Below are 72,089 nucleotides of genomic sequence, written 5' to 3' on the forward strand. Positions count from 1 at the left end.
TTCCTGTTCATGAACAGCATTGCAGATGTTTGATTTGTTGTCGCATGAACAGTGTTCCAATACACAAAAAGGAAGTTGTCCAATTTGTGCTGTAGAGAAATTTCCTCCTTTTCCATTGCTTGAATGGACTTCTTGAATGCTTGGAAACCTTTCAGCTAAACTATTTGTTGCTGGGTGGTGAGGAGATGACTTGAAATGTCTGATGCCATTTTTCTTTATGAACAGTCGGAATTCTTCTGACATATATTTTGGTCTGTTGCAACAAACAATTTGTACTGGTAAGCCATTTCTGGTGAAGATAGTCCTCAGAGTGAAGACAGTCTTTGCTGACATGGTTGACTTGATTGGTATGACCTCCAGCCACTTCGAATGAGCATCCACAGCAAACAGAAACATAGAGTCCACGAATGGCCCAGCAAAGTCAATAAGTACTCTTTGTCATGGTGATGGAAGCCATTCACACATGTGTAACTGTGCCTGTGGGGGTGCATTTTGAAATCTTTGGCATCCTGAACTGCTTTTGGCCAAGTCTTCAATCTGTATATCTGTTCCTGGTCACCACACTTAGCTCTGGGTGAGTCTCTTCTTCTTTACTGTATCCAGGTGTTCTTCATGCAGGTTTTCTAACACTCTGGTGCATAGTTTAGAGGAAACCACAACACGAAATCCACACACCCGCATACTTTGACATTACGACAGTTGGTCTCATCTCGTTGAGAACTCTGGTTACCATGAGCTGGCCATTCTTGCATGGTGATTTCATAGACTTTTGACAATGTCAGGATACTCCTTGTTCATTTATATTTCGGAATTGTTACCGGCAACTGGTCCACCAATAAGCTGTGGAAAACTTCTGCTGGGCTACGGAATGAAGCTAATAGTGGAAGACGTGACAAGTGATCAGTGTTGCTGTGTTGTTTGATACTCTTGAACTCTGTCAAAAGAGTGGGCTCCCGGGAATAGTGCCCAACGTTGTAACCTGCTAGCAGTAATGACTGGAATTCCTTTTCTGGGATTGAAAATGGACACAAGGGGCTGGTAATATGTCACTAGTGTAAATTTTTATCCATAGAGGTAGTGGTGGAACTTCTTTATTCCCCATACTGGACCAAGGACCTCTCGGTCGATCTGTCTGTTGTTGTATTCTGTGCTCATCAGCGACCTTGAAGCAAACACAATCACGCATTCAGATCCATCTTTCACAATATGTTACAAAATGGCTACAATGTCTTAAGGGGACACATCACACACCAGTCTGATGGGCAGGGATGGGTCCTAATGGGTAAGTTGTTCATTGGATGTTATTAGTCTCTTTGTTTCCTTGAATGCTTTTTCACATCTTTCTGACCATTCCTACTTTGCTCAACTATATATCAATTAAATAAAAGCATGCATGCAGGCATTGGCTTTAACAGGTGGGTTTACATTGCAGTGAGAGAGGGAGGGAGAGAGAGAATGAGAACAATGCGCATGCATAGACAACAGTGCTAAGGGGAGGATGATTGATCTAAAAGAAACAGACCCATAGATTACACTGCTGAAGCACAGTGATGACTTGCTGGCAGCAAGCTACACTACTATCTACCTTAGTAATCACACTTTTTCACTGCAATCAATAGCCTGTAACTTTTCTTTCGGATATGAGCTTTTGAACCACTTGTATGACCAGGCACTTTTGCTGTGTAGACTGAAGTCTCGAAGGTGCAGGAGAGTTGCAGTGAGACGTGTATGGGCCTATTCAAGGCAGCAGGGCCCAGGCTCGACAGTGAAGAATGCGCCAAAGTATGGCCATTGCTGGAGTGGACTTGGAGCTGATTCAAAGCGGCAGAATGGTGAAGCAGAGTCATGGTGGTGGGGTCCAGGCACAAGAGGGAGGAACAAGCCAATATCTAACCAATTTATGTGCCTGGACTGATTGGAAAGGCAGGATATGGGCCGAACTGAGGTGGCAGGTTCCGGGGCCAAACGCACAGAATGACCCGAGGTTTAGCTGATTTAAGTGCCGGGCCAGATTGAAAAGGTCAGGGTGTCAGGGCTAGAGGAGAGGAACAGGCCAGCGTTCCGCTTGCTGTTGTTGAGGTTTACTCATCTCTGCACTGAACTAAGACTGTGGCCAGCAACAATCGAACTCCTTGAATGGCTGTGACTGGCTTCGTGGCTGCAGACTCACTTGCATGAAATATTTGCTTACTTTTACGTTTGCAAGATTGTTTCTTTATATGAACATTGGGTGTTAGACTGACTTCTTTTTTAATGGATTCTATTGGGTTCATTGTTTTGTGGCCGCCCATAAGAAGACGAATCACAAGGTTGTATATAGTGTATATACTTTGAACTTTGAATCTTTGAATCAGGACCTGGAACTGCTGCAGTTTGCCTATATTGCCACTTTAGGTGCAATCTTACTGGCTCTCCACTTGGCCTTAGATCACCAGGTTAATATTATAACCTACATCGAGCTGCTGTTTATTGATTACGGCTCAGCGTTCAACACCATCATACTCTCAGTTCTAATCAAAAAGATCCAAAACACAACTACTATTGACAGAATTTCAAATGAATGCAAGGAGGTGTACAGAAGTGAGGTAAATCAGCTGGTTGAGTGCTGTCCAACAACCTTGCACTTAATGTCAGTAAGACCATGGAATTGATTGTGGACTTCAGGAAGGGGAAGTTAAAGGAACATACACCAGTGTTCATAAAGAGATCAGAAATGGAAAGGGTGAGCAATTTTAAGTTCCTGTGTGTCAACATCTCTGAGGATCTATCCTGGACCCAACATACCAATGCAGTTACAAAGAAGGCTTAACAGCAGCTATATTTCATTTAGAGCTTGAGGAGATTTGATATGTCACTAGTCACTCGCAAGTTTCTAGAGATGTACAGTGGATAGCATTCTAACTGGCTGCATCACCATCCGGTATGGAGGGGCACTGCACAGGTTTGAAATAAGCTGCAGAAAGTAGTAAACTCAGCCAGCTCCATCGTGGTCACAAGCCTCCCAAGCACCTTCAGGATGCCTTCAAAAGGTGATGTTTCAAAAAGGCGGCATCCATCCTTAAGGATCCCCATCCATCAAGGATGAGGTACAGGAGCCTGAAAACACACACCCAGTGTTTCAGGAACAGCATCTCCCTCTCCACCATCAAATTTCTAAATGGACAGCGAACCCATCAAAACAACCTCAACTATCCTCTCTTTATGCACTATTTATCTAATTTAACATGTATAATAATTTTATAGTTTTTAATTATGATTATGTATTGCAATATACTGCTGCCTTAAAGCAACAAATTTCACAACATTTGCCAGTGATATTAAACCTGATTCTGATTCCAGTCTTTTTTTCACTGGCAGATGCATAACTTTTTTCTGTTGTGGAACACAGCCTCTGGTTGAATAGCATCATTTCACAAGTTTGACTGGGCACATCCAATTATGAAATGCACTTGTACTGATGATGCATTTTCCTTGCCAAGTGTGCGCTGTTCCCTTAATCTGCGCGGGAGTGTGGCTATACATAGCCTTTGTTACCACACAGCTGGAATAAAGGCAGACAAGAAAATGTTGATGAAACATGAAGGATTTCCTTCGTTGTACTATATTTCATCCTGCCCTTCAATGAATTAATAAAATCAAATGAATATGATTCTTCAATTTTCTAAATATTCATAGTATGCATATTACAAATAAAACATTTAAAGTGCTATGCAGTTTTCAGGCCATGTAAAAATTTCTTGCTCAGAGCAATGGTTATTCCGTGCAGCTGAAAAAAAAAAAAAAAAAAAAAAATTAGAGGGAATGTTGCAAGTGTGTACCTAGTGACCTTATTCAGCTCACAGCACTACTTTGGAAAATTGTCAAGGATAACTGCATGGTTATGAAGCAAATCCATCTCAAGATATCTCAAAGGACTTGCTTTCTTTATATCAGCATAATTTTAATAGTCCAGCAACTTGGCTCAGTAAGCCAACTTTAATTTAAATACTGAGCTCTTTTCCTTCAGGATACCATGCCCATCCCTCAAGCTGTTGATTCAGATCTGGAAAAGAGAGAAAGAGTGAAAGGGATAAAGAAGGAACGGCAGTTGATGCATCTTTCATTTGTCCTTCCTAGAGCTGCCAATGCTTCTATTGCTGTATATCAGTGGGATTTAGTTGAGAGATCACGGAGGCAGAAGGTTTTCCATGTACTACATCCACTTGTGTCATTTACGCAATAGGTTTGGAAAACAAAAGGGAATCTGGCATCAATGTGATGGAATGGGCAAAAAATGGGTACCTGGTGCCAGTGAAGTGGAATGGGCAAGTGATGGATGTTCAGCATCAACTGGACAGAGTGGAAATGTGGGGTTGGTAAAGGATAGGATCATGCCATTAATGTGGGGTGGGGATAGTGCCAATTTGGAGTGGGATTGGTGTATGGCACCGATATAATGGAATTGGCAACAGATTGGTGTTTGTTAGGGGTGTTCCCTATCCTTTCCAGAACAAATCAAAATCCCTGAGAAAATTTGAGTTCTTATTGTTATAAATGCAATTTGCTAACATTAACATGTCTAAGAATGGTACAGGTTAGCACAAATGGAGTAGTTTAATTCACTGAGCTGTAGTTGCAGTACTGTTGAGGAGGGGTGCCAGTAAATCCATTTGCTGTATTTGTGATCACTGGCATGAACTCCCAATGAATGTCATAAATGTGAAACCAATTCTGACTGCAGGAGCATTGCAGAGCAAGGAAAGAAGCTATTTAAATGACTCTCCTATGGTAAAGCAACAAAGGTGTCATGAGAAAAACATTGACATACTGAAATACAATATTAATCAGAAGTAGTAGACCTCAGCTGTCAAATATATAAATGCCATGTTTATTTTCTGCTCTATTTGTGATTTTGCCCAATTTGAAAGATATTGCTTTCTATGTTTTGAGTTTTTATCCTTCATGTCTTTCCATATATTTTTACTTTAGTAAAAGTGATTGACATGTAACTGATGAAACTAAATAATTAGTACAGAAGCATAAAAAAATCTCAAGATTTGTTTGCTTGAATGGCATGGCTCATACATTTATCATAAGTACTCATTTGCTTTCCAAGGGATGAATTGCTGCTTTGATGCAACTTGCACGTGGACCTTTATATGTCTGGTTTCTTCTGGAGTTATTTTTCTCAGCTTCTGTAGTGACAATGGCTCAAGTGTAAGACTGCGGAGAAGAGAAAAGAGGAACATATAAACTGCACACCATTTTGTAACTTGTAGAGACTAAGAGAGATTTTGGAACAAAGTAGAGGATTAGGAAGCTACTGTTTTGATTTAAGCTAGCTATAACCTAGTCACCAGATATTTCAGCAGTAATTAGAAGCCTTCTGTCCATGGAAAGTAGGGCCTGCATGCAGGCCTGTTCCCCTACCATTTTAATGTTGCTGCATGTATACAAGCATGTGTACATTATTAGTGGTTGTACATTTATTTTGTGTATAAGGGCAGCCATAATTGAATAGTTCATTGTACGTGTGATCCACAAGAAAATGATAACAATATAGTTTATCTATAGAGCACTTTTCATACAGATAATGTAGTTCAAAGTGTTTAACAATGGGATAAAGTGCAAACATAAAAAGAAATGAATGAAAGATGTTGGTTATGTCCGAGAGTGTTTCAAAACTACTGACACAAGTCAGACAGAGGTATTTTGAGTTTGGTGAAAAGCCCCATAAGTTATTAGCCCAGCAGTTAAGGCAGAGGCAGACCTCCAGGGCCATACATTGTATAAAGGCGGAAGATGGCTTTTTATTGACGGACCTGGAAAAAATTAATAAGTGTTTTGCAGAGTTCTATGCTAATGTTTACCAATCACAAGGCGGCCTGGATGTTGAAGCTATGGAAGCATTTTTTGATCATCTGAATCTGCCCATGCTGTCAACAGATTCAGTAAATACACTTGATGCTGATATAAGCCTAGATGAGATCAAGAAGGTCACCTCTTCCCTCTCCAATAATAATGCAGCGGGTCCGGATGGTTTTAGCATGGAATTCTTCAAAGTATTTGGTCCAAAATTGTCACCTCTGCTCTTACAAATGTTGAATCACCCTAGGATAGCTTCCAGATTGCCACCCACTTTATGTAAAGCTAATGTTCCTTTGATTCCAAAACAAGGCCGTGATCCTGAAGTGGTTTCATCATACCTCCCCATTTCGCTGCTGCCCATTGAAACCAAAATTCTTGGGAAAGTCCTGGCCAATAGGTTAAAAGAATACATTTGTTCTATTATTCATTCAGATCAAACTGGCTTTATGCCAGGTAGACATAAGTATTTTATTTTGTGTCGTCTTTTCAATATTTTATATACAAAACATGCAGAAGAGGCTGTAGTCATTTCCTTAGATGCGCAGCATGCGTTTGACCAAGTGGAATGGCCATATATGATGTTTGCACTTAAGAAATTTGGATTTGGACCATCTTTCATTAAATGGATTGAGATAATTTATTCACACCCATCTGCTTCCATTATCACTAATCAGAATATTTCCTCCCCTTTGTCATAGGGAGGTGGCTGGGAACGGAACCAAGTGCAAGACACAGACACTGAAGTACTAGGGACAGGACTAGGATACAGGGCGAGGGCAAGGACATGGACAGGAAAACCCTGAATCTGGAACAGGACTGGACAAGAGAGCTAGAAGCCTGGGCTTGGACTCCGAGCCAGAGACTGGACAAGGACCCAGTACCTGGGTCTTGCCTCTGGCTCGGACCCCTGAACTAGGCAAGGACGAGGCTTGGCTGGCAAGCAAGACGAGGCTGGAGTCTTCAGGCTTGAGGCTAGGCAGGAGGCTGGAGTCTTCAGGCTTGAGGCTAGGCAGGAAGCTGGAAACTTGAGACTTGAGGCGAGGCTTGACAGGAGGCTAGAGACTTGAGGTGAGGCTTGGCAGGAGGCTGGAGGCAGGAGACTTGAGGCAAGGCTTGGGGACGGAGGCACCTCCTGGGCAGGGCACGGTTCCCCTGGGCAGGGCGCGGTACTCCTGGGCAGGGCGCGGATCTCCACCCGACGGAGGCAAGGGACAGGAAGGGACAGAACCAACCGTAGGTAACGGCAATACGGACTGGCTTACCCGGTGGAGGCAAGGGACAGGAAGGGACAGAACCAACTGCAGGCAACGGCAAGACGGCCTGGCTTACTCGACGGAGGCAAGGAACAGGAAGGGACAGAACCAACTGCAGGTAACAACAAGATGGCCTGGCTTACCCGATGGAGGCAAGGGACAGGAAGGGACAGAACCAACCGCAGGTAACAGCAAGATGGCCTGGCTTACCCAAAGGAGGCAAGGGACAGGAAGGGAGCTAGGTACGGGGTGGCTTCAGGACAAGACAGCAAGACAAGACAAGGCTTCAGGCAATGCAAGGCAAGACAGAACTTCAGGCGAGGCGAAAGTTACGGGCAAGACAAGGCAGGGCTTCAGGCATTGCAAGGTGAAACGAGAACTTCAGGCGAGGCGAGAGTTACCGGCAAGGCTTCAGGCGAGGAAACAGAAGGCAGAGGAAGGGATACAAGGAGTAAGGACAAGAACAATCCAACAGCCACGCCCTGGTCTCTGAAGGTTTTTATGCTGCCAGCCCCAACGAGCATCAGCTGCCTCAGTTAGAGCTCAAAAATAACAGAAGCAGGGTAGACAGGAAAACCTGGAGCAAGGGTCGATGGACCGGACCGTGAACCGGACTTCACGGACTGTACCATGACACCCTTTTGCAATTCATTGTGGGACTCGTCAAGGCTGCCCCCTTTCTCCATTTTTGTTTGCAGTTGTCATTGAGCCACTGGCTGTTAGCATCAGACAGGACCCTTTGATATCTCCCATTGATATGCATGGATATAACATCATCTTTCGTTATACGCTGACAATGTCCTTTTATATATCTCCAGCCCACAAACATCAATACCTGCCCTTCTGACTCTAATTAATAATTTTGGTAGTTTCTCAAGCTTCTCTATTATTTGGGATAAGAGTGAACTAATGCCAGTCACTGCAGTGATTAATACAGCGTATTTACAGTCCATTCCCTTTAAGATAACTTATGATAATTTTTCCTATCTTGGTGTTACTATTTCAAAAAACCCAGATGACCTTTTGCAAGTGAATTGGCGAAACAAAGTTGAGCAGGTTAAATGCAATATTGACTTTTGGAAAACCATTCCAATTTCTTTGGTGGGGAAGGTTAGTTAACGCAAACAAGATGATTGTACTGCCATGATTTCTTCATCTCTTCCAGTCAATTCCATGCTTTATTCCTCTGTATATTTTAAGCAATTGGATTCAATTATTATACCCTTCATTTGGAATTATAAAGCCACCAGAATTACTGAAAAACATTTGTCAAAGCCCAAGGAAATAGGTGGTTTTGCCCTACCAAATGTTAAAATGTATTACTGGGTTGCCCACCTATGCATTCTTGCATGGTGGAAAATAGGCCCACCTTCTACCTCAGACGCATGACCAGCATGGTTACTCGTAGAGCGAATGCTTTGTAAGAAGACTTCCTTACCAGCTCTCCTTAATAGCCCCACTGCAGTTAATAAGACACATTTTAGTAACAGCTTCGTAGTTGGCAGCACTATAAAAATTTGGAATCAGATTCATTAAGGCCCCAAAAACCGACACTCCGATTTGTGACAATCATTCCTTTTTGCCTGGCCTGAATGATGCTGTTTTTTCGACCTGGAAACAGAGAGGCATCTGTAGTATAGGTGACCTATATATTAATGGAAACTTTGCTTCATTTGCGCAGTTACAAGCAGGTTACAATATCCCTGCATCTAGTTTTTTTAGATATTTACAAATTTGAGATTATGTTAGGAAATATATACCTAACCAAAGTTTTAGACAAGCACGAGTCCCTGGAGGTAATAAATAAATTTGACCCTGTTACTGGTAGTGCGGTATCCTATTTTTATCAGATCCTACATAATGGAGCTCGGGTAAATACTGCAGGTTTTAAACAGGCGTGGGTGGATGAATTGGGTATAGAACTGACAGAGGAGGTCTGGGATGAGTGTTTAAAGAGTATATGTGATTGTTTGGTCAAAGTCAGACACAGACTTATACAGTTTACAACAATACATAGACTCCATTATTCCAAAGAAAAGTTGCACAATTTCTACCCTGATGTTTCACCAGTTTGTAATAGATGAAAATTTGTGAACAGTAACTTGTCACATTCATTCTGGTCATGTTGAAAGCTTTATGCATACTGGAAAAGTATTTTTCACTGAGGCTTTTGGGAAGCAGTAGGAACCAGACCCGCTCACAGCCATCCTTGGAGCAACAAGCTCCCTATCTTTAGCCAATATGTATGGAAAAAATGGCTGTATTGTTTGGAATGGTGACTGCTAAGAAGTTAATCCTGCAAATATGGAAAATGGACTCTGTGCCAACGTACCATCTGTGACTGAGAGAACTGGCAAATACTTTACATTTGGAGAGACTGAGACTATATAATGAGGACAGAGGGGACATCTTTGAAAGGATATGGGGCCCTGTATTGGACTTTCTTACGGGGTGAGGACTGAGGTGTTTTGGTGTGGTGCACCACTGCTGTGTATGTTTACTTTTGCCTTTATATTTTTCTCCCTTTTGCTGCTCAATATTTAATTTGATTTTGTTATGGTTGTGGTTTTTGTGGATGTGCTGTATTTTTGTGTTTTTTTTGTTTGTAATAAATAAAAATATTTAAATAAAAAAACAAGGTTAACTAAATAGATTTTGAGTTGGCATTTAAAAGTGTTAAGTGAGTCTGCATCCCTTATAGTTTTTGGTATTGAATTCCACAGTTTAGGAGCATAGTTCAAAAAAGCTGATCTTTTGAGGGAGATTGTTTCAATTTAAGACCTGAGAGCTCAAGCAGGATTATAAAATGAAAATAATTCTGTGATGCACTCTGGTCCTAGACTATGAAGAGTTTTAACAAGTAAGAGAACTTTAAAATCAATTTTAAAAGACACAGGAAGCCAATGCAGAGTAGCTAGGATGGGAATGATGTGCTCCCTCATCCTAGTTTTAGTCAAAAGGCTAGCAGCAGCATTCTGAATGAGTTAAAGTTTGTCAATAGATTACTTTGCAAGTTTAGTAAGAAGTGCATTTCAGCAATCTAGTCTCAGCAGATGATCTGAGTTTACAATCATGGTCACTAAAAGGTACAAAGGAGTTCAGTCAGTTTGGGTAAAAGTCCACAATAACTAATATTGTTAGTGAGTGTTTAATGTAGTGTGATGAATTGAGCAATCTCTGAGGCTACAGTGAAGTCTGGCATATAATAATGAATTCTCTGACCTTGATAACATGTGAGAAGTCAGAAGCATCTTGCAGAATCTAGGTTTATGCTTCTTAGGTAATATTCCTAGCATTGATCACAATATTTATCCCAATATTTTACCTTCTGAAGGCTCCCTTCATCTATTAAACACTTCTCCCCCTTTCCACTTCTTTGATCAAAGCCTCCAGTGCAGGATCCAAATGTCATTTTGTGCCACTCTTCATTTTCTCACAGATTAGCTTCAGCTGTAGAATAGCTGTCAGCATCCTCTCCAGCCACAAATGCATCCCCAATATGAAAAGTTGCAGATAGGTTTTACTGGTTGTAGCTGTTTTTCATTCTTCGCTGCCATGCTCAGCCAATGAATATTGCACTTAGAGTTAGCTAAACTTTCTCACTAGTAGACTACGGTCTGTGCGGATTGGAAATAACATCTCCACCTTGCTAATAATCTACACAGGCACACCTCAAGGATGTGTGCTTAACCCACTGCTCTATTCTCCCTACACCCATGACTGTGTGACTAGGCACAGCTCAAGTGCTATCTATAAATTTGCTGATGACACAGCAATTGTTGGCAGAAATTCAGGTGGTGACAAGAAGGCAGACATGAGCAACATAGATCAGCTGGTTGAGTGGTGCTGCAGCAACAATCTTGCACTCAGCATCAGTATGATCAAAGATTTGATTTTGGACTTCAGGAAGGGTAAGTCGAGGGAACACTCACCAATCCTCATCAAAGGATCAGCAGTGGAAAAGGTGAGCAATTTCAAGTTCTTGGGTGTCAACATCTCTGAGGGTCTATTCTGGGCCCAAGGTATCGATACAGTTACAAAGAAAGCACGGTGCAGTTCCTATTCCTAATTCATTAGGAATTTGAGGAGAATTGATATGTTACCTAAAGCACTCGCAAAGTTCTGCATGTGCACGGTGGAGAGCATTCTAACCGGCTGCATCACCGTCTGGTATGGTGGGGGTGGGGGACAGAGCACTGCACAGGACTGAACTAAGCTGCAAACTCAGCCAGCTCCATTATGGGCTCGAGCCTCTCCAGGATCCAGGAAACCTTCAAGGAGTGATGCCTCAGAAAGGCGGCATCCACCATTAAGGACCACCATCACCCATGACATGTCTTCTTCTCATTGCTACCATCAGGTACAGGAGCTTGAAGACACACACTTGACGATTCAGGAATAGCTTCTTTCTCTCTGTCATCTGATTTCTGAATGCACATTGAACCTATGGACACTACCTCGCTACCTTTTTTTTCTCTTTTTGCACTAATTTAAATTAACTTTGCATATATATACTTACTATAATTTATTATTATGTATTATATTGCAGTGCTGCTGCATAACAACAAATGTCACGAGATATGCCAGTGATATTAAACCTGATTCTGATTGTGAAGTAGTGGGAAAAGCTCATGTGCCCTTGCCTCCTTGCACAGATAGGATGTGATTCTGATTTTTGTCAGCTCTCAGAATTATCTCCATTCTTCATCACAGTAAACAATATCATGACTTTTAATTGTGTCACCAAATTTTATCTAGTTACCAATCTCAAATAAGTGTAATTCAAGATCCTTTCACTGAGTATTTGATTCAATTTATTGTACCTCATTGCAAAGCAAAATTACTTAATCCTCCGGTAAGCTTGGGAATGCAGAGGCACATTGTGATCATCTCGAAGATGATTGCTTTGTTAATGAGTTTTGCATCGGAACTAAAAGTTAATGATTTACACAGTACAGCAGTTAGCTTTTCAAAACATTTGTTCACATAGTTTGTCATCTTATTCAGAGTATAAAGAAAACTGCAGTCTCTTGGGTGGACAGACACAGTAAAATCTGACACGTATCTGTATATTTATAGCTATCAATGCAGTACAACACACAAAAAAACAGCAATGAAGTAGTGCTGGATAATTAAACAAGACATTAGCATGCATTATGGGCCTGATTATGCACACACCAGGACGCATCTGTGTGAGTTCTGCTGATGGGCTCTGGGTGTATGTGCATCACAATGAGGTGATACGATTTAAGCTTACTGATTTTGACCTAGTGACTGACATGATCTGGTGACAAAGAAGGCTTTGTGATTTTCAGGCTCTGACCGCATTTAAATCCTTCAAGCAAGCTGCAGTGTTCCAAACAGGTGCCCCATCGCTGTCATTGGATCGAAGTCTGTAAATTGGGCTGAAACTGGCAGTGAGGTAGCTGAACCTGTCACAGCTGCTTTAGAAAGAGCAGTAATGAATGGCCTTTAATCAGGCATTAACAAACAAAAGGCAGGTTTCGTTCTGCTCATGTCTCAAGCAAGCCCATTCTTGTGACATGACCACTAATCTGAATGCTGTGCAACAAATATTTTGCCACCATATCTCCCAGTCATTGCTCGTATCCACCCCTACCCTCCATAAATGGACCCCCACATTCTTCATTAAATTCAACTACAGTTGAAAGTGCAACATATGTTAATTACATAATTATAAGATCTAATCGACTTTAAAGGACCTGTCAGAGGATTTGCTTAATGTTAAGGCTGTAGCACATATTTTAATGTTTCTATTTTTTGCTCAGCTAAATGCACAGCAAATTTCTTGATTTCTTGATGTCTCAAAATCTTCCATTCGGGCACCATGGTTTGATCTGAAGCCTTATTCAGCACATTGCCTCTGAATTTGTTATTGTCACATGTACCGAGGTATAGGAAAAGGTTGCCTTGCTTACTATTAATGCAGGTCAAATCATTCCATAGTGCATTGAGGTAGTGCAAGGTAAACAGTCATAGAATGCAGAATAAAGTGCAACAGCTACAGAGAAGATGTAATGCAAACAGACAATAAGGAGCAAGATCATCGTGAGGTAGATTGTGAGTTCGAGTCTATCTTATCATACTAAGGAGCCATTTTATAGTCTTATAAAAGTGGGATAAATCTAGTGGTATGTGCTTTCAGACTTCTGCCCACTGGCAGAGAGGAGAAGAGAAAATTTCCATGGTGAGCGGTGTCTTTGATTATGCTGACTGCTTTGCTGAGGCAGCGTGAAGTACTGTATATAGAGAGACAGTGGAGGGGAGGCTGTTTCGGTGATGTGCTGAGCTGTCCACAACTCTTTGCAGTCTTATGCAGTCACTTGCGGAACAATTGCCATACCAAACTGTGATCCATCCAGGGAGGATGCTTTCTTTGGTGCATTGATTAAAAATTGTTAAGGATCGACAAGAACATGTCAGACTTCCTTAACCTCTTCCTTAGCCTCCTTCTTGGTCATGGCAACTACATGGTTGGACCAGGGCAGGCATAATGTTCTGTCCTAGGAACCTGAATCTCTCTATCTTTCAAACTCATCACCATTGATGAAGACAGGAGCATGTGCACTGACCCCTCCGCTTCCTGAAGTCGATGACCGGCTCTTTTGTTTTTCTGACATAGATGTTACTAAGCTCTCTATCTCCTTCATGTACTCTGATTCATTATTACACCATTGAGGGTATAATCTGCAAACTAGGAGATGGATTTAAGAGCAGAATCTGGCCACACAGTCGTGAGTGTCCACAGAATAGAGCAGGGGGCTAAGGATGCAATCTTGCAGAGCTATTAGAATTTAAAAGTATGATATCTATTTGGAATATAAATACAGCCTTGAATAGTACAGGCAAATTGACTCATGCATTTTGCTGGCATTTCTTTGTCTGCATCATAAGTTATTAAACTAAATAATGCATGGTTTTCCTCTCTACTCCAATTTAGAACAGATAGAAGGAAGTGAAAGAAAGCAAACCAGGAATATGAGCCATGGAATCCTCACAATCAATTCTTCATTCCCTCCAATTATAAACAAGAATAAACATATCTCCTAAGAGAATTTCATAGTTTTCCTTGAGAGGCTGAGCTTTAACAGAACTGCAGTGATAGATTTGTACCAAAGCTACAGGGATTGTCAATGGTCATTAATGCTTTAAAATGTTATGCCTTTATCTGCTTGCAAGCTGTCATGGAGAGCACCTCCAACATCAATAGATACACTGTGCTTGGATAAGTCAACTCATTCACTGGTGATACGTTCTATTGGCTGAGCACCTTTATCACTTCTGCAGTGGAATAGTAACAGCAGAACAATGCAATTATGCCTCACAGGATTATATTCAATGGATGAAATGTTCCGTTCAATCAAAGATATGATGCTGCTGGGTCTTCAAATGGTCCAATATGCATCAAGCCCATTCCTCCTTTTTTATATAACCATTCTTCCTTTTAGGAAAGATAGTTCACTCTTTTCTTTTAAATCTATTCTGAAATCTGGGATTCTTCAGTCATACTTCTGATGGAACATTATCCTATCAAGTTGTGCCTGGAAAATACTGCACACTGGTGGACTTCGACATTCACTTGTGAGTATCACCAATTGCAGGAGCATGAAGAAGAAACATCTGTTCTCTACTTCATAGCAGAGCATTGCATCAAGACTAGAATTTTTGAGCTCTTTAATTTAATCTTTCTATTTCACTATTTACCTGTCAAAAAATGAATATTAGATAAAATAAAGGAACTTGCAAACTTATATCAAGATACCGTTCACAAAATGTCTTGCCTGTTTATATCAAGACACTGCTCACAAAATGTCTTGCCCATTTCAGGGCTTGATTAATGACTTTCATCTTTGGCTGTTATAACTGTATGTAATCATGTCAATACATTGCTATCTTTACTTCATTATCTAACTAGCAGTATTAGAAAATAGCAAGAATTTTAAAAAGCGTTATCTTCACATAATTAAAAGACCATAAGATGCAGGAAGGAATTAGGCCATTTGGCCCATCGCACCTGCTCCACCATTTCATCATGGCTGATCCATTTTTTCTCTCAGCCCCAAACTCTTTCCTTCTCCTCATATCTCTACATGTCCTGAATAATCAAAAATCTATCAAACTCTGCCTGAAATGTACCTAATGACTTGGCCTCCACAGCCACTTGGGCAACAAATTCCACAGATTCACCACTCTCTGGCTAAAGAAATTCATCCTCATCTCTGTCCTAAAAGGACGCCCCTGTTTTCTGAGGTTCTGTCCTCTGGTCTTAGACTCTCCCACCATAGGATACACCCTCTCCACATACACTCTATCAAGACCTTTCAACATTCTATAGTTTTCAATGAGGTCACCTTTCATTCTTCTGAATTCCAGACAGCAGAGACCCAGAGCCATCAAATACTTCTCATATGACTAGTCTTTCAAACCCAGAATCATTTTTGTGAACCTCCTTTGAACTCTCTCCAATATCAGCACATCCTTCCTTAGATAAGGGGCCCAAAACTGCTCACAATACTTGAAGTGAGGCCTCACCTGTGCGTTATAAAGCCTGAATATTACATCCTTGATTTTATATCCTAGTCCTCTTAAAATGAATGCTAACATTACATTTGCCGTCCTCACCACCGACTCAACCTGCCAATTAACCTTTAGGGAATCCTGCACAAGGACTCCCAAGGTCCCTTTGCACCTCAGATTTTAAAATTTTCTCTATTTAGTTAATAGTTTACGCCTTTATTTCTTCTACTGAAGTGCATGACTATACACCTCCCAACCCTATATTCCATCTGACTTTACCCATTCTCCTGATCTGTCTGTCCTTCTGTAGTCTTTCTACTCCGTCAAAATAACCTGCCCCTCTATCTTTCTTTGTATCGTCCACAAACTTGGCCACAAATCCATCAATTCTGTCATCCAAATCATTGACATATAACGTATCGAAAGAAAGACTAAGCTTGATTAAAATGAAAGCAAAATGACAACTTTAATTTCATCTTTGGTGAAAATAAGGTTCATAAATGCACATGTACTTCTGAATGATAAAATCAATATGATACAGTATACAACATGATTCAAAACAGATGATGCATACACATTTCTGGACCTGCTTTCAAATTATCAGTGTTCAGAGGAAAATGTTTCCATTATTCACCATCCAAGTGAGAAATCTGCCTATTTATCAAAAAATGTTAGAAATTGTTTTGAATGATCCATTAAAACAAGAATGTGCATTAAGCACTGAATGCATTCTTATTCAGCCAGAGTCAGAAGAAAATACTGGTGAGTTTAACTCTTACTGAACTATTATAGTACCAAACAGGATAATTCTCCTTTGAAGGACCTCTTCCAGCAAGATTTCTACTACTGGATTAAGAAAAAACTATTTACACCTGTGTAGCAAATCACACTCCTTACAGAAATGTTTAATAAATTTAGTCATATTTTGGGTCAAAATCTGCTCCACTTGGTTTCAAAAAGTTGCAGGATTATTTCAGGAATATAAACTAGTAAGCTTGTCATCTGAAAGTTCAGCCAATTAACAAGAAGAAGCAAAGTACACTTATAGTATAAATCAGCAATGTACTACCATGCCAGGAAATGGGGTTAGTATACGTAAGTATTTGGTGGTTGGATTGCATCTGATGGGCTAAGAGTTTCTGTGGTTTTTGATTCTCTAACTCTTTACTCTAATTAAGGGACGGTTAAGCAACAACCTAACGTTGCAAAAATAATGTCACTAGTCTATCCTGCATGATTTCTATATAGTTTTTTTTATGATTATTACTCTGCACTAAAGCAAAAACCCAGCCTACATATTACCTCATACTCCCGAGCATTCAAGTACTTGAGCTGGATATTGCAATCAAGCTGGAAATAAAGTAATTTATTAAACTTTGCGAAGACTATCAAAGCATACAGTGGAATCTGGATCAGCTGGAGGAATGGGCTGAAAATGGCAGATGGAGTTTAATGCGGACAAGCGTGAAGTGCTACATTTCAGTAGGACCAACCGGGTAGGTCTTACACAGTGAATGGTAGGGCACTGAGGAGAACTGTAGAACAAAGGGATCTGGGAATACAATAATATACATTAACAGTCTAGAAGAGGGGGTCGATTGTATTGTATCTAAGTTTGCTGATGACACTAAATTGAGTGGAAAAGCAAATTGTGCAGAAGATACAGAGGGTCTGCAGAGAGATATAGATAAGTTAAGTGAATGAGTAAGGGTCTTGCAGATGGAGTATAATGTTGGTAAATGTGAGGTCATCCATTTTGAAAGAAAACATGGAAGATAAGATTATTATTTAAATGGTAAAAAAAAATCAGCATGCTGCTATGCAGAGGAACTTGGTAGTGCATGAATCACAAAAGGTTGTTTTGCAGGTGCAGCAGGCTATCAAGAGGCAAATGGGATGATGACCTTCATTGCTAGAGGGTTTGAATTTAAAAGTTGGGAGGTTGCAGCATGTACAGTACTGGTGAGGCTGAACTTGGAGTACTATGTGCAGTTCTGGTCTCCTTACTCAAGGAAGGATATACTGGCTTTGGAGGTGGTGCAGAGCCGATTCACCAGGTTGATTCCAGAGATGATGGGGTTAGGCTATGAGGAGATATTGACTCGGCTCGGACTGTACTCACTGGAATTCAGAACAATGAGAGAAGATCTTATAGAAACATAAAATTATGAAAGGGATAGATAAGATAGAGGCAGGTAAGTTGTTTCCATTTGTAGGTGAGACTAGAACTAAGGGATGTAGCCTCAAGATTTGGGGCAGTAGATTTAGGCATGAGATGAGGAGAAACTGCTTTTCCCAGAGAGTGGTGAATCTGTGAAATTCTCTGCCCAATGAAGCAATAGAGGCTACCTCAGTAAATATATTTAAGACAAGGTTGAATAGGTATTTGCATAGTAGGGGAATTAAGGGTTATGGGGAAAAGGTAGGCAGATGGAGTTGAGTCCACATCTAGATCAACCATGATCTTCTTGAATGGTGGAGAAGGCTCGACAGTCCAGATGGCCTACTCCTGCTCCTATTTCTTATGTTCTTACGTAGGTCCATAATCTTCTGACTTGAAAGAGTGTCGAGAAAATTTACAAGGTCGTTACCAGGACTGGGAGAGCTGAGTTATAAGGAAAGATTAAATAGGTTAAGACTTTATTCCATGGAACATAGAAGATTGAGGGGAAATTTGATAGAGGTATACAAAATTATAAGGGGTGTAGATAGGGAAAATGCAAGCAGGCTTTTTCCATTGAGGTTGGGTGAGGCTAAAACTAGAGGTCATGAGTTAAGGGTGAAAGGTGAAAAGTTTAAGGGGAAACATCTTCACTCAGAAGATGATGAAAGTGTGGAATGAATTGTCAGCGCAAGTGGTGCATTCAAGCTCAATTTGAATGTTTAGAGAAGTTTGGATGGGTACATGGATGGTAAGGGTGTGGAGGGCTATGGTTGCGGTGGAGGTTGATGGGATGAGGCAGTTTAAATGACCAGGTAGGCCCAAAGGGTTGTTTCTGTGCTGTACTTTTCTCTGACTTTATGGCTCCATGAGGGATGACATCAATTTAAAATCTTTACAACTTTCTTTTAATTCAAAAATTAATTTTAATATATTTCTATAATTTGTGTTCAAACATAGTTGGAACCCAATGCAAAATGGTATTGATAAAGAAGGAATTCTTCTAATACAGTTTAAGGTAAGTTGTGCACCACTATTTACCAGATGATTTTTTTTTTCTTTTACAAAATACACCTTCATATTAATTACAATAATGGGGAAGTCTTTTGAAGGCAACTTTTAATGTATTTATGGTTAGTTTGGACATAACAAATATTATTCAGGAGCTATGTTGTGTTTTTACTCTGTGTCATTTGTAACTAAAATGTTAATATTTTCCACCTCGATTGCATTGACCAACTCTGATACTGCTGGTGCCAATCTTCCTTCAGATAATAACTTCACAATTGATTGCCTTGAAGAGAAGTCATTGCATGTTTTTGGGGAAAAATCATTGATTTGCTTAATTCTCTATTCCCAATATTATTTGATTTATATAACAACTCAGGACATCTTGTTTCCTAAAAGCCTGAAACCCAATTTAGTTACCTTTGATGACTCTAATTTCTAGGAACAAAGAGGATCTGGAGAATTGTGTTGCATTCTCAAGTTACCTTTGTTACTCAGTATCAAGAAAGGAGAAAGATTTTGCCTTGCTGAATTTACCTCTCAAATTCGTCTGTGGGCAGTTGACCTTCTGGCATTGAAGGTGCCTCAATACTTGTTTGCTGGGACAGCTGTTAATTAAATTTGACATGATGCAGACTTTGCTGATTTTCATATCGTGCAAAGAAGCTAGTTTCTTTGACTTCTCCTATAAATTTTATAGAATTATCACTAACTCGGTTAACTTCTCCAGTGAGTGCAAATGAATCTGGAATGTCCAAAGAATGGAAGTAATAGGATTAGCACAGTGCTGCTTGTAATCACCGTTCTAACTGCAGGAAATGCAGAGGTATGTTCAAGGTGGGAGATGCTGCTGTTTGTCTTAATTTAATGATAACTGAATGTAAGTTGGAGTAAGTGATGACTATTTCTGAGTGCCTATAGACTAAGAGTGTAGCTAAAAACTATTGGCTCTTTGGGGAAATGTGCAATGTTTGAAGCAAGGGCTCTCGGTATAAAATACATTTTGAAGATGTTCCATTGGCCTTGTCCATTCTGAGTAATTGAGTCGTCAAGCAATACGAAACAGAATCTGGCCCTTCAGCCCAACATGACTGTGCTGACCAATTTGCCCATCTAAGCTAGCACCTATTTGCTTGCATTTGGCCCTTATCACTCTAAATAGTTCCTATCCATGTACCTGTCAAAGAGTCTTTCAATTGTTGCTATTGTTCCTGCCTCATCTGGCAGCTTGTTCTATATATGCACACCTTTTCATGAAGAAGTTGCCTCCAGGTTCCTATAAAATCTTTCCCATCTCTCCTTAAACCTCTGCCCTATAGTTCTTGATTCTGTTTCTCTAAGAAAAAAAACTGTGTACATTCACCCTACCCATGCCCCTTATGATTTTATATACCTTTATAAATTCAGTTCTAGACTATCCAACCTTTCCCTATAGGCAAGGCCCTTGAATCCTGGTAACATTCTCGTAAGTCTCTGCATTTGAATAAGTGTTCATAAAAACTAAAGATTCTGCAGTTACTGGACAACTAGAGCAATACTTACAAAATGCTGGAGGAACTCAGCAGGTCAGGCCACATCTTTCTTTTCAAATATTTTTATTGTTATACGTCAATAGATGTATGTACACAGCTTACACCCTGAGTTCATCAGTGACAACCAGGAAGTACTGGGTGACAACCGCGAAAAGAGTGGTGACGACTGGAGAGTCAGTGACAGCCTGGAAAGACGGCAACCGGGGCAGAACGGGCTGGCAACCCAATCCGTGTTCTCTGAGAGGAGGACCCCCAGAAAAGCTACAATGAATCTAAGGGAGAGATACCCCCAGGGGTGCCCGAGAGGGGGGGAGGATGAGCACCCCAGTCGGATGGACACAACGACATCAGACCCAGGCAATGAACAAACGACGATGAGGAAGCAGTGTGCATGTGGCAAAATCTGCAAGAACGATCGTGGCTTGGAGATCCACCAAGCGAGGATGAAGTGTTTGGCAGGAGCAGCACAACGCGCAGATGTCCAACCTGGTGAGGCGAAGGATGGGCCAGGCCCGGAGTCACCCCATAGTGCCCGGAACCTCCAAGTGTTGCAAACTAATCCCTCTAACATGAAGTCTAACAGGAGGCAGATCAAATGGCCTGCAGCTAACATGACTTCACTGTGGAAGCAGTTTGATGAAGATGTTAACCAAATTCTGGAGGCAATGGCGAAAGGAGGGGTTGATAGGAAGCTGCAAGCCATGACAACAATTCCCAGTGGAGGTTGGTTGTAGGGGATTTGTAGCCCATTCCTTACTTAGAGCCTTCAGCATTTTGGGCATTAAGGGAGAGAGGAACAGGACAGCTATCCGCAGCACCACCGATGCGGCAGAGAGGGCCTCAAGATGGCTGTGGCTCAAAAGAGGGGAGCCATGGAGTCATAAGTAGCTAGCCGTCTGGACACAAGCTGGGGTCTGATCAGCCCCGGCTGGGTCACCTGGAGGAGGTTGTATGATGTTGAAAGATCCGAAACACCCGATGATTCCAGGAACATCACTGAAGATGTGTCCAGAAGCATCAATAGATGTATGTACACAGCATACAAAAGAAATAACACCAGTACAATGAAGTAATAACACTTACAATGTCTCAAAAAAGACATTATCTTAAAGATTGAAAAAAAAATTTGTGATAACAAAAAAAAACCTACTAAGCAGAAAAGTGAGGGAAAAAAATAACCCATTAGGTGTACAACCCTGGAACCATGCATTATTCAAACAGCTTCTAAAAATAAACATCAAACCGCCAGCAAGAAAAGAAAATATACCAAAAAATTTACCATTAGATCATGGAAAAAATCTATCAATTAGCTCAAATGATAATAACGAGCAAATGAGCCCCATCTTTTCTCAAAATTAAATAAAGGTTCAAAGGTTCGACTTCTAATTTTCTCCAAACTAAGACATAACATCACTTGCGAGAACCATTGTGACAAAGTGGGAGCTGATATACCCTTCCACTTCAACAAAATGGCCCTCCTAGCTATCAATGTAACAAATGCAATAACATGTTGTTCAGACACAGAAATACCATGAATATTTTGAGGAATTATTCCAAAAAGCACAGTTAATTTATTAGGTTGCAAATTAATTTTAAGTGCTTTAGAAATTGTTGAAAAAAACGACTTCCAGAACTGTTCTAATATAGAACAAGACCAAAACATATGTGTCAGTGTAGCTAACTCAGTTTTACACCTATCACAATGACTATCAACATTAGAAAAGATTATAGAAAGTCTCTCCTTCATCAAATGATAACGATGTACAATTTTAAATTGAATCAATGAATGGCTAGCACAAATTGAAGAAGAGTTAACCAACTTCAAAATCCGCATCCAATCCTCCATCATAAAAGTCAAATTGAGTTCCTTTTCCCAATCCTGTTTAATCTTAGATAAAGGACGCTTATCCCATTGTAATAATAAATTATAAATTCTTCCAATAGAAGCTTTGATCGAAGGATTCGTACTCATAATAGTATCTAACAGGTCAGCCTCCAATATGTAAGGAAAATTACTTAAATATTTTTGTAAAAAATGTCTAACTTGAAGGTATAGGTCAGGCCACATCTATAGAAACCCTTCATCAGGACTGGAAAGGAAGAGAGATGAAACCAGATCAAATTCTTAACCTATCAAATTCTTTCTTCTTCAACCCTTTACCTTTTCCACCTTTCACCTCCCAGCTTCTCACTTCATTCCCCTTTCCCACCCACATACCTTCCACCTTGACCTGGCTTCACTATCTCAGTACAGTGTGTACTCCTTTCCCTCTCCCCACCTCTTATTCTGGCTTCTTTCCCTTTCCTTTTCAGTCCTGGTAAGGGGTCTTGATCCAAAACATCGACTGTTTATTCCTCTCCATAGATGCTGCCTGACCTAAGTTTCTCCAGCATTTTATATGTATAAGATATTTAAATTTGTTGTGACAAAAGGAGTTCCTCAGTAGATCCCTCTGACACTAGAAAGCAGTTGATGGCCATCCTGCCACTCTTGTGTTAGAAAACTCCTCACTCTTCACCTCAGCATCCAGACAGAGGACGTGGGTGGTTATTTTCCATATTATTCTACTAACTGTGGAAAGACTTACACTGTTATTTGCAACCACAAATTTACAAGGTGGTGCAGGTCAATTACTGTATTACTGCTTAATTTAAACTGATGCTAGTCAACTGCATAATCAAACTCATGGTTTTATCAATAAGACTAGCAACAGCAGGAGATAATATTAGTTGATCCCTGGTCTCATGCAAATGTCAAGGATTTTGGACAAAGCCTTACACTGGGATGAAGGCTAATTACAGACCCCTGTTAAAGTACTATGTTCATTTCCGGTCACCTCATCACAGGAAGGATGTGGATACTATAGAGAGAGTGCAGAGGGGATTTACAAGGATGTCGCCTGGATTCGAGAGTATGCTGTATGAGATTAGGTTGAGTGAACTTGGCCTTTTCTCCCTGAAGCAATGGAGGATGAGAGGTGACCTGATAGAGGTGTATAAGATGGTGAGAGGCATAGATCGTGTGGATAGCCAGAGGCTTTTTCCCGGGGCTGAAATGGCTAAGATGAGGGGGCATAGTTTTAAGGTGCTTGGAAGTAGGTACAAGGGGGATGTCAGAGGTAAGTTTTTCACACAGAGTGGTGGGTGCATAGAATGCACTGCCAGCAAAAGCGGCAGACACAATAGGGTCTTTAAGAGATTCAGATAGGTACATGGAGATTAGCAAAATAGAGGGCTATGTGGCTAGGGAATTCTAGGCAGCTTCTAGAGTAGGTTACATAGTCAGCACAACATTGAGGGTCAAGGGTCCTTTAATGTGCTGTAGACTTCTATGTTTCTATGTTTACAGATCGTGATCTTTGCTCTAGTTTGCCAATACTTTCCGTTTGAACCTTCTTTAACTTCCTCCTTTCACAGAAAACTTCTCAAACTTTCAATGGGCATGAACTTAATCTGCATGGCCTTTTCTTGAGCACCAGCACTTTACTGCAGCACCAAGAGATGAGTGACATAATGTGCCCAACCTCTCATTCTATTCATTTCAATATTTCAGTGGTTACAATCTATTTTAAACAGAGGCATCTCCCCTCAATGCAACACACACAAAATCCTGGAGGAATTCAGCAAGTCAGGCAGCATCTATGGAAAAGAGTAAACATTTGAAGTTTTGGGCTGAGACCCTTCATCAGTGTGTGTTGCTTGGATTTCCAGTATCTGCAGATTTTCTCATGTTTGCATCTCCCCTCCATGTTTGATCTAAGCTCCTCAAAGGGGTAAAGCCAATCAAGCCTCACGCTATTATTTTAAAAGCTCACTAAAGCTGGACAAACAACACAGATAAAATATATATACAATTACATAATGTGGCCTAATACACCAAATGAAAGTTCTTGGACTACACCACATAAAATGCTGCATAGTGCTGTTCACTAACATGAACTCTTGCACACAGCTTTAACCTTGTCTGTGATCTGAGGTTTCCTCTTATAAACATCTCTTTGACATTGTAGTTTAACTCTATCTTCATCCTCTCTAAACATTACTCACTCAGATTCTGTACAGGTAATCAACTTTGTCCGTGGCTATGTGTCTCAAGCACTTTTTGTTTTATAAAACGAAAATCACACTCTTGGCAATTTGATTTTTGCAAACTTTATCATACTTCCTTTCTGTAAGTGCATGAACTGTTCAATATAGGATTGTAGGTTTGAACAAAACAACATCTTGAAGGATTGGTGAATGGGTTTCCTGCTAATGACAGTTCTAATGTTTTCCACTTTTTAGGGCAAAATTAGACCACTAGGAGTTTTCTTTATACTCTTATTTGCTGATTTGTAATTTTTTATATAGCAGCTGGATTGAAAGGGTTCCCATTAGTGTGATTGTATTTGTAGAAACATAGAAAATAGGTGCAGGAGTAGGACATTCGGCCCTTCGAGCCTGCACCACCGTTCAGTATGATCATGGCTGATCATCCAACTCAGAACCCTGTACCAGCCTTCCCTCCATACCCCCGATCCCTTTAGTCATGAGGGCCATATCTAACTCCCTCTTAAATATAGCCAATGAACTGGCCTCAACTGTTTCCTGTGGCAGAGAATTCCACAGATTCACCACTCTCTGTGTGAAAAAGTTTTTTCCTAATCTCGGTCCTAAAAGGCTTCCCCTTTATCCTCAAACTGTGACTACTCGTTCTGGACTTCCCCAGCTTCCGGAACAATCTTCCTGCATCTAGCCTGTCCAATCCCTTTAGGATTTTATATGTTTCAATCAGATCCCCCCTCAATCTTCTAAATTCCAACGAGTATAAGCCTAGTCCATCCAGTCTTTCATCATATGAAAGTCCTGCCATCCCAGGAATCAATCTGGTGAACCTTCTTTGTACTCCCTCTATGGCAAGGATGTCTTTCCTCAGATTAGGGGACCAAAACTGCACACAATACTCCAGGTGTGGTCTCACCAAGGCCTTGTACAACTGCAGTAGTACCTCACTGCTCCTGTACTCGAATCCTCTTGCTATGAATGCCAGCATACCATTTGCCTTTTTCACCGCCTGCTGTACCTGCATGCCCACTTTCAATGACTGATGTATAATGACACCCAGGTCTAGTTGCACCTCCCCTTTTCCTAATCGGCCACCATTCAAATAATAATCTGTTTTCCTGTTTTTGCCACCAAAGTGAATAACCTCACATTTATCCACACTAAATTGCATCTGCCATGAATTTTCCCACTTACCCAACCTATCCAAGTCACCCTGCATCCTCTTAGCATCCTCCTCACAGCTAAAACTGCCGCCCAGCTTCGTGTATAAACACATTCTTCTGGATCTCCTCTTTATTAACAGCCAGTTAGAAAAGGTCAATCACAAAATCTGCAACAAGAAAAGTATGGTAATAAAACATTGCTGCTTTCACTCACTCAATTTCTCCCAGTATACGAGGGGTGATTGATAAGTTCATAGCCTAAGGTAGAAGGAATCAATTTTAGAAATCCTAGCACATTTATTTTTCAACATAATCCGCTCCTGCATTTACACACTTAGTCCAGCGGTCATGGAGCATATGGATCTCTTCTTTGTAGAAGTTGGCGTCTTGGACCTCCAGCAAGTGGTCCACAGCAGGGGTGATTGATAACTTCGTGGCCTAAGGTAGAAGGAGATGAGTTATACTGCTCTCGTTACACGCACTTGCAGTTCAACTCTTTGAGTGATTATGCAGAAAATTTGCAGTTAATAACTCATCTCCTTCTACCTTAGACCACGAACTTATCAATCACCCCCGCAGCGGACTACTTTCTGGAGGTCCAAGACGCCGACTTCTACAAAGAAGGGATCCGTATGCTCTACGACCACTGGACTAAGTGTGTAAATGTAAGAGGGGACAATGTTGAATTATAAATGTGCTAGGTTTTCTAAAATTGACTCCTTCTACCACAGGCCATGAACTTATCAATCACCCCTCATAGTGCATTAGCATCTTCTAGAACATGAGTTTTGCCATTTCCTGAGCACGTACTGTACTAAGATCTTAATTTTCCCTGAAAGATATTCAGTTCAAAGGAAGCTTTCCCTTTTTTGTGAGGGCATAGGATAAAAATCAAATCATGTAGAAAATAATTATTCTAATTTGTTTGGTCTGACAATAACTCACTCTGATGGAAATGCACTGTATTATTGGAGCTCTCTTCCAGCTTGTCTGAACCTGTTTTTCCATTAACATAGTGACAGGTTTGTTTTAATATGAGTTGCTCGTTCTGAAGGACAGCAAACGTTCCCATTGTAGGGCTGTGCAAACCTATGCTTCTCACCTTCCTCACTTTTGCAATCAATCATTCATTCAACAGGTGTACTTTGTCATTGTCAGGCGATACGAGTGTGGACATTGATCAGAATAACTTCATTCTTAATCAAGTTTTTGTTATTAACTCTGAATGAATTATTTAATAGGAAGGTGGATTCTAGGACCAGAGGGTACAGCCTGATAATGCAAGCAAGCCCCTTTCGAACAGTGATGAAGAGGAACTTCTTTAGTCAGAGGGTGGTGAAACTGTAGAATTTATTGCCACAAACAACTGTGGAGACAGTGTCACTGGGTATATTTAAGATGAAGGCTGATAGGTTCTTGATCATTAAGAGCGACAAAGGTTATGGCAAGAAGGCAGGAGAATGGGGGTAATAAATCAACTATGATTGAATGACAGAACTGACTCAACAACATTCTGTATTTATGTCTTCAAATGGTTCAAATGTCCTATGGTCTTAAAAATGAAAAGATTAGATTAGATTATGAGGACACGCAGTCCTCTTTTATCGTCATTTGGTAATGCATGCATTAAGGAATGATACAATATTCCTCCGGTGTGATTTCACAGAAACAGAGGACAGAACAAGACTGAAAAACTAACAAAAACCATTTAGTTATAATATATAGTTACAACAGTGCAACGATACCATAACTTGATGAAGAAACAGGCCATGGGCACAGTAAAAAAAGTTCAAAGTCTTTCGAAAGTCCCACACCTCACGCAGACGGGAGAAGGAAGAAAAACTCTCCCTGCCATGCCCCACCACAGTCCGACTCTGAATTGTCCGAAAACTTCGAGCTCCGATCAGCCCTCCGACACCGAGTACTGAGCACCATCTCTGCCGAACGCTTCGACCCTCACCTCAGTCACCAGCAGCAGGCAAAGCCGGGGATTTTGGGGCCTTCCCTCCGGAGATTCTCGATCGCACAGTAACAGCGGCAGCGAACCGGGCATTTCAGAAATTTCTCCAGATGTTCCTCTGTGCTTTCTCACATGTGTCTCCATCAAATCAGAATTGTGCACGGCAGCCTACTTACAAATACGATATCATTTCACCAGAGAGCTGCGCGCGCTGCGTCACGCCGTCATCTTCTCCTCCCGCCTCCTCTTGATATGAAAAAGTAGATGCAGGAAATCTGAAATAAAACCCTGAAAATATTGGAAACCCTCATCCTTCGTGGACAGAAAAGTAGAATTAGAGGACTAATAAGGCTAACAATACTACAATTGTTGGATATCAATGACTTGTTAATGTGATCTTCAGATTTTTTAATGCAAGCTGTCGGGTGAAAAATAAAAGATTGGGAGAGTTAAGGGGTGTTCCATCTGAGAATGGATGTATGCAATTAGATCCCCAGTTGAAGTGGAGTGGACAAAGAGCATGGAAAGCAATACAGAACAGACTGAAGTCCTTACTTTAATATAATGTTCACTGCATGGTTTTGAAAATTACTTGGAACATTTGCTTTGATACCAGGTTATAACAGGGAGAGGGAAATAAAGAGATTTGGATAGATATGAGTGACTACATTTGAAGCACTTATCAGAAACTGATGTGAAATGCTTTCTACAGTCCTTTCCCTATATATTTTTTTCTTGTCCAGATAACTATTCTTCATTTTGTTGAGGGAATGAAAAAAAGTAGATAAAGCAGAAGCTGAGCTATTTTGTTCTGCTTTAGCACTGTAAGAAATGTAAAAATAGAAATCAAAATATTCTACCAAACAGGGCAGTCTGTTGTTCCCTCATGAAAACAATCTGGTCAGTGCACATGTAAAGGCACTTATAACAGATTTCTTTCAATTTACAGTAGATCTTTAATAGAGAAGTTGCCTATGGCCTAATCTAACAACATTACATGTGTCTAATATAAAATTCACCTGTCAAATCAAGTTTCAATCCAGAAATTTGAGAATAAACTCTAGGCTACTGTGCCAAAGTAAAACTGGAAGGATGTTGGAATCTTTCAGATCAAATATTAAAAAGAGGCCCTATCTATTCTCCATGGCATTACTCAAAGAAAATCAAGAGTGTTCTTTTAGTGGACTGCCAAATTCATGGCCTCAAGCAACATCATAATTTTTTCATTTACCTCAGCAAGGTTTGTGGAGTTCATTGGCACCTGTGTTTCCTTACGTTATAGCTATGAATCCATTTCAGACTACTTCATTGGACCCGAGCATTTGGATTTGAAAGCACCAAATGAAAAGTTTTGTGATATTAACAGATAAGTGCTAAATATGATAGTATGATTTATATCGGCATCCTAAATGTTCATGTCCAAACATTAGCTTAATCTAAATGGGTTATTCTTTCAGAATGTTGTTCAAGTGCAATAATAGCATTAATATCACATCCAGTCTAGAATATTTGCCTTAACCTGTTATATGCCTTTAATATCTGCAACTACCTTGAAATTCAGGTTAGAATTTTAGCATGAAGCAAATATCAAGAACTGAGTTACCAATAAGCTACCTGAGCTGGGGCACAAGTTATTAGCAAGTGCCTGTTCGTGGACTTTCTATGTCTTTTTCATTGGAAAATGGAACAAAATAAGGTGGTGTTTTTAATGCTGTGATTCAGGGCATTGAAGTTAATGAAAAAGAGACACAGAACAGCAATTACTATGTTAATCAGAAATTGCTACTTCTAATGTCTGTCATGTATGTTTTTATACCCTGTATATAGTTGTTTCAAAAGATACCTCACATCGCTGTGGAGGTATGGCCTTATTCTATTAAGTATATCTATACATTGTAACAATATTAAGTTTGGACTTTGAAGCAGAATTAAGAAGGGCACATTAATTATTTTTCCACATTATTATCAGGAATCAAATTGGCTTCAAGTTATAGGCACGAGAGGCCGCAGATACTTGAATCTGAAGCAACCAACAATCTGCTAAAAGGAACTCAATGGCTGAGCTGCATCTGCAGTGGGAAAGGAGTCGTTTCGGTTTTGGGTTGAGACTCTGCCACAGGACTGTGAACTTTGCCCCTCCCAGTCCCGCCACCTCACTAGTAGAGAGTAAAACCAATGGAAAAGTTGTACTCTTAATCAGCTGATGAAAGGAACAATGATATCATTGACGGAATGATGATGGTGGGATGCTCCCACTGCACTTACAAAAAAACTGAAAGACCTGTTGACAGTGTGAGGACATTCCATTTAAATAGTTTGTCACAATATGTACACAGTTTGGAAGCATACTTACTGTATGAATTTTCTGCATGAAGATTCTTTTGTACATGAAATATTTGACTGTAGGAATATAGAGGACATTGAAATGCCGAAGAATCAAAGGAATTGAGTATGGTTATTACAAATTTGAGGTAAGGAAATATCCATAAATAATACATTGTAATGACCTCAGCTCTTCCTGTCTCCCTGCCCATTTTGTTGTCTTTATCCATGACGAATAAGAGCACAAACATCACTTGGACAACAAAATTGTGAATAGCAGTAGTTCCCTCTTCTATGTTTCCACTACACTTTCAATTCCAGCCCTGTATTGTCCCTAAAACATTAACACATATCAGCAAGCTTAGTAAGACATTTAAATAACTAAAATGAAATTATAATAATTATCAAAATAATAGAGAAACTAAATCTTATTACCATGTATAGATGTATATGGTCACGCACTTTGGTGGAAGAAATAAACGGGCAGACTATAATTTAGATGGGGAGAGAATTCAAAATGCAGAGATGCAAAAGGATTTGGGAGTCCTTGTGCAAGATACCCTAAAGGTTATCACACAGGTTGAGTCAGTTGTGAAGAAGGTGAATGCAATTTTGGTATTCATTTCTAGAGGTATAGAACATAAGAGCTGGGATGTGATGTTGAGGCTCTATAAGGCACTCGTGGAATATTGTGTGCCATTTTGGGCTCCTTATTTTCGAAAGGATATACTGATATTGGAGAGGGTTCAGAGAAAATTCCTGAGAATGATTCCAGGAATGAAAGGATTACTACATGAGGAACGTTTGGCAGCTCTTTAGTTGTATTCCCTGGAGTTTAGGAGAATGAGGGGGGAATCTCATAGAAACATTCCAAATGTTAAAAGGCCTGAACAGATGAGATATGGCAAAGTTATTTCCCATGGTAGGGGATTCTAGGACAGGAGGGCATGATTTCAGGATGAAAGGACATTCTTTTAGAACAGAGATGCGGAGAAATTACTTTAGTCAGAGGGTGGTAAATCTGTGGAATTTGTTACCACGAGCAATTGTGGAGGCCAAGTCATTGGGTGTATTTAAGGCAGAGATAGATAGGTTCTTGATTAGCCAGGGCTTCAAAGGGTATGGGGTGAAAGCAGAGGAGTGGAGATGACTGGAAGATTTGGATCAGCCCATAATTGAATGGTGGAGCAGATTTGATGGGCCGAACGACCTACTTCTGCTCCTATATCTCATGGTCTTACATATTGAATAGAATAATCTTGAGGTTACTAAGTTCAGGCTGCAAAAGATGGCACAATATTAACTGAGGTTGATCACCCAAGGATCTGGACACTTGTACCCAGATATCCATGCTCTTTTGGAGATGCTTTAAATCTTTTTGGTGTGGATCAAAATCTCTGAACAATTTCCAGATCGGAATGAGTTAGACCTCACAAGTACATCTGTAAATAGGAAATCAGCATATGAGAAGTATATTCTTTCACAATATCTGGTCATTGTGTTGGTGCATGGCCAAGTGGTTAAGGTATCGGTCTAGTGAACTGAAGGTCACTAGTTCGAGCCTCAGCTGAGGCAGCGTGTTGCGTCCTTCAGCAAGGCATTTAACCACACATTGCTCTGCGACCACACCGGTGTATCGGTCATCGGCAAGCTGTATCGGCCCTTCCTAGTGCCCTTCCTTTGGACAGCATCAGTGGCTGGAGAGGGGAGACTTGCAGCATAGGCAACTTCTGGTCTTCCATACAACCTTGCCCAGGCCAGTGCCCTGGAAACATTCCATGGCACAAATCCATGGTCTCACGAGACTAATGGATGCTTATCTGGTCATTACAAGCAATGCTAGCATTTATTGTCCATCCTTAAGAGAGGAAGCAATGTCCAAATTCCAGCTGCTAGCCAGTACCTTAACTATTAATCTACCCTACCCCTTCTTTATCACATGCTGGTGCACTATCCTGCAATTAAATAGAATTTAGGCTTATTTCTACAGTGGTTTGAACGGGGCACAACTGCACAAGCGCATGAAGGTCAACCAGTGAGAACAGAAAGAAGAGTTTAAAAAGCAGACAGATTTATACAGCAGACATCGGAGAAGCGGGCAATAGAGGGAGACAGAATAGGAAGGCTTTGGCTCAACGGGGCTTTGGCGATAAAGGGTCGAAGTGAGGAAAGTTATCTGTGTAGAATACGGACAGAAAATATGTGTGAGGCCGGGTTTCTGTGCTGTACGTCAGATATGGGAGGTCCTGGAGACTCCCAGCCTCTCGGACTGCCACATCTGCACCAGATACGCCAAGCTGCAGCTCCTTAGGGTCAGTGTTAGGGAACTGGAGATGCAGCTCAATGACCTTCATCTGGTCAGGGAGAGTGAGGAAGTAATAGAGAGGAGCTATAGGCAGGTAGTCACTCCGGGGCCTGCAGAGACAGATAAGTGGGTAATAGTCAGCAGAGGGAAGGGCAAGAGGCAGATGCTAGAGAGTACCCCAGTGGCTGTCCCCCTTAACAATAGGTACTCATGTTTGAGTACTGTTGGGGGAGACAGCCTAACCGGGGGGAAGCAACAGAGTCTGGCCCTGTGGCTCAGAAGGGTAGGGAAAGGAAGAGGATGGCAGTAGTGATAGGGGACTCTATAGTTAGGGGGTCAGACAGGTGATTCTGTGGATGCAGGAAAGAAGTATGGATGGTAGTTTGTCTCCCAGGTGCCAGAGTCCAGGATGTTTCTGATTGAGTCCATAGCATCTTGAAGTGGGAAGGAAAACAGCCAGAGGTCGTGGTACATGTCGGTACCAACAATATAGGCAGGAAAAGGGAGGAGGTCCTGAAAGCAGACTACAGGGAGTTAGGAAGGAAGTTGAGAAGCAGGACTTCAAAGGTAGTAATCTTGGGATTACTGCCTGTGCCACTTGACAGTGAGTATAGGAATAGAATAAGGGGGAGGATAAATGCATGGCTGAGGGATTGGAGCAGGGGGCAGGGATTCAGATTTTTCGATCATTGGGACCTCTTTTGGGGCAGGTGTCACCTGCACAAAAAGGACAGGTTGCACTTGAATCCCAGGGGGACCAATATCCTGGAGGGAAGGTTTGCTAAGGCTATTGAGGAGAGTTTAAACTAGAATTGCTGGGAGGTGGGAACTGAACTGAAGTGACGGAGGAAAGGGAGGCTGGCTCACAAATAGAGAAATCTTGGAGACTGCGAGAGGGAGGATAGGCAGGTGACAGAGAAGGGACACGCTCAGACCGATGGTTTGAGATTTGTCTATTGAGGAGTATTATGAACAAAGTGGATGAGCTTAGAGTGTGGATCAGTACTTGGAGCCATGATGTTATGTCCATTACAGAGACTTGGATGGTGCAGGGTCAGGAATGGCTACTTCAAGTGCCAGGCTTTAGATGTTTCAGAAAGGATAGGGAAGGATGCAAAAGAGGTGGGGACATGGCACTGTTGGTCAGGGATAGTGTCACGGCTGCAGAAAAGGAGAAAGTCATGGAGGGGTTATCTACAGAGTCTCTGTGGGTAGAAGTTAGGAATAGGAAGGGGTCAATAAATCTACTGGATGTTTTTTATAGACCACCTAATAGCAACAGGGACATCGAGGAGCAGATAGGGAGACAGATTCTACAAAGGTGTAATGATAACAGGGTTGTTGTGGTGGGAGATTTTAATTTCCCAAATATTGATTGGCATTTCCTTATTGTGAGGGGTTTAGATTTGGTGGAGTTTGCTAGGTGTGTTCAGAAAGGGTTCTTGACACAATATGTAGATAAGCCTACAAGAGGAGAGACTGTACTTGATCTAGTATTGGGAAATGAACCTGGTCAGGTGTCAGGTCTCAGTGGGAGAGCATTTTGGAGATAGTGATCACAATTCTATCTCCCTTACCATAGCATTGGAGAGGGATAGGAACAGACAAGTTAGGGAAACGTTTAATTGGAGTAAGGGGAAATATGAGGCTATCAGGCAGGAACTTGGAAGCATAAATTGGAAACAGATGTTCTCAAGGAAACATGGAAGAAATGTGGCAAATGTTCAGGGGATATTTGCATGGGGTTCTGCATAGGTACGTTCCAATGAGACAGGAAGAGGATGGTAGGGAACAGGAACCGTGGTGTACAAAGGCTGTTGTAAATCTAGTCAAGAAGAAAAGAAGAGCTTACGAAAGGTTCAAAAACCCAGGTAATGATAGAGATCTAGAAGATTATAAGGCTAGCAAGAAGGAGCTTAAGAATGAAATTAGGAGAGCCAGAGGGGCCATGAGGAGGCCTTGGTGGACTGGATTAAGGAAAACCTCAAGGCATTCTACAAATATGTGAAGAGCAAGAGGATAAGACATGAGAGAATCGGACCAATCAAGTGTGACAGTGGGAAAGTGTGTATGGAACCGAAGGCAATAGCAGAGGATTTAATGAATACTTTGCTTCAGTATTCACTATGGAAAAGGATCTTGGTGATTGTAGGGATGACTTGCAGTGGACTGAAAAGCTTGAGCATGTAGATATTAAGGAAGAGGATGCGCTGGAGCTTTTGGAAAGCATCAAGTTGGATAAGTCACCAGGACCGGACGGGATGTACCTCAGGTTACAGTGGGAAGTGAGGAAGGAGATTTCTGAGCCTCTGGTGATGATCTTTGCATCATCAATGAGGACAGGAGAGGTTCCGGAGGATCGGAGGGTTGCGGATGTTGTTCCCTTATTCAGGAAAGGGAATAGAGGTAGCCCAGGAAATGATAGACCAGTGAGTCTTACTTCAGTGGTTGGTAAGTTGATGGAGAAGATCCTGAGTCAAAGGCAGGTCGTGCCTTATGAGCCTGATTGAATTTTTTGAGGATGCGACTAAACACATTGATGAAGAAAGAGCAGTAGATGTGGTGTATATGGATTTTAGCAAGGCATTTAATAAGCTACCCCATGCAAGGCTTATTGAGAAAGTAAGGAGGCATGGAATCCAAGGGGACATTGCTTGCCCACAGAAGGCAAAGAGTGTTTGCAGATGGGTCATATTCCGCATGGAGGTCAGTGACCAGTGGTGTACCTCAGGGATTTGTTCTGGGACCCCTAATCTTTGTAATTTTTATAAATGACCTGGATGTGGAAGTAAAGGGGATTGGTTAGTAAATTTTCTGATGACACAAAGGCTGGGTGTGTTGTGATAGTGTGGAGGGCTGTCAGAGGTTACAGTGGGACGTTGATAGGATGCAAAACTGGGCTGAGAAGTGACGGATGCAGGTCAACCTAGATAAGTGTGAGGTTTTTCATTTTGGTAGGTCAAATATGATGGCAGAATATAGCATTAACGGTAAGACTCTTGGCAGTGTGGAGGATCAGAGGGATCTTGGGTTCTCAGTCCAAAGGACGCTCAAAGCAGCTGCGCAAGTTGACTCTGTGGTTAAGAAGGCATATGGTGCATTGGCCTTTATCAGCCGTGGGATTGAGTTTAAGAGCCGAGAGGTAATTTTGCAGCTATATAGGACCCTGGTCAGGCCCCACTTGGAGTACTGTGCTCAATTCTGTTCGCTTCACTACAGGAAGGATGTGGAAACCATAGAAAGGGTGCAGAGAAGATTTACAAGGATGCTGCATGGACTGGGGAGCATGCCTTATGAGAACAATTTGAGTGAACTCAGCCTTTTCTCCTTGGAGCGATGGAGGATGAGAGGTGACCTGATAGAGGTGTATGAGATAATGAGAGGCATTGATCATGTGGATAGCCAGAGGCTTCTTCCCAGGGCTGAAATGGCTAGTACGAGAGGGCATAGTTTTAAGGTGCTTGGAAGTAGGTACAAAGGAGATGTCAGGGGTAAGTTTTTACACAGAGAGAGGTGAGTGCTTGGAACATATTGTGTCAAGAAACCTTCCTGAACACACCTAACAAACTCCACCCCATCTAAACCCCTTGCTCTAGGGAGATGCCAATCGATATTTGGGAAATTAAAATCTCCCATCACGACAACTCTGTTATTATTACACCTTTCCAGGATCTGTTTCCTTATCTGCTCCTCGATATCCCTGTTACTTTTGGGCGGCCTATAAAAAACACCCAGTAGTGTTATTGACCCCTTCCTATTCCTAACCTCCACCCATAGAGACTCTGTAGACAATCCCTCCATGTCGTCCGCCTTTTCTGCAGCTGTGACACTATCTCTGATCAACAGTGCCACGCCCCCACCTCTTTTGCCTCCCGCCCTGTCCTTTCTGAAACACCTAAAACCCAGCACTTGAAGTAATCATTCCTGTCCCTGAGCCATCCAAGTCTCTGTAATGGCCACCACATTATAGCTCCAATTTCCAATCCATGCTCTAAGCTCATCTGCTTTGTTCACAATACCCCTTGTGTTAAAATAGACACATCTCAAACCGTCCATCTGAATGCGTCCCTTCTCTATCACCTGCCTATCCTCCCTCACACACTTTCTCCAAGCTCCACCCCCCCAACAATTCTAGTTTAAAGTCTTCCCAGTAGCCTTAGCAAACCTTCTCGCCAGGATATTGGTCTCCCTGGGATTCAAGTACAACCTGTCCTTTTTGTACAGGTCACACCTGCCCCAAAAGAGGTCCCAGTGATCCAGAAATCTGAATCCCTGCCCCCTGCTCCAATCCCTCAGCCATGCATTTATCCTCCACCTCATTTTGTTCTTATACTTACTGTCGCGTGGCACAGGCAGTAATCCCAAGATTACTACCTTTGTGGTCCTGCTTCTCAACTTCCTTCCTAACTCTCTGTACTTTTTTTCAGGACCTCTTCCCTTTTCCTACCTATGTCATTGGTACCAATATGTACCACGACCTCTGGCTGTTCTCCCTCCCATTGCAGGATATCTTGGACACGATCTGAAACATCCCGGACCCTGGCACCTGGGAGGCAAACTACCATTCGAGTTTCTTTCCTGCGTCCATAGAATCGCCTGTCTGACCCCCTAAATAGAGAGCACTTTTCGAAAACCTTGTCCATTCAGTATGTGTTCAGAGGTGCTTTTGAGAAGGTGCAAGTTCCTTCTAAGCAGGATGATGTGCAGAAACAAGGAACAAGGTACACCCAGTCTAAACCTGTCATGTGACATCTTGGAGGAATGGCTAGCTTGTCAGGACCCCCCAAATTTGTCAGAAGGCCCAATGTCTCAGTCATCCAGGTGGATGCTCCTGATGATCAGGAAGAAAACTTATGCTTACCTGCAGCAGTGCTGGTGAACCCTGAACTGCGGAAACTTTCAGATGTCTACGCAAACAGGATGACAGTGATTATCAAGAACACTGCAGGGAGAAAGTGTACTTCAGACATGGGGTGCCAACTGCTCTTCTTTTCCTTGTGGTGGTAGTATCTATCTTTCCTGGGGAAATGGAAGAGAAATAGTTTCTTGGATCGACAAAGTTGACATTGAAGTCATGCAACTTTGGTGACTCACTGATGCCCGAGGAATCGAAAAGGAGATTAACTGAGAAGTTGTTGGAACACGAAGATGCCTTTTCTACTGGCGAGTCTGATGTTGATTGCTCCAAGATTACTATTAGAGCAACCAAGGACACCCCTTTCCGAGAGAGGTCTCGGCAGTTAGCACCAGTGGAGGTTGAAGATGTTCTGCAGCACCTGCTTAATTGAAGGAAGCTAAGTTCAGTCATGGAGCAGAGGGTCCTGAGCCACAGGAAGATATGAGTGATAGATGGGGGAGACGCCCTCTAGTAGGCAGGAAGTGTCACAAGGAGTGGTTGAAGCTGGAGAAGATGAAGATGAGATAAGGAGGTCTCAGAGAGTCAGGAAACCCCGAGCGAGGCTGGCAGAAGATGCACCTGGGAAATAGTGCTATGTCCATTCCCATGGTGAGTTATGCTACTTCCATTTACAAATGGATTGGGAGTCCTGAAATCATGAAATTTATTTGAATGCTGTGTTATTAAAAATGATTTAAGTTGTTCCAAAGTCATGAGGACATGAATATTTTTGGTGGAGAGAGAGTGCAATGCCCTGGTTAAGATTTTTACTGCTATGCTGTAGTTATTCCATTTTAGCAGTTCTGTAAGAGCAGTGGTTTCTGCTTTTGGCATGTTTGAGTTTTCTGCTAAAGCTAAGGGCTGTAATGTTCAACTTTAGAATGTTGAGTCAGTCAGTTATGATGGTGAAATTAGGAGAAAGCTGGTCAGAGTAAGATTTGTGACTGACACTGATGTGGTTTGGGGTATTGTTTTTGGTGGGAGTGTGGAGAGGATAGGACAAACGCTGGCTGGTGATGCCATGGGCAGGAGCGTCCCTGTTGCACAAAGTCCTTTGTGCAGATGAATGGCTCCAAGGAGGAAGGGTTAATACTCTTCCTCGAGAGCCTGTTCATTTGAGATGGATTTTGACCGAAGTTCAGAATGTGATGCGTGCTTTCATGTAGACTGTGGGTCCAGCATGTGAGTAAAAATACATCTTCAAGATAAGCTCCAACGATGTGCACATTTTCCCTTTTCTTTTTCCTACTAGCAGTTTGATAAAACTGAAATTTATAAGTATACTTTTTTATAATTTTAAGTGGTGTACAATTTACTATTTCTTGCTGACTGTGTATGGGCAGTAGTTACAAAGCATTCACTCAAGTCGAGGTTTCTTTAATTGGAATATCACAACATTCCTGTTTGGTTGAGCCCAAACCATACCAACCCCAGACACCTATTATTTATGAAAGGTAACCTTCTCACCACTGTGTCCCGTGGCTGTTAGCGAGGCCATCAATGGGCCAAGTTTCCATACAAGCCCGTGAGGCTACAGTTGTTTACCAGTCATTGTTTGTGTAGAGTTTTTCATAAATTCTAATGTACTTCTTTATTTTTTCCTGTAAATGCCTGCAGGAAAATGAATGTCAAGGTAGTATATGTTAACATATCTGTACTTTGATAATAATCTTACTTTGAACTTTGCACATCAAGCAATGATGTTGTAAAGTGAAGACACGAGACTGCAGAGGCTGGATGCAGAGTTTCAACTCTAAACATCAACAAATCCTTCTCAACAGCACCCCACCCCGCCCCACCATCGAAGCTCCTTGACCCATTAAGTTCTTTCTGCAGATTGTTTGTTGCAATAATGATGTAACTCTGTTGCATCCTTAGTTCCTCTATAAATTGTACCACATAATATGTGCAAGATTTGTATGGGAAATTGTCAGTAATACTTTCAAATGAATATTGCTTACCTGTTAACAATTTCTACCTCTCTATCCCTCTCCTGAAAAGCTACGAAGCATCAAAATAATATGTAAAGAAAAGCAACAGGAAATATCTAATAATATGTGTGGCTTGAAAATTTCTGTTGCTTTCAAATATTGCAGATGTATTTTAAAAATAACATGATTATTCAATTTTCAAAGGATAATTTCAAAAATACATCACTGATGAAAATCAAAAGATATTAATGAATACTGTCACTTCATATCTATATGAATCAACCCCTTAGGTTCAAGGAGGCAGCCAAAAGTATTTTTTTAACAAGCTGGTTTGAGAAGACTTCAAGGCAAGTGCTGCTTTCCAATATTCAGTGCATTGGGCTTCATCAATCCATGAATGATAAATCTAATGACATTCCTGTTGTACAAGTCTTTGCAGTTAATTTTGACAAGCTGGGAAAGAAGGGAATTATTTTAATGTTGATCAGAAAAGTTGCTCAGTTCTAATCTCCAGCTATCTCTTAATCGCAATTTAGTTGATGTACTGTATGCTTGGGGACATCATTGGCAGAAATAAACAGCTCACATCAGAAACACTCAAAACACAATGAATAGCAGCAGGGGTAGGCCATCTTGCCTAGCAAGCATGTTCTGCCATTCATTAGAATCATGGCTGACCTGCCTTTTCTCCAGATATTGCAATGGGGCATTGAAAATGGACCCAAGTGCAGGACACAGACACGGAGGTAACATTTACAGAAGTTTATTTTATTAATAGTTGCCAAGAAGGCTGGAGAGCGAGGAATAGATGCTTTCATGGACGTAAATGTTGGACAACTAACCAGAGGAACCTGGACTTGGACTTAACCACGGAGCCTGGACTCGGACGCGGAACCCGTACTTGGACTCGGACGCGGAACCCGTACTTGGACTCGGACGCGGAACCCGGACTTGGACTCGGACGCGGAACCCGGACTTGGACTCGGACGCGGAACCCGGACTTGGACTCGGACGCGGAACCCGGACTTGGACTCGGACGCGGCACCCGGACTTGGACTCGGACGCGGCGCCTGGACTTGGACCCGGTCTCGGACACGGAGCCTGGACTTGGATTTGGACTCGGACACGGAGCCTGGACTTGGATTTGGACTCGGACACGGAGCCTGGACTTGAACTTGACTTGGACTCGGAACCTGGATGCGAACTTGAACGCGGGACAACAAAACCAAACAAAGACAGTCAATTCGTATCTTGGCTCGGAGTAGCAGCAAACAGCCTACAATCCTCAGCCGGACACAAGATGACGAAACCCAACAACGACAGACAATTCGTATCTTGACACGGGGTAACACATGAAGCAGCAAACGACCAGCAATCACTTAGCTGAACACGAAGAGACAGAATTTTCGAAGCAACTCCAGGCACCGAAGCCACTCAGAATCCACCATTTTCAGCAGCCCGGAACATGCATTGCTGCAAGGGCTGAGGTGACGGTCCATTCTTGGCAGCCCGGGAAAATGCATTGCCGCACGGGCTGCCGTGCGACAGTCCAGCCCCAAGTAGCTGTAAGCCGGAGTTTTTATGCTGCTGGTTCGGATGAGGATCAGGTGCCCTAATCAAGGAGCCCCACAGAGCATGGGGAAAAGGAAATTAACTGAAATGAGGCATCAACGGACCAGACCATGACACCAGAACCTTTAATTCCTCCGAAATTCAAAAATCTATCTAAATATTTAATGAAGTAACCTCTACTGGTTTAATAATTAAATCATTAAAAAGGGATGACATAGGATCGGAAAGTGTAGAGTCTCCATGGGTCGAGTTAAGAAATAGCAAGGGTAAGAGCGCCCTAATAGCAGTTGTATACAGGCCTCCAAAATGTGGATTACATATTACAGCAGGAGATAGAAAAGGCACATCAGAAAGGCAATGTCATGATAATCATTGGGGATTTTAACATGAAAGTGGATTGGGAAAACCAGGCCAATACTTGACCTCAGGAGAGAGAATTTGTAGAATGTCCAAGGGATGGCTTTTTAGAACAGTTTGTTGTTGAGCCCATTATGGGATTGGGTGTTGTGCAATGATCCAGAGGTGATAAGCGAGTTTAAGGTTAAGGAACCCTTAGGGAACAGTGATCACAATATGATCAAATTCACATTGAAATTTGAGAAGGAGAAAGGCAATTCCAATGTGTCGGTAATTCATTGGAATAAAGGAAATTACGACGGCAGGAGAGGAGAACTGGTCAAGGTTGACTGGAAAGGGACACGAGCAGGAAGGACAGCAGAGCAGCAATGGCTGGAGTTTCTCCAAAAAGTGAAGGAAGTTCAAGACAGATATATTCCATATAAGAAGAAATTTTTGAATGGAAGGAGGACATTACCGTGGCTGACAAGTAAAGTCCGAGCCAAAGTAAAAGCAAAAGAGAGGGCATACAAGGGAGCCAAAGCTAGTGGGAAGATAGAAGATCGGGAAACTTTTAAAAACTTGCAGAATGAATCTAAGAAGGTCATTAGAAAGGAAAAGATGAATTATGAAACAAAGCTGGCAACTAATATCAAAGAAGATACTAAAAGCTTTTTTAAGTATATAAGGGGTAAAAGTGAGTTGAGGGTACATATAGGACAATAGAAAATGACACTGGAGATACTGTAATGAGAGATGCAGAGATGACAGAGGAATTGAATGCGTATTTTGCATCAGTCTTCACAGTGGAAGACTTCTGCAGTATACCGGACATTCAAGAGTATCAGGGAAGTGAAGTATGTTCAGTGAAAATTACGACTGAGTTGGAGTTCAGGAAGCTTAATGGTCTGAGGGTGGATAAGTCTCCCGGACCTGATGGAATGCACCCTTGGGTTCTGAAGGAAGTAGCTGGAGAGATTTTGGAGGCATTAACAATGATCTTTCAAGAATAGATAGATTCTGGCATTGTACTGGATGACTGGAAAATTGCAAATGTTACTCCACTATTTAAGAAGGGTGGGAGGCAGCAGAAAGGAAACTATAGACCTGGTTGGGAAGTTGTTGGAATCGATTGTTAGGGATGAGATTACGGTGTACCTGGAGGTACATGACAGTAGAGGCCAACAGAAAGGAAAATCCTACCTGACTAACCTACTGCAATTTTTTGAGGAAATTACTAGCAGGGTAGACAAAGGAGATGCAGTAGATGTGGTGTACTTGAATTTTCAGAAGGCCTTTGACAAGGTGCCACACATGAGTCTGCTTAGCAAGATAAGAACCCACGGAATTACAGGGGAATTAAGCCTGGTTGGAGAACTGGCTGATTGGCAGAAAACAGAGAGTGCGAATAAAGGGATCCTATTCTGGCTGGCTGCCGGTTACCAGTGGAGTTCTACAGGGGTCAATGTTGGGTCTGCTGCTCTTTATGATGTATGTCATTGATTTGGTCTATGGGATTAATGGATTTGTGGCTAAATTTGCTGATGATACAAAGATAGGTGGAGGAGCGGGTAGTGTTCAGGAAACAGAGAGCCCGCAGAGAGAATTAAGGTAGATTAGGGGAATGGGCAAAGAAGTGCCAAATGGAATACAATGTTGGAAAGTGTATGGTTATGCACTTTGGTGGAAGAAATAAACGGGCAGACTATTATTTAGATGGGGACAGAATTCAAAATGCAGAGATGCAAAGGGACTTGGGAGTCCTTGTGCAAGATACCCTATAGGTTAACCTCCAGGTTGAGTCAGTGGTGAAGAAGGCAAATGGCGTTCATTTCTAGAGGTATAGAATATAAGAGCAGGGATGTGATGTTGAGACACTCCTGAGACCACACTTGGAGTACTGTGTGCAGTTTTGGGCTCCTTATTTTAGAAAGGATATACTGACATTGGAGAGGCTTCAGAGAAGATTCACGAGAATGATTCCAGGAATGAAAGGGTTACTGGATCAGGAACATCTGGCATCTCTCGGGTTGTATTCTCTGGTGTTCAGGAGAATAAGGGGGGGATCTCATATAAACATTCTAAATGTTAAAAAGCTTGAACAGATTAGATTTTGCAAAGTTATTTCTCCATGGTGGGGGACTCTAGGACAAGAGGGCATGACTTCAGGAGTGAAGGACATCCATTTAGAACTGAAATGCAGAGAAATTACTTTAGTCAGAGGGTAATAAATCTGTGGAATTTGTTGCCACAAGCAGCTATGGAGATCAAGTCATTTGTGTGCATTTAAGACAGAGATAGACAGGTTCTTGATTAGCCAGGGCATCAAAGGGTATGGGGAGAAGGCAGGGGAGTGGGATGACTGGAAGAATTGGATCAGCCCATGATTGAATGGTGGAGCAGATTTGATGGGCCGAATAGCATACTTCTGCTCCTATGGTCTTATAGTTCCCCAGGCTGTGAAAAGCAGTCTCTCCTGATCTTTGTCCCATATCCATTCCCCCAAATCTTGAGGCAATATCCCCAATTCTAGCCTCACTTACCAATGGAAACAACTTTCTTATCTATCCTTTTCATAATTTTATATGCTTCTGTAAAATCATCTCTTACTCTTTTGAATTCCAAGTGAAATTGCTCGAAGAGGAAACTTTCACTACATGGATTTCACTACTTTCATTACAAACAAGAGGAAATTTACAGATGGTGGAAATCCAAGCAACACACACAAAAATCTGGAGGAACTCAGCAGGCCATGCAGCATCTATGGAAGAATAGACAGTTGACATTTCGAGCTGAGAAGGGTTTCGGCTTGAAACGTCGACAGTTTACACTTTCCCATAGATGCTGCTTAGCCTGCTGAGTTCCTCCAGCATTTTGTGTGTGTTGTGGCATCATTAGTTGTCTAAATGAACCATAGTCATAGTCATACTTTATTAATCCTGGGGGAAACTGGTTTTCGTTACAGTTGCTCCATAAATAATAAATAGTAATAGAACCATAAATAGTTAAATAGTAATATGTAAGTTATGCCAGTAAATTATGAAATAAGTCCAGGACCAGCCTATTGGCTCAGGGTGTCTGACCCTCCAAGGGAGGAGTTGTAAAGTTTGATGGCCACAGTCAGGAATGACTTCCTATGACGCTCAGTGCTGCATCTCGGTGGAATGAGTCTCTGGCTGAATGTACTCCTGTGCCCACCCAATACATTATGTAGTGGATGGGAGATATTGTCCAAGATAGCATGCAACTTAGACAGCATCCTCTTTTCAGACACCACCGTGAGAGTGTCCAGTTCCATCCCCACAACGTCACTGGCCTTACGAATGAGTTTGTTGATTCTGTTGGTGTCTGCCACCCTCAGCCCGCTGCCCCAGCACACAACAGCAAACATGCTAGCACTGGCCACCACAGACTCATAGAACATCCTCAGCATCGTCCAGCAGATGTTAAAGGACCTCAGTCTCCTCAGGAAATAGAGATGGCTCTGACCCTTCTTGTAGACAGCCTCAGTGTTCTTCGACCAGTCCAGTTTATTGTTAATTCGTATCCCCAGGTATTTGTAATCCTCCACTATGTCCACACTGACCCCCCTGGATGGAAACAGGGGTCACCGGTACCTTAGCTCTCCTCAGGTCTACCACCAGCTTATTAGTCTTTTTCACATTAAGCTGCAGATAATTCTGCTCACACCATGTGACAAAGTTTCCTACTATTGCACTGATACATCCAGAACCAAGTAAATCCCAGATACACAAAGGTGAACTGCAGGTAGAAATTCTTGGCTCAATGCCTTAATCACTCACATTCGACCCTCACTAAAGCTGAGCACTAATGGATCCACTCATTTTAGGTGAGTTTTTATGTATCTGTAGTGCATTAAGGTACCTAGTAAATATAAGGTTTGCAAAAATGAAACATTATGATTGGACTGCAGGTCGTTAGCTGTGTTAAACTGCAATTTACCTTCAGTAGTAGTGTCCACAGATCAGCCCCACTCAGTACTGTTAAATAAGGTGTGTGTATTATCAGTAGTGTGATCTGGTCTGCCTCTGAGATTCAGTTCCATTGGCTTCGAGGGAAATAAATTCAGAAACTAATGTCAATGTACTGAACCTACCCCAAAGCGTGACTGGGGATGAATTCTAGGTATAGCTCTAGTTGAGCATTACTAAGACAGATGCACGTTTCTAATCAAGCTATTTTAAAACAAAACCTACTACTCCACAATCCTGGGGCACTGGCACTTGTCATCAGCGCACCATGATTTTCCTCAATGTCTATTCCAATTGATTTTAATATTGAGTGGATTTAAACAATAAATATTGGTAATAGGAACAATTGAAATAATGACTTGAATGGATTAGAGACACTCATGATTATAACTTGGAATATTCTTCATCAACTTTACCGAACAGGAAGTACACACTTTACTTTCCTCTTTGCAGAATTCAACTCACATTGCTCTGCGCGTGAAATAAAAATTGTTTTGCAGACTTTTGGCAACATTTGCTATCAGCAGGGAACAGATGCCAAGGTTTAGAGTTTGTTGTATGTACAGTAACAGTGGGAAGCCTTCTAGCTTTACGCAATAACAACATTTAACGTAGAGAAACATCCTGGCATTTAACAGTAGAGAGGGAGGAACAGATGCCAAGCTTGTGGGAAAATTGAGAGAGGGAGAGAGACTGAAAATATTTGGTTTTGTCTTCCTGGTATTTACTATAGATGTTTCCCAAGCATAAAATGGTTCAGAGACTTCTGTTCAAAAATTCATTAAAACCTATCAATTTAGTCAAGCATTCTGTCAACTGATGATACTAAAATAATGGACAGAAAAGACAGTGTAAGGGGGTTTCGATTTTTATGTTATTGCGGAGGCTAATTAAAATGGCGTTTTTGTTATGTTAATCTGGGGAATGCGGCTTTGTTGTGTTAAACGCTGAGAAAGTTTGCGCTAGCAGCTTATTGTGGTTTAGAGGGCGATAAGAGGGTGCTATTAACCAATTGGGATAGTTGTTATGGTTTTGGTGTATTTGAAGATACTGTTTGCGAGGGGGTTTGGGGGCAGAAGGCAGGAGAGCGAGACAGAGGATGGACCAGGTGCTGTGACTCCGCTAACGGGGTCGGACCCTGAGCGGGACGTTCGGCGAGGAGACGGAGACGGACTTGTGTGGAGCGTCTGGTCGACCACCGTTGTTGGTCCCAGGCGGCCGGTCGAGGTGGTTCGAGGGGGTGGCAGGGTGAAGAAGAAGGTCCTTGAGCTCCAACGGTTTTTGTGCACGAAGAGATTGAACTTTGATAAGTGTGGCGCCTTTTATTTTACTTTTATATTTTATTCTCTTTTAATTATATAGGTCCAGTAATATCTATAAGCTGTAAATCATTTAATTGCATCTGGTGTATTGTCTGTTATTTGGGCGGGGTGGGGTACCCCACACAGCATCCACACAAACGAATTACCCAGTTTGGCAGGGCCAAGGCTGTTTCCCTAGACGACAGCGAGCCGAGCGACCCTGAGGGTGGCCAGGGGGGCTACAACAATATCAAAAATAATTGGGGCATCTTAAATATCTGGGTCAGGAAATAGCAAATGAACCTTAATTCACATTAGTGTGATGTATTGCATTTCAGGAAGAGAAATGAAGGTAGGACTCTCACAGTGAATGGTAGGGTCCTGGAGAGTGGATCTTGGGATTCAGGTGTGTGGTTCCCCAAAAGTGTAGTCGTAGGTATACAACAGGAATTCTGCAGATGCTGGAAATTCAAGCAACACACATCAAAGTTGCTGGTGAACGCAGCAGGCCAGGCAGTATCTGGCCTAACTGTCAGTTAGTCCTGACGAAGGGTCTCGGCCTGAAACGTCGACTGCACCTCTTCCTACAGATGCTGCCTGGCCTGCTGCGTTCACCAGCAACTTTGATGTGTGTTGCTCGTAAGTATACAAGGTGACTAAGAAGGCTTCTTGCAGGCTCACCCTCCGCAATCCGAGCGCTGAGTACAGAAGCTGGGAGGTCGTGGTGTGGTTGTACAAGACCCTAGTGAGGCTGCACTTGGAGTATTCTGGGTTAGCAACCACACTGCAGGAAAGATATTACATTGAAAAGAACACAGAGAAGATTTACAAGGGTGTTTCCAGGACTCAAGGATCTGATTTTATCGGGAGAAGCTGGACAGGCAAGAACTTTTTTCCTTGGAGTGTAGAAAATTGAGAGGCATACGTGTGTACGAGATTGTAAAGGGCGTAGGCAGCATGAATGCACCCTCTGGAATGAGTTGCCAGAGGAAGTAATGGAGGCATTTTCACTAGCAGCTGGCCAATAGGACTCCCTTGGGTTGGCATCTTGGACAACATGGACGAATTGGGCCGAAGTGCCTGCTTCTGTGATACATGGCTCCATGGCTCCATGACTCTGTCTCTTAAAAACCCTAACTGACTGAATAACCTTTATTTGCACTTGGATTGTTTTAATTCCCTTTTATAATCTTGAGCATTTATTCAACTGCATTTATTTACTGTGCCTGTTAAATGACAACTCAGGAGGATATGATAATATTTTAGTGGAGCACCATGTGACATATAGTCATATTAAAAGCACTAAATAAATAGACATTATTGATGTTTTTGCTGTAGGTTGACCTTATTTCTTAAGGACTGAAATGTCCATTTATCTATGAATTGTCTAGGTAATTTACCTCAAACTTGGAAGCTGAAGAGGAACCATGTTGACTTTCTCTGGAATGCAGATCTTATTCACAATTGTGTTGTTTTTCATTGTTCAGTTGACTATCATGCTGCAAAATTTATAAGGTAAGAACTGTCATGCTTAAGTCAATGTAAACATTTTGTTTGTGAAGGGAGGGCCATTTAAGTTGTCCAAGTTGCAGCTAGATGTTTGTCTGGTTAACCTGGAGCACCAAGAAGTCTAACCTGACTGATTGAATAACCTTCATTTGCACTTGGATTGCTTTAATGTTTTTTTATAATCTTCAGCATTTAATCAACAGCATTTATCTACTGTGCCAATTAAATGCCAACAAAAGAGGCTATATTATTTGCAAAGACAGAATAAAACTGGATGTCTTCTTCGACATTGCAGGTTACTTTTCAAACAGTGTGTCAAGTTTCAAGTTTAAGATTAATTATAATCTCAACTATATATAAATTATCAAGAATCTAGTCAAACTAAACAGCATTCAACCAAGGTCAATGTGCAAAACACAGTACGGATGGACACACACAGCACAAGGTATTGTACATATAACACATATAAGATAGCAGTAAACATACAGTCACACAAAAAATATACCTGTATAGACCAAGCCCCTGAGTAACGTGTCCTGTAATTTGATAGTGCATTGGTGTTTTCAGCAAAAACAAGCCCTTAGCAGTCCACTAACAAACACTTACAATTCAGCTCATCTTTCACCAAGTGAATATTGCAGAAGAGGACCAGTGCGAAAGGCCAGCCCCCAATCCAGTTTGAATGGCCCCCACACTGCCTCCTGCATCTCCTGCACAGCTGCAACAGGCGAGCACGCAGCAATGAGGCCTAATCCTTGCCACCCGAATCCCCTCAGCTTCCCTGTTGTCGGTCTCACCAATAAACCAGTGAACTGGAGTTGCAGTATTTTACATTACCCATGAAAGGAAAACATTCAGGGCAATCACTTGCTGTTAGGCTACATACCACCTTCTGTTGCCTTTCTGTAGCGGGCAGCAAAACCAAGACTATCTCCTCCACCTCCTCTGCTAATGAGCAACTTGCTGATGGGGCAGACCTGCAGTACTGAAGTTCCTAATACCCAGTATTGTCTTGCAATCATATAAAAGATGTTTAAGAAAGGCAAAAGCACCCTCAGTTGGCCCTCAGAGAGACCACCTGCATCTGAGTGTGCTGCAATCTTACCAGAAGAATCCTTTCATCACAGGTGCTTGTTGCTCTTCTGGTCGCACTGTGCATCTCCGGCTAACTAGTTTGATTTAACTGTTCCTTTCCCAGTCAGCTTGTCCTATTTTAGGAAATCATTTTCCCATTCTCTCTCATCAATACGAATGGCTGCACAATTGAAGGTTATATTGTATTTTACTCTTTTCTTGTCTCTTAAATATGACAGTTGACACTGACTGCACTGACTTCTAACTTCCACAACAAACTGAATAAACAGAAGGAAATGTGTTGGCCTGTCATTTATGTTGAAAGCTCTCAAATAATACAGATTTGAAATAGAGCTATTATTGTTCTTTCTAAGGGGATTTCAAGCTATTCAGATATTTGCCTTCCTATTTTTAATTTCCAAGTGAAGTGTGTAACTTTACAATCTTGCATGTGCAAACATGCATTTAGGGTTGAAAATTCTGTTTTGTTTTTAATTTTCAAAAAATAAAGTTGATTCACAAAAATAATATATACAAAGGAAAAACTTTTGCACTTTTCATCATTACATCCAGTAGTATAAACATTTTAAAAGAACAAAAACACAGCACCATGCCATTCATCTGGACCCTTGGGGTGATACACGCTTTTATTGTTCGAGAGGCTTCTTCATCAAATCCACAACACTGAACCTGCTCTGGCTGCATACTAGGAATATCCACAGGATTGAGTTATATAAAATTCAGCCCAGACCCAGCTTAATTCTGCCCAATCAACACAAGGTTCATGGCTCTACAGATCACCACTCTTGAAGTACATGTCCCAAAGCTTTTTAAATGTGATGAGAAATGCTGTACCTACTGCTCCTCCAGGCAATAAACTCAACATCCTGACCATACTTCTGGTGATCTTTTCTCGTCATCTCTCCTCTAATCCTGTTAGATCTACACCACCTAGTATTTGCCCCTCTGCTTAGAGAGAGAATAGATGTGTTAGTAGGATTAAAAAATGATATATCTGTAACCAGAGGTCCTAATGACATTTGTTCCAGGCTGCTATGGGAAGCAATATAAGAGATTGCAGGGGCCCTGATAAAATCTTTAAATCTTTACTGCCCACAGGCGAGGTACTAGATAATCGGAGGACGAAAAATGTGATATCTTTATCCAAGAAGGGCAGCAAGGATTATCCAAATAATTGAAGGCCTGTGAATCTAATACCAGTGGTTACTGGAAAAAATTCGGAGTGACAGGATTAATCTATAACTGGAAAGATAGGATTGATTAGGGGTAATCAGCATGATTTTCCTATTTACTCTGTATAGGCCTTCATAATTGTTTCCCCCTCGTCCATCCATCCCGCCACAGCCTCATTGGTTTCAAATAAAACAAAATTACTTCTCTATCTAATCTGCCAAGCAACGTGTGGTGATGTAGGTAATCTCTTCAAAATACAAGTAATTGCTACCCGTGCTTCCATTGGTACACTTTGGCACCTGTGGTGTTTTAAGCCATGGAACGTTTCACAGGAAGCTGTAATCAGGCACTTGACCCTTATTTAAATATGCAAACAACCAACAAGTGTCACAGGTACAGCAGTGAACTTCCTTTTCTCCCCAAAACCAATGAAGTGGGTAGCAAACTTTCAACTTGTAGTGAACATAAGATTTCTTATCATTTCAGTTTGGAGGCTCTGTTTCCCATTTGGTGTCCAAGAACTCCACTTTTTAATGATTGGGGATAATTGAATGTGTGGCAATGCTATATAGGACTGGATTCTATGCCGCAGTTGATTCAAAACACAACAGATCAAAGTATAATTAAATCTTTGTGTAAAATAGCTATTTCTTACAAATTATTTTCTGTTATGTCAGAAATGAAAAACACAAAGATCTACCACATATAGTTCTGTTTTAAAGTGAAAAAATAGAGCAATCAATCATATCAAATTCATTTGTGTTGAGACTAGTTTAGAATTATAGAGTCAACATGGTAAGAAACAATTCTACTGACATGAGATCAGAATATAAACTTTCCACGAAGCACAGATAGACATTTATACAGGAACAGAGTTAATGACATTAATGATTGTATTCGATGTAATATAATAGCCCAGCTTTATTTAGTTTTGTTTAGTTATTGGTTCAGTTTAATTTAGTGGTTTTTTTTCTAATTTGTGGTTTTTTTTCTTGATATTTTTTCATTTTCCTTCTTATCATGTTTAATTATGTTAAGAGTTTGGGAGGCCTAATATACTTGCATTATCTGTAGTTTTTATTTGCATATGTCAATTACCAATAATGTAATCCCAATCTCTTTGTATTAGTATTGTTGCTATGTTTATGAATTTGAAAATTAATGAGATTAAAAAAGAAAGAAAGATAGACACTTATGGTGGTTCATGTCTAATCAGATAAGGAAACTGAATTGTCAATATCATAAATAACAATGTTCATCTTTTATTTCCTTGCTCCTCAGTCATCTAAGTATGAATGCTTAACTCAACAGCCCCTCTCAAACAGACTATGGATTTGGATTTCACCTTTGTAATGCAGAAACCCTCTCACTCTCATGCTGCACGTTATGAGAGTGATTGCAGCACTAGCCAGCAAATTCTGCGTAGTTCATTGCCTAGACCCTTCAATGTCGACAGTGGATAGGATATGTCATGAGTAGCTGACATTGCCTAAAGTTAGGCCATGACTTTTATAGGGGCAGCATATTGTGGCTGCAACATCTTCTTGCAGAGGTCCTGTGATGAAGGTGACTTGGCAAATTGTAAGGGACAGAGAGCTCCTTCACATTTTCTGGAGAAAGCACTGAGAACTCAGCGGTGGAGTTGAGAAGAAAATGTAACAGCTAGATCAGCGGTCCCCAACCAGCGGGCCGCGGACCGGTACCGGGCCACAGAGCATTTGCTACCGGGCCGCGAGGAAACGATATGATTTGGCGATATGAGTCAGCTGCACCTTTTCTCATCCCGTCACGGCCACTGTTGAGCTTGAACACACGCGAGGTCATTAACAGCGTGTCATCCATGTGAGCGCGGGCAGGAGATCAACTCCTCGAGCTTGCAAATGATGGCGGGTTGAAAAGTATGTTTGACGTAACATCTCTGCCGGCATTCTGGATCAAAGTAAAGGCTAAATATCCTGAGATAACCACGAAAGCACTGAAAACATTGTTTCCATTTCCAACATATCTCTGCAATGAATGCAACGAAAACTAAATTGCGGAATAGACTGGACATAAGGAACCCCCTTCGAGTATCGCTGTCTCCCATCACCCCTCGATAGGACCGTCTTGTTGCAGGAAAACAAGCCCAAGGCTCCCACTGATTCAGCGATATTGGTGTGTTGCAATGATTTTATATGTTCATACGGGGAAAATATGTGCTGTGTGTTTAATATCCAAACATTACTTAAAATGTTATGTTGCTATTGACTGATAAGTGACTTATATAACCATATAACAATTACAGCACGGAAACTGGCGATCTCGGCCCTTCTAGTCCGTGCCGAAAGCTACTCTCACCTAGTCCCACTGACCTGCACTCAGCCCATAACCCTCCATTCCTTTCCTGTCCATATATCTATCCATTTTTTCTTTAAATAATATCAAACCTGCTTCTACCACTTCTACTGGAAGTTCTTTCAGCACTTACTTCAAGCTCCCCCTCCTCCCCTGATGATTGACTTATCACTATATTCATGCGAGGAAAATATGCGCTGTGTGTTTAATATTAAATTCGTTAGATAAACCCTTTTAGAAACAAAATTGAGTGTATTAGCCCCTTATTACCTTTATTCCGGTCGTTATTAACACCCCCCCCCCCAAACAGAACCGCCAAAAAAGATTTACAGAGAATAATATCGGCAGGTACACACATGCGCAGGTCACGCATGCGCATCGGTGCCCGCGCAAGGCTTCATGGTCATTGTAGTCTTTATCGGGGTAAACACAACGTATTTTTTGACTGCTCCTCTTGTCCGTTGGCAACCCTACCACCCCTCACCCGCAGGTCGGCTGGTCCGCAGCGCAGAAAAGGTTGGGGACCCCTGAGCTAGATGACCCTATGCATGGATACTCAGAAGCAGTAGAAACAATCAGGGATATCATTGCCAGAAGTGTAACCTGGCACAGGAGATTCACCCTTATTGTACCACAGACCAAAGTCAGTGAATATATTCAAGTAACTACCACAGCTTCGGAGGCTGCTCAGTTCATCAAACCTCTCTGCTAAGGTTTCTATTAATCAGCTCTCATAGCTAATGTAAAATTACTTAACAATTTTACCTGCAAGGCTCACATCCACATCTCACTGGACACATTGCCAAGTATTCAATCACATTCACCAATATGTTTCCCATTCTCTTAAAGAACAAGATTGGATACCTCCATGTCCTAGAATCCATGGAGAAGGTGATGCTGGTGGCATCATGAAGCCTTTTCCATAGGTGGAAGATTGAAACCATGGGGACAATTCATGCTTCACTTTATTTCCCAGTCACTGTTTTCTGCAGGCACTGCAAGTATGGTCAGGTCACTTGTCTGAGTGCTAGTGGTACCATGTAACCCAGTACTACCTGTCGCATGGTCCGGTGGTCGGCGACTAAACCAGCTCCCCCACCAGGCTTGCCTGGTGAGGAGAGTGACTAGACACCCTGCAGGATGAAAAACAAGACCTGTCAAAGGGCGGATGAACCCTCTCGTAGGGTCAACGGCCATCTAGCAAACACGTGCCGCGAAGCACAGAAAGGGCAGCTCTTGCATTGAAGCTTGGTCTGGCCATTCACTGCAACAGAACTTCCCGCAGCCATCTTGGACCCCACCATGCCGCTGGATCTGGGAGGGGATGTCGAGAGGGTGGGTCTGGACCTGTGCAACCCCCTACTCACCTAAAATCCACTCACGCACATGCTGTTCCTTTCTGAGGAGTGGGGTTCTCCAAAAACTGACTGAACAGGACCATCGTCATCCTATGGGATGGAGAGACAGAGAGAGAGAGAGAACGAACCTGTTGCTCTAGCCCTCTCCCCACATTTCTGCCTATTCCATTTCAGAGACCCAAGAACATTAATCTGGCCAGTCACTGCAGAATGAGAGGAAGCTGTGGGTGATGATGGGATGTTGTCATTAGGCTTCACATTCAAAGCCATCAGTTTTGAATCTGATAGTGACATAGACAGCACTGAGGCTGTGTACAGACAGGTGACCTGCAGCTCAGGAAAAGGTGAGCATAAAAGTCTGCACTAGTGGCAGCTGGCTCCAGACTGAAATTATCATGACTTTTGGTGCAAAATAAACTTGAATAATGGTTTTGGTGGACCAGTCTCCAGAAGAAAAAATAGCTGTTGGGTAATATTTGGAGTATTGGCAAGTTTGCAGAAGAGTCTGTCAATATCAAGGAATACGGAGGAGACAGGCACCAACTTTCTATAGAGCTTGGAGCATACCATTGTCCGTTTGGAGTCGCTAGCCAAGTTCATCCACATATATTGACCCAGCCGTGATGTGATGTCTGACCGTTAATACCACAGCTTCTATTACTGCTGCACCCAGCACCTGAACGCTGCAGCAGAATATCTGCATGCTGATATGTACCAGGTTATAGCCATCAGTTCTGTGAATTAAGCTGTGCAAAGTGGCTTTCAGGATATCAGCAGACCAGCAGATAATTATCTAGTGAGATACCAGGAGTCCAGGCGTCCACGTAATTGACAATGGTTCAGCGGCCGATGTGTGCATTGTTGTTTATCGTAATGACAACACTAGAAGTGACGCAGGTGCCCTCAAAGTTACTCTGCATCATGTGTCAGTGTGAACATTGATCAGCTTCCTCTTCTTGTTCTTTCCTGTGGACATACTGCTCCTGTCTTAGTGAGACATGCATCATCATCTGTTCAGGTAGCACAGCGGCCTGATAGACAACCCAGGCATGTGGTGGAAATCAGAAATGATAATGCCAGCTGTGAATATGACTTTCACTGACAGGGCAATTTCAGAGGAAGCAGCAGAGTGGCACAGTCTACTATGGAAACCTGGTTGACTTGGAATCTGCACTTCTGCTGTCCAGTCTACTTGTGCTGACCCTCTAGGTGTGGAATGTGACAAAATGGTGGGTGTAGGTGATCTATCTGATCTACCTAGCTTTACTCCTTGCTCTATGGCCATAGAATTCTCCTTCCTGTCCCTCATAGACATCTTAACTCTAGATGTGCAGTGCTTTGCACCTTGCAATGAGAATCACAGATATCATCCGAATTTGCAGCTATTTTTGCTGAAACTTGGCTATTATTATTGAAAAAATCTGTTCTTTTTGTAGTAGAAAAAAAAATGATATATAAAAATGAATGAAAAACAGCAATAAACCTGACAAATATATATTTGAAATTGTGTAGGATAATGAGTGCACTTTTGAGTGCTTCATAACACAAAGAAGTTTCCCTTTTTTTTGGTACCATTAGCTTACAGCAGTCAGACTCTAAATCAGCAGAAAATCATGCGCTATTATTTGCAATCATTTACATTCACTTCTGCACAGTGTATATGTGAGTACTTATGTCAGTTTGTATTCTTGAAGGTTATAAAAAGACACAAAAATAAAAAAAAATTAGTTTATTCTTTAGGCCATGAAATAATAAATTATACTTTTAAATTAATTCAGGATATACAGAGGTTAACAGGTGGATCCAGCATGCTAACCTTTGCCTTGAAGTTGGATCATATTGTGCCACAGTTCTGCATTATTACAAGAACAAAATTAAATGATAAGATTAAATTAAGCTACTATTGACATCAATGGGTCTGGGATTGAAAGGATGAACAGCTTTAAGTTCCTCCGCATAAATATCACCGAGGATCTCACGTGGTCTGTACATACTGGCTGTGTGATGAAAAAGGCACAACAGCGCCTCTTTCACCTCAGATGGTTAAAGAAGTTTGGTATGGGCCCCCAGAACCTCAGAAATTTCTACAGGGGTCCAAGTGACAGCATCCAGACTGACTGCATCACTGCCTGGTATGGGAATCGTACTTCCCTCAATTGCAGGACTCCGCAGAGAGTGGTGTGGACAGCCCAGTGCATCTGTAGATGTGAACTTCCCACTATTCAGGACATTTATAAAGATAGGTGTGTAAAAAGGGCCTGAACGATCTGCAGAGTCACCCTAACCACAAACTGTTCCAACTGCTACCATCCAGGAAATGGTACCGCAGCATAAAAGCCAGGACCAACAGGCTCTGGGACAGCTTCTTCCATCAGGACATCAGACTGTTTAATTCATGCTGATGTAACTGTATTTCTATGTTATATTGACTATCCTGTTGTCCATACTATTTATTATAAATTACTATAAATTGCATATTGCACATTTAGATGGCGATGTAATGTAAAGATTTTTACTCCTCATGTACATGAAGACCGTGAGACCATGAGACAAAGGAGCAGAAGCCGGCCATTCGGTCCATTGAGTCTGCTCCACCATTTTATCATGAGCTGATCCATTCTCCCATTTAGTCCCACTCCCCCACCCTCTCACCATAACCTTTGTTGCCCTGGCTACTCAGATACCAATCAATCACGGCCTTAAATACACCCAATAACTTGGCCTCCACTGCCGCCCATGGCAACAAATTCCATAGATTCACCACCCTCTGGCTAAAAAAATTTCTTCCCATCTCTGTTCTGAATGGGTGCCCTTCAATCCTTAAGTCATGCCCTCTCGTACTAGACTCCCCCATCATGGGAAACAACTTTGCCATGAATATTCCAAGAATATTCCTTCTTCACCTTTCCTGCCTATCACTTCCCTGCTTCCCCTCCCCCACCCCTTTATCTTTCCCCTTACTGGTTTTTCACCTGGAACCTACCAGCATTCTCCTTCCCACCCTCCCCCCCCCCCCCACCTTCTTTATAGAGCTTCTGCCTGTTCCCTTTTCAGTCCTGACAAAGGGTTCCGGCCCGAAACGTTGACTGATCGTTTCCACGGATGCTGCTTGACCTGCTGAGTTCCTCCAGCATGTTGTGAGTGTCACAGAATCTCCTGTCTGTTCCCCTGACTATGGAATCCCCTACAAGTACTGCATTCTTCTTCTCCCTTCTTCCCTCCTGCACAACAGCGCCAGGCTCAGTGCCAGAGACCCGGTCATCGTGGGCATCCCCTGTCAGGCCATCCCCCTCAACAGCATCCAGAACAAGATACTTGTTGCTGAGGGGGACAGCCACAGGGGTGCTCTCCACAGTCTGGGCATTTTCCTTCCCTCTCTTGACAGTGACCCAGTTTTCTGACCCCTGTAGCCTAGGGATGACTACCTCCCTGTAGCTCCTGTCTATCACTTCTTCACTTTCCCTAATAAGCACTAGGTCATCAAGCTGCAGCTCCAGATCCCTAACTCGGTCTCTGAGATGCTGCATCTCGGTGCACCTGGCGCAGATGTGGCCATCAGGGAGGCTGGAGGTCGCCCAGGATTCCCACATCTGACACCCTGAACAAAGCACTAACCCTGCAGGCATGCTATCTAATTCTACAGGAATGAAACAGGAAAAATAAGTCTACTCACCCACTTACCTTGCCAAACACACGAACTTTTTAAACCATTAGCTTGTACTTTCAAATCCCTTACTCACTCTTCCTTCAGTTAGTCCTGATGAAGGGTCTCGGCCTGAAACGTCGACTGCACCTCTTCCTAGAGATGCTGCCTGGCCTGCTGCGTTCACCAGCAACTTTGATGTGTGTAGCTTGTACCGTTAGCTGTGTGTGCCCTGCTGTTCCTGTCTGTCTGGGCCGATTCACCAAGGGGAGAAAAAAAGAGTTGGTGCCTCGCTCTCACCTCTTCCCGTTACCGCCAAAGCCCTACACTCTGCTACCACTCACTCTGCTGCCCGCTATATAGGGCAGTCTCCTTTTTAAACTCTCCGTGCTGTCCTGTCTACATCATGCACTTGCGCAGTCTCGTCCTCCTTCTTGCACTCAAAGAAGTTTTTAAAAAACTGCCTTCCTTCAGAATTCAGCTCCCACGCCACTCTTCTTGTCCCGATCCAAAAGACAGCCATTGGAAGTACCCTTCCTTTTTAAACTCTCCACACTGTCCTGTCTACGTCACGCGCCTGCGCAGTCTCGTCCTTCTTGCACTCGAAGTTTTTTTTAAAAATGCCTTCCTTCAGAATTCAGTTCCCACGCCGCTCTCCTTTTCCGATCCAAAAGACATTGAAGGATGTAACTAATAAAGTCAATCCAATTCAATTCAACTTGTCGCAAGATACATGCACCTGTTATTTTTCTCTTGGTTGTCCACATCTCGCAAGGGCTGCGCATGGAGGGAAATGGACATCCTTGTTGAGATGCAGCATGATGTACCCGGATGCCATTTCATTCTTTCTGACTATCGGTGTGTAGACTGCACTATTCAGAAGTAGGCGTGCAGAAACAGACCTTTGTGATGACTGTGGGGCCTGTTTTAGTTTGCTTCAAGTTTTGTTGTCTGATGTAAGAAATCTGTCCAGGGTAAGTTCCCTTTAAGTTGTATAATCATTCGGCTCTCCTTCGAGAAACTATCTGCAGCAAGCCTACACCAGAACCACCAACATAGTAACTGTCATTTCACTCATTGGTTGGACAACCGAGATAACCTCCATCCATAGGCACACTTACACTGTTCAATCTCTGTTATTGATGACTGCCGACCAAGTCTGGCCCCAACTCCTCCACTAACTCTGTGTCCTGGATGTTCTATGGAACTCAGCCCCAAACCTTTCTACCTAATAATTAGCCTTATCCTCCCACATTCTCTTCTCAATCTATTTCCTTCCAACCAACATTTATCTTTTTTCCCTTTGTGACTCTTAACCTTGACCTTCAATCAGTATACCTGCTTTCCCCTTCATGTCACTAAATGTGTATGGAATGCTTCACATCATGGGGGGCTCTTGATCTTCTTCATGCTACTGAAGTCCAAAGTGATGAACATTCATTGCCTGGTTAACATATGTTTAACATATGCAAACAGACATCTTCTAGTTACTAAATTATAACTTGATGTAGTCGTCTTCATGGGCCAATTTGTAGCATAGGTTTACCACAGAGAACCTTGTTTAATACAAGCCATTAATGGAAAGCCTGCCATCAAAGCTGCAGCCTTGAATTGGTTTGGAGTGTGCAGTCTGCAGCTGTATGATCTCATCCATGTTGTTCAGCTCCTGGGTGGGAGGCTGACAGATGGGCTTTCCCCTTTATATTTTCTCAGTTAACTTTATTGGTGCATCCATCTGAACTGAAGAAAAAGCAATAGGAAATGTGACTGAGTCCATTAAAGCAATCAGTTGACAACTTGCTGATAGAAAATCAATCCAGTGTACAAAAACTGTGGATGTCACATTTAAAATTGATAAAAGAAAAGGCAAATAAATAGCCCGTCAATGGATATGAGTATTTCTCATTTGGTTTATATAAAAAACAGATCTAGAAGGATTGTTGGTCTTTTTTTTGCTTTCTTTTATCTGTATATGTGAAGCTTCTCAGTTCTTTGGCAAACTCTGTCAAATCCTATGAGGGATCTATCAGCACACTTAATGATTGTATCATCCTTATTAGATATTTCCCAGAAAGAAGTCAGCATTCTCAAACAGCCTTCCCAGATTATTCTTTTCTGTTCAAGCTGTCCAGATGGTTTGTAGTTTTAAATTATGCTGAACCTGGATTATTTTTATAAATGCAGGAAAATTCAGTTGCATCTATTAGGAAGTTAAATGACATGTTGCCCTGTTGTTGTATCTCAACCATACTCTAATTCACTTCACACTTCTTTTAGTATGTTCCTTCCAACTACATCTAATTTGCTTATGATGTTGTCAAGACAAACGAAAGCCATACAGAGATACTTAGAAATAAAGATATAAGAAATAATGAAATGATTAGAAATTTAAAATAAAAACAGAGGTTTTCAAGAAGTGAACAGAGAAACAGAGCATGTTAATGTTTCAGGTAGGAACCATACATCAAAGAGCATGAAATCCGTAAAATGTCAATCAATCTTTCTATTCTAGATGCTGACTTCTCTGAATGGAAATGAGCCCAACTAAATCAGACAACAAAAAACTATCTTTCATGCAGAAGACAGCTTAACACCCAGACATTTACTTTGTCAGCAGATGTTAAAAGCCTGAGATGCATTGATCAATCTAAGTATATCCCAAGCATTGTGACTGTAATATTGTACAGCAAATGCACTCATTGTGCATAGACAGAATTATATGTACTGAAGGATGGAGACATCCTCACTCAGCTTGGATAAAATGGTCAAATATATGTTAATTGTCTCTAAAGTTACACAAACCCTTCAATTGCCAGATCATATATGTAACTGGATTTATGCCAGTGCATTTTTGCTTTCAATGCTAGGCATCTACATAATGCCCATTATTGTATTATTTCTGATTATTTAAATTACATATGAAGTTAAACAGAGTGGAAAATAAAAAGAAGAAATAAAAATATACTGGAGACACAAACAAAATGCTGGAGAGAGTCAGCAGGTCAGGCAACATCTAAGGAAAAGAATAAACTGTCGATGTTTCAGGCTGAGACCCTTCATCAGGACTGGTGAAAAAAGATGAGAAGCCAGAGTCTTCTATAAAAATATACTATTTAACAGTTTCTAATTCAGTTAACAAAATCTGGAAACAAAGATACAGGAAATCATAATAGAAGTGAATATTTTATTGAACCACTGGTCCTCCAGATGGTGTTTTTTAAAATATTTTGCTGGAATCCAAAGCCACAGAGAGATCTACAGGGGGTAAGTGGGATGACATAATTGTAGTGAAAGGAAGTTGAATTGGTATTTGAGACTTTCATAGAATTTTTTTGGGCAGAACGTATGGTGTCCATGCTACTAATTCTCCCTCGATTCTGCGGTGCTGATTACTCTTAAATTCCTCAACCTGCTGCTTCATAAAAACTACAGACAGAAATTGATAAGTATTACTCTATTCATCAAAAGACTGTGGTAATGTAGCTTTCAACAATGTAATCTACAGCTCAGACTTAAACAGACTATTTGTGGAGGAAAATGAACGGTCAATATTTCAGGTGGAGAACATTTTTTTTAGCCATTGTACGAAGTCTTAATAACTGCTGAGCACCACCCGAGTCCCAAAAACTGTGTAAGAATAGAAAATCACATATCTTTATTATGATCATGGCTGATCATCCAACTCAGAACACCGCCCCAGCCTTCCCTCCATACCCCCTGACCCCCGTAGCCACAAGGGCCATATCTAACTCCCTCTTAAATATAGCCAATGAACTGGCCTCAACTGTTTCCTGTGGCAGAGAATTCCACAGATTCACCACTCTCTGTGTGAAGAAGTTTTTCCTAATCTCAGTCCTAAAAGGCTTCCCCTCTATCCTCAAACTGTGACCCCTCGTTCTGGACTTCCCCAACATCGGGAACAATCTTCCTGCATCTAGCCTGTCCAATCCCTTTAGGATCTTATACGTTTCAATCAGATCCCCCCTCAATCTTCTAAATTCCAACGAGTACAAGCCCAGTTCATCCATTCTTTCTTCATATGAAAGTCCTGCCATCCCAGGAATCAATCTGGTGAACCTTCTCTGTACTCCCACTACGGCAAGGATGTCTTTCCTCAGATTAGGGGACCAAAACTGCACACAATACTCCAGGTGTGGTCTCACCAAGGCCTTGTACAACTGCAGTAGTACCTCCATGCTCCTGTACTCAAATCCCCTCGCTATAAATGCCAGCATACCATTTGCCTTTTTCACCGCCTGCTGTACCTGCATGCCCACTTTCAATGACTGGTGTATAATGACACCCAGGTCACGTTGCACCTCCCCTTTTCCTAATCGGCCACCATTCAGATAATAATCTGTTTTCCTATTTTTGCCACCAAAGTGGATAACTTCACATTTATCCATATTAAATTGCATCTGCCATGAATTTGCCCACTCACCCAACCTATCCAAGTCACCCTGCATCCTCTTAGCATCCTCCTCACAGCTAACACTGCCACCTAGCTTCGTGTCATCCGCAAACTTGGAGATGCTGCATTTAATTCCCTCATCCAAGTCATTAATATATATTGTAAACAACTGGGGTCCCAGCACTGAGCCTTGCGGTACCCCACTAGTCACCGCCTGCCATTCTGAAAAGGTCCCGTTTATTCCCACTCTTTGCTTCCTGTCTGCTAACCAACTCTCCACCCACACCAATACTTTACCCCCAATACCGTGTGCTTTAAGTTTGCACACTAATCTCCTGTGTGGGACCTTGTCAAAAGCCTTCTGAAAATCCAAATATACCACATCCACTGGTTCTCCCCTATCCACTCTACTAGTTACATCCTCAAAAAATTCTATGAGATTCGTCAGACATGATTTTCTTTTCACAAATCCATGCTGACTTTGTCCGATCATTTCACCGTTTTCCAAATGTGCTGTTATCACATCCTTGATAACTGACTCCAGCAGTTTCCCCACCACCGACGTTAGGCTAACCAGTCTATCATTCCCCGGTTTCTCTCTCCCTCCTTTTTTAAAAAGTGGAGTTACATTAGCCACCCTCCAATCCTCAGGAACTAGTCTAGAATCTAACGAGTTTTGAAAAATTATCACTAATGCATCCACTATTTCTTGGGCTACTTCCTTAAGCACCCTGGGATGCAGACCATCTGGCCCTGGGGATTTATCTGCCTTCAATCCCTTCAATTTACCTAACACCACTTCCCTACTAACATGTATTTCGCTCAGTTCCTCCATCTCACTGGACCCTCTGTCCCCTACTATTTCTGGAAGATTATTTATGTCCTCCTTAGTGAAGACAGAACCAAAGTAATTATTCAATTGGTCTGCCATGTCCTTGCTCCCCATAATCAATTCACCTGTTTCTGCCTGCAGGGGACCTACATTTGTCTTTACCAGTCTTTTCCTTTTTACATATCTATAAAAGCAGTCCGTTTTTATGTTGCCTGCCAGTTTTCTCTCATAATCTTTTTTCCCCTTCCTAATTAAGCCCTTTGTCCTCCTCTGCTGAACTCTGAATTTCTCCCAGTCCTCAGGTGAGTCACTTTCTCTGGCTAATTTGTATGCTGCTTCTTTGGAATTGATACTATCCCTAATTTCTCTTGTCAGCCACGGGTGCACTACCTTCCTTGATTTATTCTTTTGCCAAACTGGGATGAACATTTGTTGCAGTTCATCCATGCAACCTTTAAATGCTTGCCATTGCATATCCACCGTCAATCCTTTAAGTGTCATTTGCCAGTCTATCTTAGCTAATTCACATCTCATACCTTCAAAGTTACCCCTCTTTAAGTTCAGAACCTTTGTTTCTGAATTAACTATGTCACTCTCCATCTTAATGAAGAATTCCACCATATTATGGTCACTCTTACCCAAGGGGCCTCTCACGACAAGATTGCTAACTAACCCTTCCTCATTGCTCAAAACCCAGTCCAGAATGGCCTGCTCTCTAGTTGATTCCTCGACATGTTGGTTCAAAAAACCATCCGACATGCATTCCAAGAAATCCTCTTCCTCAGCACCTTTACCAATTTGGTTCACCCAATCTACATGTAGATTGAAGTCACCCATTATAACTGCTGTTCCTTTATTGCACACATTTCTAATTTCCTGTTTAATACCATCTCCGACCTCACTACTACTGTTAGGTGGCCTGTACACAACTCCCACCAGCGTCTTCTGCCCCTTAGTGTTATGCAGCTCTACCCATATCGATTCCACATCTTCCCGGCTTATGTCCTTCCTTTCTATTGTGTTAATTTCTTCTTTAACCAGCAACGCCACCCCACCTCCCCTTCCTTCATGTCTATCCCTCCTGAATATTGAATATCCCTGAACGTTGAGCTCCCATCCCTGGTCACCCTGGAGCCATGTCTCTGTGATCCCAACTATATCATAATCATTAATAACAATCTGCACTTTCAATTCATCCACCTTATTACGAATGCTCCTTGCATTGACACACAAAGCCTTCAGGCGCTCTTTTACAACTCTCTTAGCCCTTATACAATTATGCTGAAAAGTGGTCCTTTTTAATGCTTGCCCTGGATTTGTCGGCCTGCCACTTTTACTTTTCTCCATAGTACTTTTTGTTTCTACCCTCACTTTACACCCCTCTGCCTCTCTGCACTGGTTCCCATCCCCCTTATTGAACTAACCTCCTCACGCCTAGCCTCTTTAATTTGATTCCCACCCCCCAACCATTCTAGTTTAAAGTCACCTCAGTAGCCCCCGCTAATCTCCCTGCCAGGATATTGGTCCCCCTAGGATTCAAGTGCAACCCGTCCTTTTTGTACAGGTCACGCCTGCGCCAAAAGAGGTCCCTATGATCCAAAAACTTGAATCCCTGCCCCCTGATCCAATCCCTCAGCCACACATTTATCCTCCACCTCATCGCATTCCTACTCTCACTGTCGCGTGGCACAGGCAGTAATCCCGAGATTAGTACCTTTGCGGTCCTTTTTCTCAACTCCCTTCCTAGCTCCCTATATTCTCCTTTCAGGACCTCATCCCTTTTCCTACCTATGTCATTGGTACCTATATGTACCACAACCTCTGGCTCCTCACCCTCCCACTTCAGGATATCTTGGACACGATCAGAAATATCCCGGACCCTGGCACCAGGGAGGCAAACTACCATCCGGGTCTCTGGACTGCGTCCACAGAATCGCCTATCTGACCCCCTTACTATCGAGTCCCCTATCACAACTGCCCTCCTCTTTCTTGCCCTACCCTTCTGAGCTACAGGGCCGGACTCTGTGCCGGAGGCACGGCCACTGTCGCTTCTCCCGGGTAAGCTGTACCCCCCAACAGTACTCAAACAGGAGTACCTGTTGTTAAGGGGCACAGCCACCGGGGTACTCCCTATTACCTGACCTTTCCCCTTCCCCCTCCTAACCGTGACCAACTTATCTGCCTCCCGTGGCCCCGGTGTGACCACCTGCCTGCAACTCCTCTCTATCACCTCCTCACTCTCCCTGACCAGACGAAGGTCATCGAGCTGCGGCTCCAGTTCCGTAACGTGGTCCCTTAGGAGCTGCATCTCGATGCACTTGGCGCAGATGTAGACGTCCGGGAGGCTTGTAGACTCCAGGGCCTCCCACATCCGACACCGAGAACAGCAAACTGCCCTCACACTCATACTGCCCCTCTCCTCAAATAACAACAGTAAACACTATAGATTTTCTAAAATATGTTTTTATATAGGTTTGCACTACAATGGACACTTTTGTTCTGATTTTGTTTTTCTTGTATAATTTTTTGTGTAATTTATGTTTGTTTTTTATGTTTTTCTTGTCAATGTTGTGTCTCTAATGCTAGCAGGTCTTCAAGGATCTCAGGAAGGATTCCCAATTCCCAATCAAAACATAATATGGAATTTTAAAAATCCATTGAAGAAAGTGTAGACATTGTTTATGCTTTTTTATTGGAGGGAATAGTTTCTGGGTTCCACGACTTCAGTTATTCAATGAGAGAAAGCCCAAAAGGTATGCAGTGACATTGACTCATGTACAAAAGAAGTTAAGGAGGTAAAATCATCCGGGAAGATTATGTTGCGCCATGCTATGTTTCCTGTACTAAAGCAAGCACATTCACACAGAGAGTGATGGGTGTGTGGAATACATTTGGTGATGGTGGAAGTGGATACAACAGGGTCTTTTAAGACCCTTTTAGATAGATACATGGAGCTTAGAAAAATAGAGGGCTATGCACTAGGGAAATTCTAGGCAGTTTCTAGAGTAGGTTACATGGTCGGAACAACATTGTGGGCCGAAAGACCTGTCATGTGCTGCAAATTTTTGTTCTATGTTCCAAAATGGAACCTCATGTAATAAAACAGCAGCAAAGGGACAGAAAAGGACATGTGTGTGTTGCAAAAGAACTAACTTATTGCCAGTTCCTCACTTGAAAATTATTATGAGACACACACTACTATATCTTATGAAGCTTCACATAGGTGCATATGGTATAAATTTTCAAAATTTAATTGCAATTTGTATCATATTCTTTTCCATGTATTTGCTGGATCCTTTTTGATAGCGCTTAACATTTCTGACTGTTACTTAATTCACAGAAACATAACTGCAAAAGCATCAAATAACTTATTGTCAAACTTCCATAGTTTATTTCACTTAGTATTTACTAAGCATCTTGAATAGACTGAATCGTAAACGTAATGAAAAATTCTTTAGCAAACCTTTTTCCTTTTGTATACGAAACGTATTTTAATGTCATTTGAAAGTATAACTGTATAGGGTGCTGCTATTGTAACAAAAATATCCCTTTCTCGCATTCCAACAAAAAAGATGAACAGATAGAGATCCTTCAGTACAAAAGAGCCCTTGTTATATTTTTCTCGTCAATAGAGTTTGGTAAGTGTGTTGAAGTGTACTGCAGAGACAGATTCATGCATCCTCTGTTCTGAAGGCTGGTTTTGATTAACTGGAATTGAACCCTAGAAAACTCATGATGGAACAGAAGCTTTTAGAACTCCTGAATGTTTAAAGGCTTTTCACATAGGAGAAAAAAAACATGAACTTGTGAACTTCCCTCCTGTTGCTTTCTCCAGCTGATGTTCTGAGTTTACTTCAATCATCAAAGCAATAAAAGAACTCTGTTCTGCAGCCAGCTGGTATACCAAACAAAATAAGTATTTTTAGCATGTTGACTGAATGTTATTATGAACACAAGGCTCCTTCTTCCATCTTCCTTTCACTGGTGTTAATTATAGCTGGCAGGCAGTCTGTGTCCACCACTTTGTGAAAATATTGGGGTAGCGGTGCCAAGTCAGAGTCAAATGCTCCAATACTTCAGCAACTTTGTGGGTTCTGTTTGCTAGTAACTTAAAGAAGGAAGAGTGCGTGCAGAGCAGATACTTTCATTGAAGGATTGCCATAGTGCAGTGTACACAGGTAGATAAAGAAACTCAGTTACTCTGCTAAGATTTACCACTCTCATTCAGCTATAAGCATGCTGTAAACAATTGCAACAATGGCCCATTGAAAACATTCAGTAAAACTGCGCCTCATATAAAACAAGACCCAAGGTTATAGGAATGAAAGTGCCAATGAATTGATAAAATAAATGAATGGAACAGACCCTGTTTGTTTTACTGACCCCTCCATAACTAACAACTTGAGAGTACTTCAGGGAAACAGTCAAGGGAATAGAACACAAACACAGAAAGTAGGACAATTGAGACAATTCTGAAACATAACTGAACAAAGTAGGAAAAGACCTGAAAGAGACAGAGAAGTAAAAGGGGGAAGAAATAGAGCACAAGAAACTGAGTACAAAGAGATTTAGAGGAGGATCTTATTTCCTGCTTGGCATTGCTGCCTGCCGTACCTCCAGCAGTGCCCTTAGGTCATCTGCAGGGTCATTAGCCAGGGGCCACCACCCGTTGATGTTTCACTTCTTTATCCCTGGTATATCTCCTGAGGCAGAGTAGTAGCAACGACATCTCCCAGCCACCCACTACAGTTTCCTTTGGGGTTAGACCTTAAGGCCATAAGACACTGGGGCAGAATTAGGCCATTCAGCCCATCGAGTCTGCTCTACCATTTCGCCATAGCTGATTCCAGATCCCGCACACCCTCCCTCTCACCATATCCCTTGATGCCCTAACCAATCAGGAATGTATCAACTTCTGCTTTAAATACCCACGGACTTGGCCTCAACCGCAGTCTGTGGCAGAGCATTCCACGGATTCACCACTCTTTGGCTAAAAAAGTTCCACCCTACTTCCATTCTGAAAGCTTGCCCCTCAATTTTGAGGCTGTGCCCTCTGGTTCTAGATAATCCCAGCAGAGGAAACATCCATGTTATTTCATCCTTTCAGCATTCAGTAGGTTTCAATGAGGTCCCCATGTTTTCTTCTACATTCCAGTAAATACAGGACCAAAGTTGCCAAATGCTCTGCATATGTTAATCCCTTCATTTCCGGAATCATCCTCTTGATCTTCCTCTGGACTCTCTCCAATGATAATGCATCCTTTCTGAGAAAAGGGACCCAAAACTGTTGACAATACTCCAAGTGTGATTTGACTAGTGTCTTATAAAGCTTCAGCATTATCTCTTTGTTTTTATATTCTGTACCCCTTGAAATAAATGAGAACATTGCATTTGCCTTCTTTACCAGAGACTCAACTGTAAATCAACCTTCTGGGAGTCTTGCACAAGGACTCACAAGTCCCTTACCATTTCTGATGTTTAAATTTTCTCCTCATTTAGATAATAGTCTGCACTATCGTTCCTTTTACCAAAATGTATTATCATACATTTCCCAACACTGTATTCCATCTGCCACTTTTTTGCCCAGTCATCCAATTTGTCTAAGTTCTGCTGCAATTGCATCGCTTTCTCAGTACTACCTACCCTTCCACCTAACTTTGTATCATCCTCAAACTTTGCCAAAAAGCCATCAATTCCAGTATCTAAATCATTGACAAACAATGTGAAAACTAGCGGTCCCAATACTGACCCCTGAGGAACACCAGTAGTGACTGGCAGCCAACCAGATAAGGTCCCCTTTATTCCCACTTGCTGCTTTCTGCCTGTCAGCCAATCCTCTATCCATGCCAGTATATTTCCATAGGAATTCATCTTGTTAAGCAACCTCATGTGAGGTTCCTTATCAAATGCCTTCTGAAAATTTAAGTAATTGGCATCCACCGTCTCTCCTTTATCCACCCTGCTTGTTACTTCCTCAAAGAATTCTAAAAGATTTGTCAGACTAGATTTCCCTTTACAGAAACAATGCTGACTTTAACTTATTTTATCATTAGTCTCCAAGAACCCTGAAACATTGTCCTTAATAACGGACTCCAACTCTTTCCCAACTACTGAGGTTAGGCTAACTGACCTATAATTTCCTTTCTTTTGCCTTCCTCCCTTAAAGATCGAAGAGACATTTGCAATTTTCCAGACCTCCGGGACCATGCCAGAATCAAGTGATTCTTGAAAGATCATGACCAATGCATTAATTATCTCTTCAGCAACCTCTCTCAGGACTCTAGGATATAGTCCATCTGATCCAGGTGACTTATTCACCTTAAGACATTTGAGTTTGCCTTGCACTTTTTCCTTTGTAATAGCAATGGCACTCACTCCTGCTGTAGAAAGGCTGCTTCTCACCTCCCGCCTGCAGGTCTCTAGGATCTCCGCCAGCTTCTTTAAGACCTGGTTGTGCCGCCATCTGTAGCACCCTTGGGACAGCGAGGTCTTGCATCCTGCTGGGATGTGTTGGAGGTTGGCATTGGTAGAATCACACAGCGCCACCGGTGAAGATATTGCAGGCAGTGCATGTTGCCCTGATGAGGTAGCAGAGTCTAGCTTGTGGTCAGACCAGCTGAATGACATGAAGATGGAGCCCTCCCATGTTGTCCAGCTTCCCTGGCAGCTCTGTGCCTCTGTCTTCACCTGTAGTGCTCATGCTCTCTCCTTGTCACCTCCTCCACTAGCATGGCTTTCCTCTCTTTCTTTGAGGCCTTTGACCAAAAACGTGTTGCCTTCCCCCAGCCAAGTCCTGCATGTCCAGCCTAACTCTGCTGACAACCTCTTGGTACTGCAGCCTGCTGATGGCCTTGTCTACTTCAGCTAGTACTCTATTTATGGCCAGTATGGATTGGGGCATTGACAATCCTCACAAGTGGGCCAGTGGACTCCCTCAGCTAAATGACCAATCGGTTTTCTCCTGCTTGTACCCCAGGCTGTTGGATCTCAGTAGCAGCTGCAATATGTTCTTCCCGAAGCGGCCAGTGTCCAAGAAACACCAAGGCAGTCCCAGCCATTTTCAGGTGTACAACTTGGCTACCGAATCCATCCTACTGGCTGTTGCTGAGGGAACTGTACATATTTTCAGGTGCCACTACACCCTTCGGTACAGTGTAAACTGGTAGCACCAGGTAGTTGTCTCTGCTCGATTCTGGCCAGATCCAATGCAAACTTTTTTTATGCTGCTTTTCCCATCTTCCCGTCAGAGAGCTCTGCAGTATATCTTCCAAGAAATATAGATTTTTTTCCCCCAATGCATCATAAAAAATGCACAGTATTGAATGGAGATTCATCATGTCCAAACTAAAATGAGCTTATCACATCTCCCTGCTTCTAATACATAGTCATAGCAAATACTCAACAAAGTGGATTAACACTCAGTGGCAATTTTATTAGATACACCCGTACACCTGCTCATGAATGCAAATAACTAATCAGCCAATCATGTGGCAGCAACTCAATGCATAAACAAATGCAGACATGATAAAGAGGTCCAGTTGTTGTTCAGACCAAACATCAGAATGGGGAAGAAATGTGATCTAAGTGATGTTGACCATGGAATTATTGTTGGTGCCAGATGAGGTGGTTTAATTATCTCTGAAGCTGCTGATTTTCTGGGATTTTCACACACAATAGTCTCTGAGGTTTACAGAAAATCATGTGAGAAACAAAATATGTCCAGTGAGTGCCAGTTGCTGATGAAAACAGCCTTGTTAATGAGAGTTCTTAGGAGAATGGCCTGACAAGAAGGCGAAAGTAACTCACATAATCACGAGTTACAACAGAGGTGTGCAGAAGAGCATCTGTGAACTCACAACATACGGAACGTTGAAGTGGATGGGCTAAAGCAGCAAAAGACCACAAACATACGCTCAGTGGCCATTTTATTAGGTGTGTCTAATAAAGTGGAGACTACGTGTAAATGACTTCAGCCACAAATTATTATAAAAATCATTTAAATTACTGCATAATGCCCTTGTTATTGATCTATTTACTGTAGATCTCCATTGCAACCTTTTTAGACCTCATTGATCCTTGCTGTAGTGAAGTGCCCTGAGTGTATGTAGTACTTCAGGAATGGGTGATATATACCACTCCAGCATGGGTTCCCTGTACTTCAGATGGTAAGGGAATGTATCCCGCATGGCTTCCCAACCACCTCGTCCAATTATCCTGCTGACTGCCGACACGCACAACATAGTCACTCTGTTTATCCAATATCTGTTCTGAGGGGCAACCCTTTAGAAGGAGGATTTTTTTTAGCCAGAGAGTAGTAAATCTGTGGAATGCTCTGCCACAGACTGCGGTGGAGGTCAAGGCCATGCATGTATTTAAGGTGGAAGTTGATTGTTTCCTTATCATTCAGGGCATCAAAGTACAGTATATGGCGAAAAGGCAGGTGTATGAGGCTGAGTGGAATCCAGGATCAGCCATGATGGAATGCCGGAGCAGACTCGATGGGCTGAATGGCCTAATTCTGCTTCTATGTCTTATGGTCTTATCTGTTTAATTTGTTTAATCCAAATACATAAGCTCTCAATTCTCTGGATCAAATTTAATTTGCTCTTCTAGATGTTTTCTTGAAGTCCACAGCTTTCTTCTTCATAATCACTACGTAGTCAGTTTTTTTATCAGCTCTAATCATTGGTATATTTTGAAAGACCAGGGAACCAGTGCTGATACTATGGAAACTGACTAGACAGCATTCTATTCATTGAACTTCAATCAACTATTATTCACTAAGAATTTTGGATCTATCAATGGCACTTTAATGGACTTTACTTTTCTGATTAGTCTGTCATTTAATATCTAGTCAAAAAGCTTAGTAAAATTCACGTAAACCACATCCAGTCTGCAAGGTTATTTATTCATTAGTGCCTCAAAAAATCATTCAGAACAGTCTGATAAGATTCGTTTAAGAAAGTGTGATAAGATTTGCTTAAGAAATTCATGACAACAGTTCTTGATTAATCTAAACCTTTGAGCATAAGAATTAGGACACAGAATATCTTCCAATTACATATGTTAGGCTGACATGTCTGTAATAACTAACTACACCCTCTTATCCTCTCCCTTCCTTAAATGCAATTTCAAGCTCATCTTCCTTAGGCCTCTCCACTAGCTGACCTTATGTATAAAATACCGGGGGTTAATGAGCAAATTTCACTTGTTCAAAAACATTCATAGTCCTATAGCTATCTGCAGGAATAGGTTTCTGTTTTAATATATACAGCAAAGAATCAGTCTACCAATGAAACACCTCAGACTTTAATTGTGCACATGGAATAACATGATTTAGTTGTAATCAACTGAATAATTAACCAGAAATTATGGAGCCATCCATTGCAATTTCTCATGGATACAGAAACTAACTTCATCAAGCATCCACACACAGATAGAATTGCATTACTATCATCTTTGTATAAAATGAATGATGATTAAAAAAGAATACAAGAAACATCATATGATTTCCATTTGATTGAAGAATATAGAACTTGTTATATCTAGACAATTAATAAATGTGGATATAT

This window comes from Mobula birostris, chromosome 2, assembly GCF_030028105.1.
Source record: "Mobula birostris isolate sMobBir1 chromosome 2, sMobBir1.hap1, whole genome shotgun sequence".
Taxonomy (NCBI): domain Eukaryota; kingdom Metazoa; phylum Chordata; class Chondrichthyes; order Myliobatiformes; family Myliobatidae; genus Mobula; species Mobula birostris.